The sequence below is a fragment of the Peromyscus leucopus genome, chromosome 4 (genome assembly GCF_004664715.2).
Source record: "Peromyscus leucopus breed LL Stock chromosome 4, UCI_PerLeu_2.1, whole genome shotgun sequence".
Taxonomy (NCBI): Eukaryota; Metazoa; Chordata; class Mammalia; order Rodentia; family Cricetidae; genus Peromyscus; species Peromyscus leucopus.
This window is the reverse complement of record NC_051066.1, coordinates 65,683,041-65,755,129: the sequence shown is the minus strand read 5'-3', so window position 1 is coordinate 65,755,129 and position 72,089 is coordinate 65,683,041. Positions and strand designations below refer to the sequence as shown.

The window sequence follows — 72,089 nt, the reverse complement described above, 5'->3', positions numbered from 1 at the left end:
ACTTTGAGTCCACTATAAGATTACAAGGTCTACTTCAATGAGGATAAACTGTCCAAATCAAGTGAATCCACTTAAAGTATTTCAAGAAACAATGTAGTTTCACTGACCTGGGTGTAGTTGAGTGTAGAGACATCTCTGTCTGTAGTTTAGTGCAGTTACTGTTTCTTCCCCTCTGGGCACATGCAGCACAGCTTTCCACAGACTCTGTGAGCTGACGTCTCTTTAGACAGTTCTGCAGTGTGATTGTTTCCAGTTTTTTCATTCCCATTGTCACAATTTATTCTGAAATGAGCTATTTTAGCCAGGAAAGTTTGATGATTCTAGGGCTTAATTTCTTTGCACTCTGATGCTTTCCTGAAATATATTTATAGCCATATATATTTTTCTATATACAGAAATATACTTTAAGTTAAAAGCACTCAAAACAAAAACTAACATCTCAAAGCAGAAAATATTTGTCTATTTCCCTATAAAATGTGTAGTGAATAGAAAAGCTTGTTTGGACCTGGTTTTCACTTTCACTCTGGGCACCTGCTTTGCTTCCTATCAGCCCAGGAAAGTTGCGCAGAAAGAATTTCTTTCATTCCTAACTTGTTTCTAGTTAACTTACCTCTGTAGAAACTCACTGAGACCAAGCAGTGACTCTGAAACAAATCTTGTTACTACATCTCTACACAAACCAATGATTTGTGATTTCTTCTCCCTTGATTCTGAACAACTGTTTAAATAGACTTTCAGAAAGAATATAGGCTCTGATAATGCTTTGGACTCTCAAGTACCCAAAGGATTGATAATTGTTTCTGTTGAAATCTTTGCCAAGACAGTAGTCATGGTCTTCTGCATACTCCCACTTGGTACCTGTAAACTTCTTTAGCAGTGATCTATTTTAGGAATGCATTTGGGTTGGGATTAAATAGGTGTGTACACTGAAGTTTAGGATAAAACCTGTGTGCTATAACTTTGAAAACTCCTTTATTAAAATTTTATAAAAACTTCTTTTTTTCTAATTGTAACTTTGTTGATGTTGGCCCAGTACACAGAATGGTTTCAGGTATAGTTTACAATTCAGAGAATAGATTTCTCACTAAAAATATGACTAGTTTGAAGGATATGGTCCCTTAAAGCTTGAAATGACAGTTTTCAGCATTAGAGATGGTGACATTTTCATTAATGGCATGTTTAGTCAAAGGGATGATGCAGGACCATTACCTACCATAGACTGGAGATAGGAATTAAAAAGTCAGAGACACCATTTTTCTTTGGTGTGATTGCCTACATCACACAATGTCTTGGGTAACTGTTGAACATGCATTTTTTTCTAAATCTCTACTCCAGAAAGAAAACTGATTGTGAGAGTTAGGTGCCATATTCTCAATAAGTAGGTATTGAGAAATTCACACATAGCCAAGGACTAGTGTATAAATATACACAGTTAGCGAATAGAATCACTTTACCAAGGAGATTCCAGCAGCTTCTGAGGTGATGTCAAACTAGCTGAAATTTCACATGTAATCATTTTTCTATTGATGTAATCAGTCTTTCCATTTAAACAAGGTTAACATATACCTGAATTTGAGGGCCAGCAAAGAAAAGCAAATCTTCCATCTCTATTGTTAATAGTCAATATTTGTTGACTTTGTTGACCACAATTCTTAGTCATAAGCCTCTCTGTATTTAACAAATGTAAATGTAAAGTTCAGGTAAGTGTCTGTGGTAGTTTGAATAAAAATGGCCACCATAGGTCCCCAGAGGGAGTGGCACTCTTAGGCAGTATGGCCTTATTGGAGATGTGGCCCTGTTGGAGGAAGTATATCACTGGGGGAGGTCGGGTTTGAGGTTTCAGATGCTCAAGCCAGGTCCGTTGTCTTACTCTCTTCATGCTATCAGGGGATCCAGATGTAGAACTCTCTGCTACCTCTTTTTAGTATCATATGTGCCTGCATGCTGCCGTGCTTCTAGCTACAGCAATAGTCGACTAAACCTCTGTACTGTAAGCCAGCCCAATTAAAGGTTTTCCTTTATAAGAGTTGCCATGGTCTTGGTGTCTCTTTACAGCAATTATGTCCTAAGACAATGGCATTAAGCATATTCACATTATTGTAAACCAGTTTCCTCATCAATAACTAGTAAAAATTTTGTCTTTCCAGACTATATTCCTTAATCATGAAGGCTACTTATCATTCTTTTTTCTAAGTTTTTGTTAATACTTTCTTCTAAGTTCTGGCAAGCACTATTTTCTTTCTCATAAATTTTACTTCTCTAGCTAACTTCCACCGGTTGCATAGTACAGTATCTGATCTTTCACAAACATGTCTTTTTAGGGTATCAGGAATTGAATTCAGGGCCTTGCACATGCCAGGAGAGTGTTCTAGCCTCAAGCTTCATATAGAACACCTTCTGGGTAAAGGCTTCATGTACAAACTCTCTCTGGTAAAGGTACTTAGTGTAATGGCTTTGAGGTTCATCTCTGTTGAAGTATGTGCCTGAGTTTGGTTTTTTCTTTTGATAGAGAAACATTAATAAAATGTGCTATATAAAAAAAAAAACCAGATGACTTCATAGATAATTCTCTCAAACACTTAAAGTAGTACTAATATTTCTCAATCTCTTCTACAAAATAATGAGAAAGAATACTTTAAAACTCACTTACGAGGCATAATAAAACAAACTAGAACACTAAGGAACATTGTGCTGGGTAGTTTCTGTTAACCTAATATAAACTAGCATCACTTAGAAAAGGAATTCTCAACTGAGGAATTCCCTCTAATAGAATGGGCTGTGGCAAGTCTGTGAGTCATTTTCTTGTTTAATGATTGATGTGAAAGATCCCAGCTCACTGTAACTGAGCGTTTTTCTGTGTTCCCGCCTAGTGGCTTCATGGTTCCCACAGCCATTCAGACCCAAGTAAACATACAGAGGTTTATATTAATTAAACTGCTCCGCCATTAGCTCAGGCCTACCACTGATTAGCTCTGACATTTAAGCTCAGCCCATTTTTGTTAATCTATATGTCACCACATTTTCCGCGGCTTTACCTATGTGCCATTACATGCTGCTCTCTGGATGAAGGCCTAGCGTCTCCTTACTCAGCCTTCCTGTTCCCAGAATTCTCCTTGTCTGTTTTCCCCCTCCTATACTTCCTGCCTGGCTACTGGCCAATCAGCATTTTATTTATCAACCAATCAGAGCAACACATTCACAGCATATAGAGCATCCCACAGCACCTCACTTTGAGTATTGTAACCATAGGCAGGTAGGGTGGTCCTAGGATGAATATATGTGTTATGTGTGTGTGTATATATATAAATATTCCTATTCATGGCATTATACCACATTTTCATTAGGAGGGTCTTGGTTAGACAATCATCTTGTTCGGATTTTTCATGGGTGCAGCTTCCCTATTGTGTCTAGAAGAACCAGCAAGCATCCTGGTCCATTGGCTCTTACATTTTTATGTTCCCTCTTCTGCGACTACAGGCAATCAGTGGCTGCTGACAGAAGAATTGGTTTTCTCCAGGAACAGGTTCCCTGCTGTTATCCAATCCCTAGTGCTCAGCTCTAAACACATGTGCATATATGCAACACTAAAATGACTCAGTAGGTCATATATGTGTATGCGTGTGTGCTGCATGTATACATGTAAGTGCATGTGCACATGCGTGTGCGTGCACGTGCGTGCATGTGTGTGTGTGTGTGTGTGTGTGTGTGTGTGTAAGAAGAGGTAATGATGTCAAGTGGGGAAGGGTTTGAGGATAGCCACAAGAGGAAGCTGAAGCAGAGGGGGAGGGTAGAAATGATGTAAATGTAGTACTCATTGCATGAAATTCTCAAAACAATTTTAAATAAAAAATATAATCAGACTTAGGGGGAAAAAGAAAAGACAGATCACAGCCAAGATAGAAATCTTCTGAATCTTAGCAATTTCATTACTGCCATCATAAAGACCAAATTAAGAAAAGTGACTCCTTATTTACGCCTATCCCTACATTGAATATCACCAGTTACAAAATATCAATATGTTGCTACCTCCTTTTCCAGCCCAGTTGTTTTAGGTAATACTTTTTTTGCAGAAGTTATGTCAATTGCAGGTTTAAACATTTAGCAGCCATATACTCTTTCCTGGATCTCCTTTCCCTGGTGTAGCAAGGCTAGAAGCTAATGCGTTGAGTTGGAAGAGTCTTTAGGGAAAACAACCTGGGTTTGAAAGTAACCATGTGGAGAATGTCTTCCCTCAAGACCACTCCTCCAGTAGTGAGTGAGCAAGAAATGAAACTGTTATGTGTTAAACTGAGAATTCAAAAATGTATCTGTACATTATGTAACTACAGCAAAACACAGCTTACTCCTGACTAATAATTGCATCTACTAACTTCAGTTTTTTTTAAAAAAATATAGATATTAAGACCAGAATAGGATCACATAGAATTTTGGCAATTGTCTGAGTCCTCAAATACTGTGGAATAGATAATACCAATCCTTATAAAGCCAAATTCAAACAGAGCCTTTTTCTGGTTCAACATAACACATCACACTAATGCATTTAAGCAATTTCTTATCCCCTTTATTTAAAATATAAAGTAAAATTGAGCAAAATTACATAAATATACACTAGTAATTAACTGTGAAATTATGACATCAAATGTGAACTAGCATTTCCAAGATTATCAAGAAAATCGTCTTACTTTATAAAATTTTCCTTGGAGAACTTTGTACACGAGTACTGTGTCTACATCACCCTCACTCCTCTCTCACTCCTCAAACTGTCCTGATGGCTCCTCCCTTCAAAATTCATGATCTCTTAGTTATTATTTTCACATGTGTATACGTGTGTGTATATATGTGTCTATATGAACACATGACTATACAACACACTGAATATGTTTACTGCTGTTTGTATGTTCATGTGTTCAGAGTTCACTACTTGGGATTGGGCAACCTGTGTAGGCGTTCATCCCTGGAGGAAACTGATCCTCTATCTTTCCGCAGCCATCGACCACCGTGTGAGATTTCCCCTGTTTATGTTGGCACACTAACTGTTTATGTCAGCATGCAGGTTTTGTTCAAACAGCCACATTGTTGAGATTCCATGATGCATTTTCCCCATCACCATTTGGGGCACACTATTCAGCAACAGGAGCCCTGGGCCTCTGAGTCTTATAATCTTCTACCTCCTCTTCCATGATTTTCCATGAGCAGACACATATAATCTGCATTTTGACTACTTGCAAATCTCTGTGATAATCTCTATAAGCTACAAAAGAAGAGGAATGAGATCCATACTTATCTTTGAATATAAGGGTGAGTATTTAAAATGCATTTAGAAATTATATTCATTTGGGGAAATGGCAGTAGTAGGTTCTCCTCTCTGATCAATGACAGCTCCAGCCACAGGAAATTGTTTTGCTTTATAGAACCAGGCATTAATTCTCTCCTACTGAGCAGGCCTTACATCCAATTAGACAACTGTTGGTTACTTCCAAGATAAAAGTGCTACCATTGCACCATTATAGAAATCTTGCTGATCCAGTCATTGAACTGGTTCATAGACTTTACAGATGGGTAGCATTACCAATTTCTTGTCTCAATTGGCAGCATACATAGCACCTTCCAATGCCATGAAAGCCAGTCTTCAAGGAGGAGCCTTCTTGGTCAGTTTAATTTCTAAGTCCTATGTCTGAAATGTGTAGTATCTTTAGCAATAAGACCTTACCTTCAAATTCTGGGAGGCAACCAAAGACAGTGGCAAGAGCCTGTATTGTTTTGGGAGACTCTTGTATTCCTGAAACCAATAACTTGAGATGAGATTTTCTAAGCTCTGGCACTGGAATTTTGGTTAGTGCATGGCTTTGTGGCTTGGAGGGTTGGTTGGGGGACATGCCCAGGGGACATGCCAACACAGATGGGGATAATTTCACACGGCCCTATCCCTAGATGAAGAGAGGCAGGCAATCAATGTTTATTTCTCCTTAAAAATTTGTTTATGTCTCAAATTATTCTCCATATTATTGATCTAAAATTCCATATGCAGACTAAGTGTTTAGAATTTCTTTCTGATTTACTCAGATATCCATTTTTTTTTTTGTATCAGGTACTTTTGCTCATATAAAGGTATCTGCAAGGAAAGCATGCAGAAGAGTTTTTTCACACAGACACACAAATCTCCAGAAAACACCTTCTACCTGAGTTGTCTAGATTTTTCTGTTGGTTATATGTGGAAGAAATTTATACCACTCCTTGGCTTTAATCAAAGAAAATCATTTATTCTGAAATCAGCAAGATTAAAATGTCAACATTGCTCCTGGAGCTGGGCAGTGTGGCCATATAAATTTTGGAGTGAGTTTTGCCCAAAGATTTAGATTTTCATTGCTCAAAAGGTTTTAAGTAGAAGACCTTTCAGTCACCTTTAGCAAAATATGAATGTTTATAAAAGAGAATTTCGTACAGATTCTAGAAGACAAGGAGAATGAAATACACTCACATAGCCTGATTTCAATAGTAGTATCTTTTACACGAATCATACTTGTTAAAATAAGGAATCACATTTATTTATGTCCTCTCAATTCATGGGAATCTTTCTCTAGCTTTTCGTTGGTTCCAGAGTTTCCTCATGGCAGTTTTCACCTCTGTGTTCCTGAGGGTGTAGATTAAAGGGTTTAACATGGGTGTTATCACAGTGTAGAACACAGCCACAGCTTTGTCAATGGGGAAGATGACCATGGGCCGAAGGTAAACGAATATGCAGGGTACAAAGAATAGGATGACTACTGTAATATGGGAGGCACAGGTGGAGAGAGCCTTTCTCTGTTCTTCAGTGCTATGAGTTTTTAGAGAGCAAAGGATGAGGACATAGGAAGTGAGAAGAATAGAAAAGATTAGCATACACATTAACCCACTGTTGGCAGCCACAAAGAGTCCGAAGACATGGTTGTCAGTGCAGGAGAGTTTTAAGAGAGGGAAAAGGTCACAGATGAAATGGTCAATGATATTTGGGCCGCAGAAGGGCAACCAGATCATAAAAAGAATTTGAATTAGAGCATGGAGAAATCCCCCAGCCCAGGCCATGGAAACCAGGAAGCCACACACTCTCCTGTTCATTGTGATCATGTAGTGTAGGGGCTTGCAGATGGCTACATAGCGGTCATAGGCCATGGCTGTGAGCAGCATGATCTCAACTCCACCAAAGAAATGTTCTGCAAAGATCTGAGTCATGCAACCATAGAAAGAAATGGATTTCTTTTCAGCAAGTAAGTCAAATATCATTTTTGGGGTCATGGTGGAAGAGCAGCAGCCATCTACAAAAGATAGGAAGGACAGGAAAAAATACATGGGGGATCCAGTGCTGGACTAGAGATGACAGTTACAATAATGAGTAGATTGCCAAGGAGGGTAAGAGAGTAGATAAGTGTGAATATGACAAACAAGAGTTTCTGCACATCCGGGTTCTGTGTCAGGCCAAGTAGAATGAATTCTGTCACATTGTTCATTTGCTTCATGAATCATCTGTGAATAGCAAGATGATTGAAATTGTGGCTGACAAATATTGAATAAGCAAGCAATTTCTTTTATATATCTTCACTGTAACACAGATGGGTATATCAAGTAGCAAAACCCAGTTTTAAAATTTCTTAAAATTGGACAGTATTACTGGTCATATAATGAGTACATCGCCCTCTTCTCTCTCATACCTGGACACACACACACAGACACACATGACCTTATTCAAAACACCTTGGACAAAGCCTGTAGTGGACATAACACACAACACTATGTGATGTAATATTTCATCTAAAGTTAATTGAAACTTTAGAACTCATTATTTCAGAACTTTAGTCATGTTTAGATTTCTGGGGCATTTTATACATAAAAATACAGTTTAAGAAAGATTTACTACAGCAAAATTTCTATTTGATCTAAAGAAGCAAAAAGCAGAACGTGTTCTTTAGAGTTAGATGAACTATTTTGCTTCCACCAATTATGCTGCTAAAACTTATCATTTATAACATAGGGGAAATAACAAATTATATGGAGGCATTAATAAATATCTTTATCACATATATCAAACTTTAAATCTTTTTTTGTGTGTGTTGTATGTATATGTTTCTATTGGTGTGTGTGCTTGCATATATGTATGTCTGTGAACCAGGAGAACAGAGGTTGACATCAGGTGTCTTCAATTGCCCTCCATCTTATTGTTTGAGATATGTCCTCCTCACTGGTCCTATAACTCACTGATTGGCTAGACTGGCAGGCCCTTACTGTTCTTCACTCTCCCTGTGCTGGGGTTTCAAACAGGTGCTGCCATGTCCAGGTTGTACATGGTGTTAGGGATCCACACTCAGGTCCTTCCATGCTTGTGCAACAGTGCTTTGCCCACTGAGCCACCTCCTTATCCCCCAAACACGTGCTTTTCCACATACTGGAGATTTTTGATAAAAGAGGAAAACAGTAAACAAAAAATACACATTATTATTTGTAGTCTCAAAATATATCTTAGTATTAATCAGAAGATAAATGGAAAACCCAACTCAATAAATGAGAAAATAACTACTAAATATATTCAGAAAATGGTTAAATGCAGAAATAAATGCATTTAGCCATAGAAAAAATATAAAGATACATAATATTTTTGGTACTTTAAAAATATAAGCAAACTAATGAACTCAGGCGAATCCAACAAGAAAATAAATATGGTTTAGTGACAAGAGGACATTATCTTTCAAGGACATTTAAAACAGTAAAAAACTCACACGTTGTTTCCAGGAGATTTTCAGTAATGGGGCAGAAAACTTTCATAACTGAGTATTTTCCTCAGTGCTACCACAAAAAAATCAGAAGGGAAAAGTAAAACATAGATAATATGAAAAACAGAAAAATATCTCTATCTATCTATCTATCTATCTATCTATCTATCTATCTATCTATCTACCTACCTATCTGTCTTTACATATACACATATTCACATATATGTAAACACAGATATACTCACAACATATAATTAGAGAAGAGGACTTTAAGTGGAAATACAATAATAATAGGAGATAGAGGTAAAAATGGTGAACTCACTTATATAAAGATATTAGAAAATACTGGAAATATTTACAACAAGCACTATGACTGTTATTTCAAAATAGTTTTTAAAACAAATTTAAATGGTCACTTGCACCATTATAAAGATAAGAGAAACAGTATGAAAATAGTTCTCAGAAAAGGCATCTGATATTTAAAATATTGCTTTATCTCACAAGTCACAAATGCAATTCAAGAAACAGTGAAATATTTAAAGCAGTAAACTGACAAAGATTTCTTAGACTTGCATTACCCAGGGTTGAGAAACAGGTGTTGATAACTTCTGAGATGGGATTCCATAGAATGAGGGATGTATCATCGGTTATAACCTTAGTCTGGTACTTCTTATATGTGTACTCAATAGAAATAAGGACAGAATTATGCTTGCAGGTACTTCAGAGCACACCTTCATTATAGTGAAAAAGAAAGAACTTTAATGTCTACACAAGGAAGAACAATTGAAGGAGTAAGAGCTATAAAATATCAGGTAGACATTATCGTTTACAAGTAGAATTAATGATTTTGAAAGAATCTAACATTTAGTGGGAACACAGATTATAAAATAGCTCATACTCTCTCAAAAGCTACATATCCACAGAAAATTATTTCAGGAAAAGCATACCAAATACTAATAATGCATGCCTAAATTGTGGGGATTAGGACAGTTTTTGTGTCAATAGAAAAATTCTGATCTGAGTTTTGTACAAAAGGATTGTATTGTCTTTACAGTCAATAAAATAATTTGATAAAAATTCTTATTTTGCTATCAGGTTTGAACCCATAGTATCCAGAGTGATCTTTTCTTAGTTGATTAGGTGATTTAGTCACTATCATGACCAACTTTAAAGCACTAAAAACACATGTTTAAATCTATCTCGTCTGAACTCATTATATTACTCAGAAAAACAAACAAACAAACAAACCCAGATAGGTTCACATTTGTAATCTGAGTCCTACAGAAACTGAGGCTTGAGGATGTGAGTTCAAGTGCTGTCTGGCTCACATAAAGAGACACTATTTCAAAAAAGAAAACAAAGACCATTCATAAGGAAAGCACAGGTTGTACTTACCTCACTAAATGTTTGTGGTCAACAGGTTCATTCCAAAGCAAGTCAGTTTATTTGCAGAGATCAGTTCCCATGGAGTTACTATTTACTGCTCCTTTACTAGCTGCTTCCTCACAAGCATATCCATTTTCCTTTAAATATATTTATTTTCATCAGTGTCTAACAACGTATTTGTAAATAAAACTAAGTTGTGGGTCAGATTTCTTTTGCCCTCAATGTTTGTACAATCCTGTGAATGTGAGGACAAGCATTCCAATTTAGAAAATTAAAAAAATTAAAGTCAGTTTCAAAGTATCAGATTTCAAAAAGTTGATGGGACAAAACAACTCAACCATCGTAGAAAATCTTTCTCTAAGCTACCTTTCTATGCATCTTCATGAGTGACTAGGTAAAATATATAATAACACTGAATCTTAGATCTCAGCTAATACAAAAATCTCCCAAATAGTAAAGAACATGAACACAGAAAAGTTAGGGATTGAAAACTTTGAGATCAGTCCTGCATGTATGTTTCCTTGGAGTAGCAGGTGCTCAAGTTGGCTATTTTGAGCCTTTTTCTAAGTAAGCCCGCACACACAGCCCAAGGACACCTTCATTGATTCTTGAAACTCTGGACCCAAATGAGTTGTAAACTCCAAATTCTGTGACTTCTTATTCTTATGTGATCTTTAGACCAGGAATACTCAGACTCTGTCCTTACCAGAATTTCCATGTGCACATTCAGGAAACATTTAGTACATTATATATATTTGCAAGAAGTTAGGGATGCTCTGACCTCTCAGCTCCCAGTGGTCTAGAATTAACTTGTTTAGCCAAGATGGCATCTAAATCAATATAGCCTGTTCTCTCTCCTGTGACTATGACATCTGTGACCAAAAGTTTGGGAAAGAGCCAGTGAGGATGAGCTAGTAGCACCTCTTTGGTTGTGTGTATAAAATGATTGTAGAAACTGATACCTAGAGAACAGAATAGTATAGTCAGAGAAAAATGGGTGCAGGGTTTCAGTCTATTAAACACACCAATGGCCCTTGTTTTACAGTGTTATGGGAAAGACAGAGCAAGGTGAGATGTAAAACTAACTCAGAGCAAAACTTACCTTTTACTATTACCAATGTCTTGAGGATAGACATACACAGGCTAAAGAGACAGATCTCTAATACTATAGTCATGCTGTTTCATAATACTAGAGAATGGATAACTCCTTGTGTGATAAGGCTTTACCTAAAGAAATGCAACACAAGTTTCCTCACCACAGATAAGGATCCCATGGCAGATCAAAGTCTAGATACCATGAAAGGCCAATATGGTGAACCAATGAGTTTTATTGAGGTTACTCACAGCAATAAAGATGAAGGTGTTAGGATCCTAGAGAATTCCCACAAGAGACCACCATCCATATATGCAATCAGTAAGAGCATTTATTATCTTGAGAGTAAGAGTTCTAGCATGCTGGGGCTGCACATCTGACACAAAGGCAAAATGGCGACCCTGAGAGAAGCTTGCAAGCTCTTTTATATACAGATAATGGAATTCTAAAGGCAATGAGGTCATTCTATCTAGGCTATCTATCATGGCTAGAGCTAGCAGGGGCTGGTTAAGGCTACAGTTTTTCCATTTTGGGGGCAAGCCTGGACAAGTCCCAGGCTCTGTCCTTATGTGGTTATTACTTTGAGCTACAGTGGGAACTGGCTCAGTCCTGGTACATGCAGTTCCCCTCGTCCTTGCTTTTGGGGATGTTGGTGATTGCCCTTTGTTCGTGGCTTCCTCAGAAACTGCCTATTCAGTTTCAAGAGGCAGGAACTGAGGCCTAGTTCTTAACTGAATTATTAGGAGCCTGTAATGTATTTGTCTGGCCTTCTCATTCCCCCCTTGAGTAATGTGTCATCTTGAAGCCCGGAGATGTTTCTTCTAGGTTACAGACTTGTATTGTCTTAAAACCATCAGTTGAACCACAGAGATAGGTTCTTTGATAAACCTGATCAAGACATTAATTATACATGGTCTATAGGTCAGAACAAACAGTAAGAGGATTAAGGGCCCAGCTAAGGTTGACAGGAGAGTAGTTAACCAGAGTGATCAGTTGAATAGAGATTCATATCATCCTTCATTGAGTTATTTTTTTCTATCATGTAATCTTTCTGATAAGGTTCATGGAGTCTTTTATAACTCCTGAGTGGTTAGCATAAAAGCAGCATTGTTCTCCTAGAGCCAGACATAGACCCCCTCCCCCATTGAAGGAACAGTAAGTCTAGTCCCCTTCTATTTTGGAGGACTATTTCTGCTAAAGAGGAGAGTGATTCCTTCAGATGGGTGATGGATTTCTCTAGGTGGCTATGTCTGCATCTATTGCCATTTGTAAGGCCCTATAATTTTGGTCTTGTAATACCAATGCTGAAGTTCCAGTAGCTATGGCTTCCACTAAGCTGATGCCTAGGAGAAAGTATACCAAGACAGCCATGATGACTTCTTTCTTTGTCTGCCTTGGTGATATCTCTAGCTGGTAAAAGACTTTTTCACCAGAGTAGTAAATTATTCTGGGTATTAGCTGAACCAGGACTCAGAAGTTTTTGGCTTGATCTAAAACCTGAGTAACAACACAGGGGATTAAGCCAGAGTCACATGCCCACCAGGTATCATCTGGTGGGTTCAGGAAGCTGGCTCCCATTGGATTCTAAGTGAGATTGCAGAGATGGGACTAGCCATGCAGGGGTTGGCCCAAACAGAGACCATTTCCTGTTACTAATGGCAAAGTGAGTCTCCCCTTATTGCTATTCATTAATAATAGAGGTCTTGGTGTCTAGGCATCACCAGCAGTTCTCAGTGAGACCAGGCTTGGAAGTGTTTAGTACTGAGAAAGTGGTTGATAAGAGTCCCAAGGGACCTGGACTAGAGGGCATGTCTGAAGAGGAGTTTCAGTGGTAGATATTGGGGCTTTTGTGTCCCTTGGTTTAGGAGTGGAAATAGGTTTGGGGTTAGCAGGGACTAATACCTTATTGGGGCCCAGGAATTTCTGTGGATGTTGAGGAAGACCAATGAACAGTTGTATGGTAAATAGGGTTCATTTGTCATCTGGGGAAAACCTCATTTTTGGGTAGATTCTTATTCCCCAAGTTTTTCCTTTTGTCCATTCTTTGGCTTTCTTGCCAGGGTGAGTAAATTCAATTGTTATTGTGTTGCATCTTGCATGCCCATAATTTACCCAACCATATTTTGCCATGCCTACTCTGGACATTGTGATAAGATCTGTGTTTCTTGGAGCTTTCAATCAGATATGATCTGTGGAGATGCAGCTCCAGGAGGCACAGAAATAGTTACCTGCCTCTCCACAGGTTTCCCCCTTAACTTTATCACTGTTATGTCTGTTGGCAAACATAGAAGTGATAATTTTGTAATGTGGAATTTCCACCATGACCCTCCCCAAATCAGACTTTTCCCAAGTTAAAGGACAATTTGGGGAACCATGCTCCAAAGGTGTCAGTCAAGAAGTCTTAGGACTTCCCAAGAGTTTGTGTTAGTGACAACCCAGATGAAATTGAGGAATTGATGAGAGTTATAGTTGTTTTGTCCAGGTTCTACCTGGACTGTCAGAAGGGGAAGCCCCAGCAGGTATAAGCTGGAGAGAAGGGTGAACATAGTCATTACTTAGCTATCTGGGTCAGAGACTTTCTGGATTTTCAGTTTTAGAGGGTACTGTGGGTATGTGGTGGCTCTCCAGAGTCTGGTGTCAGCTTCCTCTGGGCCATAGTCCTATGGTAGTATTGCATTCCCTGAAATATTGTGCACTCTAATAAACTTATCTAGGGTCAGAGACAGAACAGCCACAATACTAAACATAGAGGATAGGCAGAGGCAGAAATCCCTCTGGATCTCTGTGAGTTCAAGGCCACATTGGAAACAGCCAGGCATGGTGACACATGCCTTTAATTCCAAGAAGTGAGCCTTTAATCCCAGGGAGTGATGGCAGAAAACTGAAAGATAAATAAGGCGTGAGAACCAGAAACTAGAAGCATTTGGCTGGTTAAGCATTTGGCTGGTTAAGCTTTAAGGCTTTGGAGCAGCAGTGCAGCTGAGATTCATTTGAATAAGACTCAGAGGCTTCCAGAGGAAACAGGATCAGCCGAGGAACTGGCAAGGTGAGGTAGCTGTGGCTTGTTCTGCTTCTCTGATCTTCCAGCATTCACCCCAATAACTGGCCTCAGGTTGTTTTTATTAATAAGAACTTTTAAGATTCCTGCTACATAGTCCTTAGGATCAGCATGCAGATCCACAGGCTTCATGTGGGAATGGTGAATCCAGGAGGGGACACCGTTCACTTTAACAGCTGTGAGTGTAGTCAGGATGATGGAGTGAGGTCCCTTCCAGTCAGGCTCCAAGGTCTTTTGGATGTCATTTGATGACTACTAGATCCCCTGGCCAGAACCCATGGGGCACAGGAGGTGGTTCCTTCACATAGACTCCTTGTAGCTGGGGCCAAAGTTGTTTTTGCACCTGAGAGAAAAACTTGTAGAGATGAGAGAAACTTTTGGTTATCAAATTTAGCTTAGGTTAGGCAGAATTGATGGAGGCCTGACATACATGATTTCAAATGGGATTAGGCCCAACCAAAGTATAGAGGCAATTGTGAACCCAGCAAAGAGCAAAGAGAAGGAGAGAAACCCAGTAACTACCAGTCTCAAGGATTAATTTAGTTAAAGTCTCCATTAAGGCTCTATTCATCCTTTCAACTTTCCCAGAACTTTGGGGTTGGTATGCACAATGAAGTTTCCAACTAGCTTTTATGCTACCTGAGAGATGAATACAGGGCCATTTTGTCTGAGTCTAAGAGCATTGGAAGGCCATATCTTGGTATAATCTCTTCTAGTAGTTTCTTGACTACTATCACAGTCAACTCATGTTTAGTTGGGAAGGCTTTAGTCCAATCTTAAGATGTACCTATGAAGACTAATAAGTATTTATAACCATATAGGCCTGGTTTTTACCTCAGTAAAGTCAATTTCCCAGTTGGCTCCTAGTCAGGTTCCTCTTTCCTTGTGCCCCATTCTCATGACTCTGCTCTTTGTGTTCACTAGACAGCATGTGGGGCCTTGGCCTATGACCTTTGCTGTCTTAGATTTAAGGTAAAAAACCTTAAGGTGTGCTCTCTTTAAAAGGTCTTGTATTTTCTTCACTCTCAGATGGGCAGTCTGATAGATCTGCTGGACTAGTTGAGTGGCGAAGTCTGATGGTAGAATGATCCTTTCATCTGGGGTCTTAAACCATCCTTTCTCTTTATAGGTGTTTGTACATGTGTGGATCCTCCAGAGCTCTTGGTCAGTGTGAGCTAGAAATTCTAGCAGCATGGGTGCTACCAGCTTTGGTGGTGAGACCAGCAGGATGGTTGCCTTTTGGAGGGTACTTTCCTTTGCTGCCACATCTGCCTATTGTTTCCTCTTGAGGTCAGGTCCTCCCCTTTCTGGTGTCCCAGACAGTGCATAACAGCTATTACTCGGGGCAGCTATATGTAAGAGGTCTAAAATCTCCTGCTTTTTAGTAGTCCTTCCTTCTGCAGTGAATAACTCCCGTTTTTTTTTTTTTTTTTTTTTTTTTGTACATGGTGAAAACATATTGGCTATCAATAGTCTCTTATCTCTTATCCTTTCCCAGCTGCAGTGCCTTAGTTAGAGCTATCAGTTCAGCTCTTTGTGCTGATGTCCCGAGGGTAGAGCCTCTGCTCATATGACTGTGTCCTGGTGGTAACTGCTGCCCCTCTTTGATGAAACTACTTGATGCCATACCTGGTACCATCTTGATGGAAACTATTGCCATCAGTATACCATGTTATCTCAGCCCTCATCAGAGGGACATCCTTGAGATCTGGGTCTGATCACATAGAGATGATTCAAGATGTCCACACAGTTGTGGAGAGGTTGGTCCAGGTCTGGATCTGGAAATAGGGTGGCAGGATTCAAGTCACTATTGCTGGTGAAACTGGATTTGGGGTGGGTTTAAGAGCAGAGCTTGATAATGGGTCAGCTGAGCATTAGTTAGCCATCTGTTGGGAGGGTTTTTAGTAACCCCATCAACAGCATGGGAGATTGTCACTTTAAGGGTTTGTCCCAAATAGTTTGTTTTATCTGAGTCTTTAATCAATAAGGCTGTCGCTGCTATTATGCAGAGGCAAGGGGGCCATCTAGTGGCCACTAGGTCCAGTCTTTTTTTTTAATTTTTTAATTTTTTTATTTTATAACACCATTCAGTTCAACATAATAGCCACAGATTCCCCTGTTCTCCCCCTCTCGCCCCCTCCCCCTCCCCCAGCCCTTCCCCCATTCCCACCTCCTCCAGATCAAGGTCTCCCCCGAGGACCAGGGTCGACCTGGTAGACTCAGTCCAGGCATGTCCATTCCCCCCTCCCAGACTGAGCCAAGTGTCCCTGCATAAGTCCCAGGATTCAAACAGCCAACTCATGCAACAAGCCCAGGACCCGGCACCAACGCACAGCTGCCTCCCAAACAGATCAAGCCAAATGACTGTCTCACCCATTCAGGTGGCCTGATCCAGTTGGGGGCCCCTCAGCCTTTGGTTCATAGATCCTGTGCTTCCATTCATTTGGTTATTTGTCCCTGTGCTTTATCCAGCCTTGGCTTCAACAATTCTCACTCATATAACCCCTCTTCTTTCTCACTAATTAGACTCCCAGTTCTCCACCAGGGGCCCAGCCGTGGATGTCTGCATCCAGATTCCTTAACCTGGAAACAACCTAGATGCCCTTCAACTGAAGAATGGATAAATAAATTGTGGCACATATACACAATGGAATACTACTCAGCAGAGAAAAACAATGACATCATACGGTTTGCAGGCAAATGGATGGATCTAGAAAAAATCATCCTGAGTGAGGTAACCCAGACTCAGAAAGACAAATATGGTATGTACTCACTCATAGGAAGATGCTAGATGTGGAACAAGGATGACTGGACTGCTACTCACATCATCAGTGCAGTGAGGCTACCTGGAAAACAGGACCCCAAAAAAGACACGGAGAAATGGACGAGATCTACATGAACAGCCTGGTCATGAGTGGGAACAATGAAGGGCGACAGTCGAGGGAAAGAGAGTGGGAGATCCTAGCTGGATCAAGAAAAGAGAGGGAGAACAAGGAATAGGAGACCATGGTAAATGAAGACCACATGAGAAGGGGAGGAAGCAGAGAGCTAGGGAGGCCCACGGAGATCCACAAAGATACCCCCGCAAAAGACTGCTGGCAATGGTCGAGAGATGGCAGGAACTGACCTACTCTGGTGATGGGATGGCCAGACACCCTGATAGTTGTGCCATAAACCCCATCCAAGGACTGAGGTCCAGTCTTTTTGATAAGTAGGCTACTGACTTCTTCCATGGACCAAGGGCTTGTGTCAGTACCCCCTTGACAACTCACTTTTTCTTGTCCACATATACATAGAAGGGTTTGGTGACATCTGGTAGTGCCAAAGTGGGTGCATTTAGTAGAGCTGCCTTGATTTCATTGAAGTCTTTTTCCAAAAATGGCCTTGCTTCCGCCTTCCACCCTCCCGACCGTGAGTGCTCTCTGTGATAAACAGCTCCTTATTTGGCTAAGGCTAAGGATTTGGCTTGCTTCCACATACCTGGACCTATCCGCAGTACCCACGTGGCAGATTGGGGTTGGCTGCCCAGAAGCTATTTAGGTTGTGGGTTGGCTTTCCCCGGGGTCAGAAGATTGTTTCAAGGTTCCTGAATAAACTGCTTGGAGAAGAGCCTGGTGTTGCATCTTCCTTGCTGGTCAAGGCAGAAGCGACAAGTGGTGGCCCGTACGGGGAGCCTTTACCTCCCCTGTCTCTTGAAGGCTCAGAAGTCTTCATGGTCAGGGCACTGCACTGGTAAGTCCCCAGGTAAGGTGGGGATCCGTGACGAAAGCGGGGATATTGCTCTTCTCTGTAGACAAAGAGAAAGTGAAGAAAGTTCGCTGTGCGGTGAACCGAAAGTAAATAGGTCACGGAGGAGCGAACCAAAAGGTAGATAAATTTTAGTACTAATTATGGGCACCTCTTCTTCGCACCCAATTTTTTTGGCTCTTAATCAGCTGCTCAGATCAAAGAACTTAAAAGTCGAGAAAAGTACCTTAGAGAGATTCCTAGAGGAGTGTGACGTTGTATCTCCCTGGTTTGCAGTTTCGGGCAGCCTCGCCATCCCGTCCTGGGAGAAACTTGGCAGAGACTTAGACTTCGCCTTCGAGCAGGGAGCACTCAAAGCTGGTGTCAGGCCTGCATGGAAGCTGGTTTGCAGGTGCCTAGAGGACCAGCGATGCAATGAAGCCATAGAAAATGGACAGGCAGCCTTAGAGAGTTTGCAGGAAGAGAGATCAGAAAGGCAAATAGTGAAAGAGCAAGTAGGGAAGGGAAAAGTAAGGGACACAAGGGCATCCCAATTCCATTGAAGCAACTTATTTATGAGCAATGTACAAAAGAATGTAGGGCTGCTATAACCCCGTATAAGAACAGGGGGCTAGAGGTATGGATGAAGGTTTGCCGAGAACTAGGGGGGGGCCCTGACTAATGCTGGTCTAGCAGCAGCTGTGGTTCAGCTAACTCAAAATAAAAGAGGAAGTTCAGGTGCTTGCTTTTTATGTTGTTAATGCTCTTAAGGTATTAGAAGCAGCTGGATCTATTAAAAGTTCTAGCCCTGTTTGCTCTTTATTTCAACAATTACAGCAGTTGATTTGGCAAAGAACACTTCCCTTTAATCTTATAATTTCACATATGCAGCAAATTTATCTAAAGAATTGTCTAGCTATCTTTTAGGCAATTGGTCTGGAGAATTTGATAATATGATGGAGCAATTGAGGATGGCCATTGTCACCATGAATTCTACCCGAGTGGACACTGGACTGGCAGAGGGACTGTACTCGTGGATCTTGATGGCCATGAATCATCTTAAGGAATGGCCGGGCATAGGGGCTTTAGCTGGCCTTCTGGTGCTGGTTTCTCTGGTTTGCCTATGGTGTATCTGCCAGCTTAGGATCTCTCAGCATCGCAATGAAGCCATGATCATTCAGGGCTTTACAGCTGTCGAGGCGGGCCAGTCCCCTCAAGCATGGTTGGCCACCATGAAGCATTAAGTTCCCTAGCACGGGATGCAAGGCTTAAGCACTGCACTTGGGGCCCATTGCATATCGGACCCCAAGGAGAGCACGCCTGATTGCATGTGGGTTGATACCTCATGTCCCACCTCTGTGAAAAGGGTATCGGACGGGTCTGGCACTACTCTGGTGGCTGACGCCTGAGTGAGAGTCAGTACAATGTCCCTGATTCATTCTTACAGAGATCAAGCCTCTACTCTTGCCTGTTGCAATAAATAAAAAAAGGAGGAACTGTAGAGAGCTGCGTGTAGCCGCGCCTCAAAGATGGCGCTGGCTTCCGCCTTCCACCCTCCTGACCGTGAGTGCTCTCTGTGATAAACAACTCCTTATTTGGCTAAGGCTAAGGATTTGGCTTGCTTCCACATACCTGGACTTATCCGCAGTACCCACGTGGCAGATTGGGGTTGGCTGCCCAGAAGCTATTTAGGTTGTAGGTTGGCTTTCCCTGGGGTCAGAAGATTGTTTCAAGGTTCCTGAATAAACTGCTTGGAGAAGAGCCTGGTGTTGCATCTTCCTTGCCGGTTAAGGCAGATGCGACACCTGTGTGTTTACTTGGGGGATGCAAGTGGGAGAGATTTGTCCCAACCACCAGCCAGCCAGGACACAGGAAAACTTATATCAGCTTTCAGCTGAACTAGTACTGGGGGCCTGTGTGTTGTCAGCCCAGATCTCCCAGTCTCTGCCCATGCCTGGGGAACTTGTTTAGCCATTTATGTAGTATGTCTCCATTGTCTTTTTGAATTGGGGTGGGACTTGTAAACAACTTATATTCACCTGTAAGTGACATGGTGAGCACGTGCAGTGCCTCTCCCCCTGCATCATCAATGGTGTTCCAGTCTGGTCAAAATGGGAGGGAGCCCCTATCAATAAGTCTCTTCCAAACAGTGGGTATGAACATTCAGGGATGACCATAAAAGAATGGGTTACCCAGTCTTTTCCTATGTCTACATATCTTTAGTACTGGTTCATCTCTATGGCCCCATGTACCCAGGTTGCTTTTTGGGACATTTGGCCCAAGGGTTGTTTCAGGATGGAGTGCTGTGCTCTGGTGTCTACCAGAAAATCTATAGGTTTCCTCTTCACCTTTAGGGTTACCCAGGCTTGGGGAGGGGCTCCAAGCCTATTCCCCTTCAGTCGCTTATTTCTTCTAGTTCTAGTGCCTCTAGTGGCTCTGCTTTTGAGCCCTGTCATTCAGGGCATTCAGTTTTCTAGTAAATGGTCACTTTGAAAGTTGGGTCTATTTCTTGGCCTTGTCTTTAGACCTTTCCCTCCTGGTTTTGAGTTTCCAAAAGCTGATTTCCTTGTGTGTTTCACAAGGAAAACCTTAGTTTCAGGGTTGCCTGATACAGCCAAGAGAACCTTGATGAGTCCTTGAGATTGCTTATCTAAAACCTTTGTTAGCTCTTTGGTCTGTCTGTCTTCCAGGATCTCTTGATTATTAAACACCTTTTCTGTAACCACAATGAGGTCAGCCAACCTCTTACCTTCAAAACCTTCTAGTCTTTGTAACTTATGGCAGATGTCTGGAGCTGATTAGCTAACAAAAGCCAGGCTCATTGTGGATCTCTTCTCTGGTACATCTGGATCCAAGGGCATATAGGCTTTGTAGGCTTCTATCAATCTGTCCAAGAAGGCTCCTGGCATTTCTTCAGGCCCTTGGCATAACTGACTTACTTTGGAAAAAATTGTGGGCTGCCTCATGGTATCCCAGAGACTCCGTCCCCCATTAGAGTCTAGTGGTAGACTTTTAGTCTCTCCCTATCTTCCTCTGTATTGAAGTCCCACTTAGGTCATGTTAGGGGAGAACCATCATTTATGAGGTCTGCATTGGTACTTGATCTTTCATCTGGGTCTAGAACCAATTTCTGGGTCTCTGTCATTATCTCTTCCCTCTAATCAGTAATGAAGAGGACCTGGAGTAGCTAGCAACAGCCATCCCATATCAGCTGGTGATTAAAAAGCACAAAATCTAATAAGTCCACTTTCAGGCTTCTCAGGAAACTTAGGGTTCTGCATCTTCCAATTATATAGGTTGCTAGTGGCAAAAGGACCAGCTGCTGCCTGCCATGAACATCATACTGGTCCCACAATATGTAGTGGGAGGGCCATGGAGTCAGTCTCTGCCAGTGGCTCCTTCCTCTGAGCCCTAGGGTGTTTATGGAAAACTCCTTAATCCCCTTCCTCCCCATCACTGTCCTTCTGGCCTCTCCTTGTTTTTCTGCCCCTTTGCCAGCCCCTCCCACCTGAGCCTTTCAGGGGAAGAGGGATGTGGCCTAGAAGAATTCCAGGTAACTTGGAGATGGAAGGATGTGGTACAATGGCATGGAAGGCTTGCCTTTCCCCTTTGACTCCTCCTTCCTTTCAGCAGCTATTGCCATAACCATCTTTGGGGGAGGAAGAAAAGGTTTCAACCATTTAGGGGGCTTCTCTATAAGGAACTGACAGAAGTTTATGTAGGGGACCTGATCAGGGTGCCTTGTTGACCCATATACTATGTTCTTGACTCAAAAGATGGTTGAGAGGTTGAAGGTCCTCTCCTCTGGCCATCCCACATTGAGCTTGGGGCATTAATTCCTGCAAAAAATGGGGAGTTTATTTTTTTGGACCACAAGCTGTAAGACGTCAGCTTGGGGCTGCAAGTCCTTGAAGTTGTCCAACAGGATGCTAAGGGGAGTTGGGATAAAGGCTGCTCGCCCTATCCTCTAAAATAAGAAAGGAAGTTAGTAGACAGAAAAAGACAACAACAGTAGAGACAAACAAGTACCAGTATGGCACCTCTAGCAAGACAAACTCCTTTTTCCTTTCTCTTTATTATTCCAGTTTCCAGCCTTTTCTATTGCTTTCCAGACAATATGAAAACTTTCATCAAAGTCATTATTGTGGTTTTAGTAGTCCAGAATATTGTACAGGTGCAATATCTTAAACAAGAGTAGAAATATATATATATATATATATATATATATATATATATATATCATAACAAAATAAACTTAAATTTGTATCAATATATAAAACCCCACACAAACCTGAAACATTTTAAACTACTTGTAGACTTTTTCTTATCCTGATCAATAATAATTTGTAACCAACCCTTTAAATGATGACAAGTATTTATAACACATTGAATCTAAATGACCAAAAACCATATATATATTTCTTATGGAAACAAAAGCATAATTTTTCCAAACGTAATATATCTTTATCTTGTGGTAATTCATTCCATTCAGCCATGTGGCTCTCTCCTTGTCTAAATCCAATCATGTTTTTAAAAGAAAAATTCAGAGTTTCTGTCTTATGTAGCAGGAATCTTAAAAGTTCTTATTAACAAAATCAAACCCGAGGCCAGTTATTGGGGTCCATGCTGGTAGATCAGAGAGACAGAACAAGCCACAGCTATCTCTCACCTTGCCAGTTCCTCAGCTGGTCCTGTTTCCTCAGACTGGAAGCTTCTGTGTCCTCATCCCAATGGCTCTCAGCTGATTGCTGCTCAAAAGCCTGAAGCTTAACCAGCCACATGCTTAACCAGCCAAAATGCCTAACCAGCCAAAACCTTCTAGTTTCTGGTCCTCACGCCTTATATATCTTTCTCCTTTCTACCACCACTCCCTGGGATTAAAGGCTGGCTTTCTGGGATTAAAGGCGTGTCACCATGCTTGGCTATTTCCAATGTGGCCTTGAACTCACAGAGATCCAGAGGGATTTCTATCTCTGGAATGCTAGGATTAAAGGTGTGAGTGCCACCATTTTCTAGCCTTTGTATCTAGTGGCTGTCTGTTCTCTGACCCCCAGATAAATTTATTAGAATACACAATATTTTGGGGGACACAATACCCCCACAGTCTTATATCATAAGAGCCACCCTAATGATTTCCAAAGTGGCTGTACAAGATTGCACTCCAACCAACAGCTGAGGAATGCTCCTCTTGCTTCACGTCATCATAGAGCCTTCATCCAGTAACTGATGGAAGCAGATGCAGAAATCCACAGCCAAGCACCAGACTGAGCACCTGGTGGCTCTTATGATATGGTTTCTCAGAAAGTTGGGAATCAATCTACCTCAAGACTCAGCTATAACCATAAGTTTACTCAGATCCTTCCCAGCACTGTGGTCCCTCAGCCGATTATAAATCACTCAGAAGCTTAATATTAATTATCAACTGTATGGCCTATGGCAGACCTCTTGCTATCTAACTCTTTTTTTTTTTTTTTTTGGTTTTTCGAGACAGGGTTTCTCTGTGTAGCTTTGCGCCTTTCCTGGAACTCGCTTTGGAGACCAGGCTGGCCTCGAACTCACAGAGATCCGCCTGCCTCTGCCTCCCAAGTGCTGGGATTAAAGGCGTGCGCCACCACCGCCCGGCGCTATCTAACTCTTATAGGTTAACTCAACCCATAAATATTAACCTATGAATCACCATGTGTTCCATGGCTTTACCTGTGTCCCATTACATGTTGCTCCTAGGATGGCAGTCTGGTGTCTCCTTCACTCCACATTTCTCTTTCCTCTCTCTCCTTGGATTTCCCACCTGCCTCTAAGCTGCCTTGCCTTAGGCCAAAGTAGCTTATTTATTAACCAATGGGGACAACATATATTCACAGCATACAGAAAGGACATCTCTCAGCACCCAGCTATACCACTCTTGGGCATATACCCAAGGAATGCTCAATCATACCACAAGGACACATGCTCAACTATGTTCATAGCAGCATTATTCATAACAGCCAGAACCTGGAAACAACCTAGATGTCCCTAAACTGAAGAGTGGATAAAGAAAATGTGGTACATATACACACTGGAATACTACTCAGCAGTAAAAATCAATGTCATCATAAAATTTGCAGGCAAATGGATAGAACTAGAAAATATCATCCCAAGTGAGGTAACCCAGACTCAGAAAGACAAACATAGTATGTACTCAATCATAAGTGGATACTAGATGTAAAGCAAAGGATAACCAGAATATAACTTGTAGAAAACTAGAGTTTTCCTGACTTGCCCACAGTCAGGACAAATCTTTGTCACTCACCAGTCCCACAGCCACTCAGACCCAACCAAGTAAACACAGAGACTTATATTGCTTACAAACTGTATGGCCGTGGCGGGCTTCTTGCTAACTGTTCTTATAGCTTAAATTAATCCATTTCCATAAATCTATACGTTGCCGCATGGCTAATGGCTTACTGGCATCTTCACATGCTGCCTGTCCTGGCGGCGGCTGGCAGTGACTCCTTCTGCCTTCCTGTTCTTTCTTTTCTCCTTTCTGTTAGTCCCGCCTATACTTTCTGCCTAGCCACTGGCCAATCAGTGTTTTATTTATTGACCAATCAGAGCAACACATTTGCCATTACAGAACATCCCACAGCAATAACGCACAGCTCCAGAGAAGCTAGCTAATAAGCAAGACCCTAAGAGGGATGCATGGATGGTGAAATAGATGAGATCTCCATGAGTAAACTGGGAGTGAGGGGACAATGGAGGGTAGGTGATGGGGGATGAGAACATAAGAGTACAGGATAGTCAAGCTGGAACAGGGATGGAGTGGGAGAGTAATGAAAGAGATACCATGATAGAGGGAGACATCATGGGGATAGGGAGAAATTGGTGCTAGGAAAGTTCCCAGGAGTCCACAAGGATGACCCCAGCTTAGACTATTAGCTATATTGGAGAGGGTGTCTGAACTGGCTTACCCCAGTAATCAGATTGGTGAATACCTTAACTGTCATCATAAACTTTTCCTCTTGATATTAATAATGTTGAAGTTTTACACAATGAACAATAAATTTTCCTAGCATCAATATCTGAAATCTCCAGGATGATCGGGCCACACAACAATGATTCTACCTGGTTCATAATAATTGAGTCAATAAACACCACCTGAGGATCAGCTTTGGACTACAAACTGCTCAGGACAATTCCAAGGTGGCTCACTGAGATGGTCTGCCTTCTTACACCACTCTAGTCAGAACTTCAGATAAGCTTTACCCATTATTCTGAGACTGGCTACAAATATTATAGCTAGTCCTCATGAGATGTAACCATTGTTTATTTTTTTTTCCAGGATCCCACAGAGATACCATCGTCCCCTAGACAGCAGGAAACAATTCCAAGAAAATGATGCTCCCTCTTCCAATAGGCTTTTATTTTCTCAAGGTTATGGATAATTGTCATTTGTTGGTGGTTGGTCATAAATTGTTACATGGTTAGGGATGGAACAATAAAGATTAGACTCAGGAATCTCATTTGAAATAGAAAAAAAATAGATAGGTTAGGATAATAAGGTAGATTATTGTATCTACTTGTAAATCAAAAAGCAACAATCAGTTTTAAAGAATTTGCTTTAGTATGGATTCTTGTATATTGATACAAATATAAAGTTATTTTTCTTTTCTTGTTTTAGATAACTTGTATATTGTTATAAATTCAAAACTGTAGGTCATATTGTAAATATGTTTATACTTCTGTTTAAAATACTTTTGTATATTGATACAAATGTAAAATTATATTTGTCATACTGTATGTGTGATCCACTTCTGTTTAGGATATTTTGTATATTGATACAAATTAAGAATATTTTTGTCATATTGCACTATATATTTCTACCTCTGATTAAGATATTTATTTAAATTGTCCTTATACTGTACATCTGTTTACAGATTGTTTATTTTTATAATGTGAAGCTTTAGTCTTTAAGCTATATAGATGGATAAGAATTATAGGTTAATAGTCACCCATGTTTGTCAAACTTATAGTCATGTTAGTCAGGTTTTCTAGATAAACAGAGATATATTTCAGATGGATAGGCAATCTCCAAACACTTCAAAGACCCAGAGAATATGGCATTTAAATATTTTAATAAGTTAGAACTCTGTTGATGTGAGACATGATTGCTCCTGGCATCACCAATCTACTACTGGGAGGACAATGGGCATCAAAGACAATCCACATGGAATTTTTCTTCTTCTTGCTAAAACTAGCCTATTGGGCAAAGAACTGGTTTTGCCTCCACTGCTGACAGTAAGTATGCTGTCCAATCTGGACAAACAGGACACAAGGAAAAGTGACTGCTAGACCTTGCCAAGCCAGGGTAGGACAGTCTTTCAAAATTTCCTGCTTCTGAAAATGATCTGTCAGATATTCTTCAATGCCACAATGTTGCAGAGAAACATTGGGTGACTGTCCAGGTAGTCAGCTGTTTCTGTCACTTCTTGCATTTTCAGAAGTTGCTTGCTTGCACTTCCTGCTTACTCAGATATTATTATTTTCTTTCTCAGGTCTTTGATGGGTGGAAGAGTAGATAGTTACAGTTACAATCCTCTCTTATCTTAGCTAAGAGCATATCAAGCATAAGACTTAGATTCTTCAGGATAGGACAGAGATTATTGGAGTAATCTCTATAATTTGCCATTAACTATGGTCTAGACATTTAGTATGTATTTCTTGTTTGATGTTGTTCTTGTTGATTGCAGTTACATTTTTGCTTATGTTAGTACCTTTTCTTTCTTCTGGACAATACTTGATAATTGTTCTTATTATATATAGCTCTGTGTTAGGATTAGAACCTTTTTATTTAGACAAAAAGGGGAAGTGTTGTAGGAATTTGTTCCATTCAGCCAACAGCCTTGGGGTAGAAAGCCCTAGGGCATGGTATTGCCTGTGTATATGCAGACGTAAGAGCAGAGGAATAGGGGTCATGCATTCTCTAGGGTCGTCTAAGAGAAGCAAGCCTGGTAGTTGGTTCCCACCACCCCTGGGCAGAACGACAAGACAGCAGCAGCTGAATCAGCAGTATCAGCAGTGGCGTCTTCCTTGTCCTGTATTAGTGAGTCTATATTTCCATTGCACCCCTTAATAAATTATTTAACAGACTTTTGTGGGTTCACACATCACCTTTGACTTTTATTCTGAATACAAAACATCTTAAAGTACATAGGTTGGTTTAATTCAGCAGTTTCTTAGGCAATGTCAGGACAGGAAAGGGTTAAGGTGGCAAAGTAGCAGGAGGCAGCAAGGACCTTGGTGGGAGGGGGTGTTATCACAAGCTTGGAAATTGTATCAACAGTGAAGAATTTGGCTTTGGAAGGGAGGGGAGGAGTGGTGGCTACATGGGCAGTACAGCAGCTGGTGGGCAGAGTGCCCCTGGCAGTCAGCATTCCTGTAAAATATTGTTAACTCCCCTGGCCATAACAATTAACCCCAAATTCTCTGTCCTGCATTTGAAGTCCTGCTTGGGTGACCCCATCCCTTTTGAGAACCTTGGTTGGCTATCCTGCTGGCAATCCCTGCTACATTGCCACAACATGGCTGCTCTAGCTTAGCAACTTCAGGCAGTGATTCTCTGCTGCCCCACCCATGCTGGGGGCTGGAGAGCAAGAGAGTGAAAGAGGGAGGCAGTTAAAGTCATAGAAATGATCCAATAAAATGCTGGGGGGGGGAGGAGTAGAGGTTGTTTGCCTCATCCCTTCCAGGAAAACAAAGGAGGTTAATAGACAGAGACATATAACAAAGACAAAGACAACCAGGTACCAGTACAGCAGTGCAAGTAACAGAAACCAGAACCAGGACCATGGTTTATCTCCCTGTAAGTGAGATCCACTGTGCAAGAGCAACCTGCCCTGTCCCACCTCAACCAGAGGGACCCAGTCCCTTTCAAGTGGGTCAGAGATGTCTCTGGACCAACATGATCTGAGTGCCAAAAGTATGTCCACCTGGTACACTCAGGCCTCCAGATTTAGTTAGCTCAAGATTCCCAGAGACATTAACACATGGAACAGAACAGAGACAGTCAGAACAATGACAGCCCAAGACAAAGAGTGCTCACGTATTGGCTGGATTTCCAAATGCTCGACATTTTGTGAGTCTTAGGGGGATTTCCCGGCCAATGCATCAGGTCTTAGGGTCCTAGAGAAGTCCCACAAAAGACCATCATCCATGTATGCAATCAGTAAGAGCGTTTATTATCTCAAGAGTAAGAGTTCTAGCATGCTGGGGCTGCACATCTGACACAAAGGCAAAATGGTGACTCTGAGAGAAGCTCGCAGGCTCTTTTATACACAGCTAAAGGAATTCTAAAGGCAGTGAGGTCATTCTATCTAGGATTGGCTTATGTGAGTGGTAAATCATATCAATATATTCTAATTGGTTAGGGCTAGCAGGGGCTGGTTAAGGCTACATTTTTTTCCATATTGGGGCAAGCTTGGACAAGTCCCAGGCTCTGTCCTTTTTTGGTTATTACCTTGAGCTCCTGTGGGGGACTGACTCAGTCCTGGTATGAGCAGTTCTCCTTGTCCTTTCTTTTTGGGGTGATTGATTGCCTTTTGTTCATGGCTTCCTCAGAAACTGCCTATTCAGTTTCAAGAGGCAGGAACTGAGGCCTAGTTCTTAACAGGGTTGTTAGGAGCCTGTCATGGTATTTTCCTGGCCTTCTCAAAGGGTTACTTACAGGAGCAGACATGACTCAAAGACAGCGAAACTGGAAATATGGAGCACACTGCACAGCCTGCAGGCAGATCAACAGGTTGGAGAGTATCCTCTCCAGGAGACTCAGTTGGTGTAAACCTCTTCTACAGAGATCAGCTGGTGTCTACTTCTTCCAGGCAGCTGATTTGGTCTCAGGGTCTTCTTTGCAACTTTGCTTGTCTGAGGGTCTTCCTGGCAGCTTGTCTTGTCAGAGAGTGACTCTCAGCCGTCTTTATGGTTACTCCTGAGAGGTTACTCCTGGTCAGTTTCACAGATTTCTTGAAGCTATTTTGAGTTGTTTACCTTCTGTCTTAAAGAGCTTCCCTGCATGATGGAATGTCTCATCTTGGAACTGCTATGCAACGTTCCTCTATCATGAACTATGTGATCTGGGTCATCAGCTTCACTTTACTTTAGTTTCTACATTGTAAAAAGCAGATGATAATGTGACTGAGTAAGACTCAAGGTGAATACTTGGTGTATTTGTTACTTTTCTGTTTCTATAATAAAACACTATGACCAAAAGAGACTTTTGGTTAAAAAAAGTCTATTTTGGTTTACATTTTCAGAGGGATAAGAGTCTATCATTTTCAGGGAGGAAAAATACAACAAGCCCACAGCCAACATCAAACTAAATGGGGGGAAAATACAAAGCATTTCTACTAAATTAGGAACAAGTAAAAGTACTTGAGCAATAAGAGACAGGATAAAAATGTTACAAATGGGAAAGAATACATTGGATTATGCCTATTTGCAGATTTCATACATAAAAGACCTCCAGGATTCCCTCAGAAATATGTACAGCTGATAAACTCATTCAGCAAAGTAGCAGGATACAAAATTAACAAATGAAAACCATCAACCTTCCTGTTCTCCAAAGACAAATATCCCAATAAAGAAATCAGGGAAACAATTCCATTCACAGTAACTTAAAAAAACCCTGAAATTAATATAACAAAGGAGGTGAAAGACTCCATACAACAAAAACTGAGAAAGAAAGAAATTGAAGAAGATATCAGAAGATGGAAAGACCTCCCATGCTCATGGATTGTTAGGATTATTGTTGTGGAAATGGCCATCCTACCAAAAGAATCTATAGATTTCATATACTCCCAATGTGCCTTTCTTTTTACTGATAAGTACATTTATCAACTCTCATAAAGCAAGTTGTTTTTATGCACATGGCAATTAATATAAAGTTCCACAACTGGCTGCCATGCAGAGAATAGGAAGCTGTGGAATGCTTAGCTCTAATTCAGACAACTGTACCATACATACTACCCACAAGGTTCAGGGATCACAGCTGAAGATGTTATGGGAAGATTGTATGAACTAAAGATAGTGGAAATTTGTAGTAAAAGAATGTTTTCAGACCCCAGGAACTTACAAGATTGTCCCCAGCTGAGACTCAAAGGAATGGTGGAGAGGAATGCTTGAACTAGTCTTCCCCTGCACTTGAATTGGTGTCTACCCTAATTGTCACCATAGAACCTACGTCCAGTGACTGATGGAAGTAGAGGCAGAGATCCACAACCAAGCACTTGGCCAAGATCCTGGAGTTCAGTTGAAGAGAGGGAGGAAGGATTATAAGAGCAAGGGGGATCAGAATCATGATGGGAAAAACCACAGAGATAGCTGCCCCAACTAGTGGGAGCTCATGGACTCTGGACTGCCAGCTGGGGAGCCAGCATGGGACCAATCCCTAGTGAAAGTTGCATGGCTTGGTGTGTTTGTGGGTCCCCTGGCAATGGGACCAGGACTTATCCTAATTACATGAACTGGCTTTTTAGAGCCCATTCCCTATGGTGCAATGCCTTACTCAGCCTTGATGCAAGGAGGAGGGGCTAGGTCCAGGCCCAACTTGGTGTGCCAGCCTGTGTTGACTACCCAAGGGAGGCCTTACCCTCTGTGAGGAGGGGATGAGTGGTATAGAGGTAGATGTGGGGAGAGCAGGAGAAGGGGAGAGAGGTAGAACAGGGTTTGGTATGTAAAAGGAAAGAATTTTTTTTTTTTTAAGAAAAAAGAGTGTTTTCAGGGCATGATAGGGAAACTGCTAACATATACTCATAGCAACTGTGACTGCATGAACCTGACCTGTACAAGTGGAGGCATCCAAAATCCCAGCATGGATGAGGTACGTTTGTTGTCCAGAGAAGTCAAGGAGATTTTTTTTTGTTGTTGTTAATTTTTATTTTACTTTGGGGAGACATTACAACCCCTCAAAGAACATGGATGAACTAAGAAATGAGCAGGATTGAGGTTCATGATGCAAAATTCCCAAAGAATGAGTAAAAAATAATATGTTGGAACAAAAAAGAAAACTAAAGCTGAATCTGCATTTCTCCATTAAAGCACATAACATTTCAAATAGCAAAAATAATATAGCAGGTGATGCAGGAAAAGACTTTCTGAATTTGAGCAGGATGTGGTCTCAGCACCCAGTGGGGAGAGTGATACTATCAGACCCTGTGGCTGAGTAAGAGAATTCCTCAAAAAATCAAAAAGTAATTGAATTTTATAAAATTATAATCTGTGAAAGGATGTGGTTAGTATTAATATACTTTCGTGATAGAATTCTTTTTCAATGAGTTTAAATCCATATGGTCATTTATACATATTTCCTAGGCAGCAAAACATGTGAGCACTGAAAGAGAGTTAAGTCCTTCCAACCTCTCTGTTATAAATGTTAAATGTTTTAACATATTTGATTTTTGGTCATATAAAACAGTGAATATAAATGGGTGTTGTGTATAAAGACAACAAGTACACAGAACTTCAAGAAATCAAACATTTCTGTCTAGTCTAACTTGAAAGGTGCTGTCCTTTGACCCTTTGTCATCCTAGGAACACCCATTGGTCAAGGATGTTGTATTTATATAAAGAGATGAAATGGGGAGTACTACTAACACAATACTCTTAACACAGAACAGAAATGGGGACACACAAGAGCGCAGTAGGGCTTTTTCTAGCACAGGATGAGCGCTGAGTAAGCTAAGCCTCAAGAAAACTAGACAAAAGAGACTGGGGATACATATAGCTATTTCTTCAAACCTACCCTGATAATCACAATTCTGAACTCAAACCCTGAGGTAAGGCTGTCAATATTTAGAGACTTGGGATATTAGACAATGAGGTTTCAAGGCCTTTGTCTTCCTTTGAAATATCTAAAGAAGACCTCACAAAGAAAAACACAAGAATTATGGTACTATTCTGAAATAATTCAAGAGTTTAATACATAGAAAAATGTCATTGTCCCTCAAAAAGATATTGGTCTGTCGAACCCTGAATACTCAGTCACTACTATGGTGATAACCACTATTCTCCTGTCTTAGGAATGAGCAGAAAATACTAGGTACTTTTTTGTCTATAGTGAAAGTAGTGACATAGGAGAGTGATGTAATTTAGCCTGAATATAATGGAGGGGCAAAGAACAAAGAAAACCTCAATCCCTCATTAACTCTTCCAAAAATATTTAAGGGAGCAATTCTTCCCAACTTATTCTGTGATTCTGACATGATATTTTAGTGCCAAAATCAAACAAAGCTGCTAGGAGAAATTAATACTATACTAGTACATGAAATACTAATACATGAAAATAGATGTAAAAATCTAATAAAAATTCTATAGGATATCTAGTAGTTATGAATTTATTTTAGATTACATCCAAGTCAGTTTTAACCCAGCAATGAAAATTGTTCAATAAAAATCATTCAATGGAGTACATCCTATTAATACAAAAAGCACTTACTAATTAGGACACAGCTTAGTAATTACGGTAGTGAATATTGACAGCGGCTATTGTTGCTGTTATTACAATATCTCCATCCACTCCCTAACCATATAAGAAATGATAACAGCTATTTAAACTTTTATGATAGGTGATTTAGCAATAAGCTTCAGGATGCAGAGAAAGTGTCATACTATGTGTTTTCCAGATGTTGGGACAATTATGGAAACCTCCATGGTCTTGGTGATGTCATGTATGAAGAAAATTTGATTTTTTTTAGAATTTTTAAGATTAATTTTTTATATACAATAAATTTTTATTACATTTTAGATTATAATATAATTACACCATTTCCCCCTCCTCTTTCATACTGCCAAACCTTCCCATATGCCTTTCCTAGAATTCTTTCAAATTCACGGCCTCTTTTTTCATTAATTGTTGTAACATGCATATGTATATGTACATATATTCGTAAATGAAACCTGCTTATCTTTTTTTTAATAGGAGTAATGCTTTTTCCATTAAGGAGTCACTGGAAAGCCTAGACCTCTAAAATAATGTCAATGGGATGGTATTGAAAGCAGGACAAAGTTTTGGTTTCTACATAGGGAAATTTGACAGTAGATATCACGCTGCTTAAAACTCCACCAGTTTCCAAAACTCATTCCTATGGACAGAAAGAGTACTGATGCATTCTAGAACAGTTGAGGGATTAAGTGTCTCCGTCTCACACAAGATCTCAGACTGCAAGGAAGTTCCCCCAGGGACACACAGTGAGCAAAACCCCAGGTTGTTATCCATACAGTAGTGAGAGCCCTTCATGTCCCAATCATGGTCCTCAAGGGCTTATGTGATATGTGCTTCATAACAATATTCCAGACCAGAGATATGGACTGTTCATAAATTAGTTTCAACTGCAGGAAAAAGAACTAATCACGTGAATTGTTTAGAGATAAGTACTACCAAATATCTGTTCCTAAGACAAACTCTTCAAAAAATAGAAATAATTAATCCTGGGAGGGTAAAGGTGAGACAGACTTGCCCTTTAATAAAGCACTCAGTAGCCTTTCTATACATGGTTTCATTCTTCATCTTCCACTGGAAGAATTAAAGGGTCGACATTTGTGTCTTGCTTTGTAACTTTATCTAGGTAAGGAAGATTAGAAGATCCCCTTTAGTAGGGAGATCTGTGAGTGTCTAATTCAATAGTGCATTTTCTTTTGATGGGAGTTACAAAGCCATCAAGATTTGAAAGTGCTTGTTAAATGCTTTTAAAATTTGTGTCAATTGACAGTCTCTGCCCTGAAGTATTGTTTAGTCATTGTGGATTAGGGAGTGCATACATTACATACAATACTGTTTAAGTAGTTGTATGAAATAATTACTCTGTTTCTGATGACACCAACATTCTCCTCAACTACAGCAGGACCTACAGTAAGTTTCCCAGAATTCTGATTTTTAATATTTAAATTTAATTTAATATTTCTAACCTCCCCATAAGAAATTTGTAATAGATTTCATCAAAACAATGCCTTTTGAATATTTTCAGATTTTGCTAAAGTATTTGTTCCTTTGAACTGTAGATATGGATATGTATGTGTATTAAATCTATTAGGAAGATGCTTACAGTTCATGAAACTGCAAAAGCTCATCTCTAGGGTTTGAGCATGGGAAGAGTATAGAGAGACTGAAGTAGTTGAGTGGGTTACTGAGAGTTTACAGCTGAGCAGGGCATAGGAAATGCTGGTCTGGATAGTTTACTGACTTACACAGTCACATGTTTTCCAGAAAAAATGTTGTAGCTGTTCTCAGAGATTCAAGAGAAGGAAAATACCAACTTGTACCAAGAGGAGGAGACCCAGAATGCAACTGAGAATCAAATAAGGCTCTTTGGCTCTTCACTACAGTTGAGACAGGTCAGAACAGGAGGGAGAGGATTAGCGTTTGAATTCTGTTTTTCCAAAGAATTATTTCAATTCTGACACTGAGGTTCAAAGATGAATGCACTAAAAATTCAGAATCTGGCATGGGAAAGGATATTTTCTGCTGTGATTGGGAATCTGAATTAGAAGTTCAGGCTCAGAGACACTTTAATTTTGACCTCATCAAATGTTCTTGGGTATTGTATTAAGCAGTGAGAGCTTGCCCTTACATTAGTAGATCAGTTTCCAGTTACATGACTAAGTATCTGTGACCTTAAGTTGAGAATAGAGAAAGGTATTGATAAATAGGAAGTGGAAGGAAGTTAAGCTCTCTCCTTTAGGTCTCTTGTTTCCTTGTATATATTTACATTGTTTCATCCTATGAAAGCTAAGACACAGAGGAAGAAAATATCAGTGTTAGAGTTTTGTGGACCTAGGCTGTTCTTGTCCTCTGTCACTGACTGATAAGCTCTGGTTCCTTGAAATTCACCTGCCTGGTCCTTGGCTCCTCAACTCTAAAGTATGTACAAGTTGATAATTACAAGGTACCCAGGGACTTCTTAGCAGTTCTGGAGGCTTGCAGACTGGAAGCCTGAACTCATTACCATCTGACTTTCTTTTGCAGCTTAGTGGAGGACTCTGGAGGTTCCCTGTGACCACAGCTGCTGGCTTTAAGGTACTGTCTCACTTCTCTGAGTTTTGGCAATGCTGACCCTCAAAGTAAACTGATCTTCACTGGAGATTGCTGGCACTGAGTAAATGCTAAAGAGCTAGAGACAGACATCCTGGATTTGGATACAGGCTCCTTCACATTTTATCACTGGGACTTTAGGTAAGTTCTTTATTTTCTAATCGCAGTGTTGTCTTCTTTTCTTTAAAATCTCAATTTAATGGTGTCTAAATCTTTTGACACTGTTGAAAAGAATAGGTGAAATACTACACACAAATCACTTAGTACGGTGCCAACTACGTGGTCAGTGCTTAGTGTAAGGATGTCCCACAGGAAGCTTGTACAGGACATGCGAGCCTCAGCATGCTGCCACAAAGGTGGAAAAGCAGAGTACAGTAAAGGGTTCATGCCCCAATATCTGAGCAGAGGAGTTGAAATAGGTGACCAGGTTTTCTCAGTGTGAGATGAGGTTGTCCATGTATGTCCTTGCCTCTCCGTTGCAGTCTTTCCATTTATGGAAGATCGGTCTCTTCTTGCTCCTCTGCAAACACCGCAGGGTATGCTATTAGTCTTTGGACTAGGACAGGGAACAAAACTCATTTATTCCTTTAATATGCCATAGAACATGAAAGACATTAGTTTTGACATATGGCTGAGTTGTTCAGCTTGTCTTTGTGTCTGCATGGTGTGAAGGAAAAGGAGGAATCTGAATACTTGAAAAGAATTAAAATATATTTAGATTACTTGAAAATTTGAAGGAAATATAATTACTAACTGAATGAGTCCTGTTTTGGGTTATGTTTGGTTTTGATCATGAAATATGATTTGGGCATTTACATTCTAGAATTTATAAATATTTATTAGTCCAGTCTTTGTTATTCCAAGGATTAGCTTCTCTAGAGAAGACCTGGCAATTAAAAAAATGCACTCCTTATTATTCCCAGGGGTTTTTGTTCCTGGGAGGATTCTCTGATACTTTGGGCTATTTAGAAGGGAGGCTGTGATCCTGGGCTTAGAGATATAAGGTCTGAATCTCAATGAAGTATTCTTGAAGTTGCTTGGAAAGGCAACTCTTTCCCACAGACTTCAGTATGTTTCATGACCACATGTGATGGGGAAAATTTATCTTACCCTTCACAATTCTCCTGTGTCTGAACACATTAAAAAAAAAAAGAAATTTGACGCCCAGGAAAAAATGAAAACTGATAATGACAAAGCAGTTTTAAGTAATATCATGACATTTGAGTAATATCTGCATTCTTCATCAAGTAAATGAAACAGATTTTGTTATTAAGTGAATTCTGGTAGATTATTCAGGCTTGACTTATTTACTGCTCAAGTAAAGTGCTGACTAATGGGATGAGTTCAAATGAAAGCCTGTATTTGACTGTAGAATAAAGATGACATGCAGGGTGTTTCTAAGTTCTGTGTGTGGTGACCAGGGCACTCTCATCCTCTGTCCTGAGTGCCAATTCACTAGTGCTCATTCATGTCCTTGTCTTATGCTCATTTGGTGAGTTGACAAGCACAGTTTTATGAGAATACTCCATTAACTTTTAGCTACATTCAGATACTATTAGTTGGATTTCCACAATGTGCCAATGTATAATACTTTATATTTGTTGTGTCTTATTTTACTCAGCTTTGAATACTCATGTTTTCAAGTATAGTACTAAATACAGAAATCAAAGTTATTTTCTGGTCATAAAATTAGCAGTCTATGCTAATTTGGAAAATGATGAAAAATTAAAGAAAGAAATAACAAGTCACCCATAACCTTATATTTTGGAGTAATGCCCTTAATATTTTTAGTAATTAATTTTTTAATAAATGTTTTGAATGGCTATGACACATTATTATGCTTTTATTTTTTATTTTTTGAAAAATTGGGTGTGTGTCTATTTGTACGTGCACATGTGAATGAGGGTTTCTGTGATGAGATGAATTCAGAATTGCCTGGAGCTGGAGTTGTGTTTGATTGTGAACCCTTTGATGTGGGTGCTAGGAACTGAACTGAGCTCCTCTGCAGGAGCAGCGTTCACGCTTCACCACCGAGCAGCTCCTCCAGCTTCTACCTTATTTTTGATTAACACGTAATAATTGCATATATTAATGGGGCACAATGTGGAGTTTTTTTTTTTCAACATATTTGCACAGTATGTACTGATCAAGTCAGGACCATTAATATTTCCCTCTTATTCTCACCTCTGTATCTGGAGACTGAGCTCCTCTCAGATCTTCATAAAACAGATGATAGATTCCTGTGAACTGTAGTCATCCACTGTGCTGTGGAGTCTCTGTCAGCACTATCTTTGGGTATTTACTTGTTTAGTACTGTTCTTGAGCCCCTTGTCTTCCATTTCTACTTGTACCCTTAGATTAATGCTGGTTTTAGCATCCACTTACGAGAGAGAATGTATACTATTAATATTTGACTTATTTCACTTAAAGTTCCTTCCATTTCTGCAAAGATGTGAAGAAAATGGAAAAATATACTTGTGTTTTAACATCAGTGACTCACAGTCTATATAAATTTTTATGTGAAAACTTCAAAATTTAATATTATTCCTGAAATGTGCATATTAGTATTTGACAGAATCTTCAAGTACTAATTACATAATTATTACCATTAACTTTTTACTTCTGTTAAATTTACATAACCAGAACTACTATTTAAGGACTATTTCATGGTTGTAAATTACCTTATCACATATAATAATGTGTATATATGTATGTATATATATGTGTGTGTATGTATATATATCTTGCTAATCTCCAAACTTTTGCTGCTAACGATTACTCTGTTACCTCATTCTGATATAAAAGTGAAGTTTGCAACTGCTCTTCTGACTGTAGGTAATGACCTTCCTTTGGCTGTTCTAGGTCTTTTTTTTTTTAATTTTTAAATTTTTTTTTAAATTTTATTTTATTTTACAGTATTATTCAGTTCTACATAACAGCCACAGATTCCCTTGTTCTCTCTCTTCCTGCCCCCTTCCACTTCCCACCAGCCCACCCCCCATTCCCACCTCCTCCAGATCAAAGTCTCCCCGGACGACTGAGATCGACCTGATAGACTCAGTCCAGGCAGGTCCAGTCCCCTCCTCCCAGATTGAGCCAAGCGTCCCTGCATAAGTCCCAGGTTTCAAACTGCTAACTCATGCAACGAGCCGAGGACCTGGTACCACTGCCTAGATGCCTCCCAAACAGATCAAGCCAATCGACTGTCTCACCTATTCAGAGGTCTTTTAAGAATTTCTTTGAATTAAAAAAATAAAGACTAGGAAAGTCAACTAAGAAAATGTTTGACCTATTTTATGGAGTTTGGGGAAGACTAGTTCTAATGTGTGATATGGTAGAATTTTTAAAATTAGAGTTTGGGACTATTTAATTATTTAACAATTTTCTCCTTTCTTTTTTCCTAAAGATAAAGTATTTCTTTTTGGATTAAAACAAATTAACTATACTACAGAGATGGAGAATAAAAGGAACGTGACTGAGTTCATCTTGATAGGTCTTACACAGAACCCCCAATTGCAGAAAGCAGTGTTCGTGACATTTTTGGTTCTGTACCTGGTAACAGTTTCAGGCAACCTGCTCATTGTGGTCACCATCATCAACAGCCAGGCTCTGAGCTCCCCCATGTACTTCTTCCTGAGCCACCTTTCCTTGATAGATACGATTTATACTTCCTCTTCAGCCCCGAAGCTGATTGTGGACTCCCTTCAAGAGAAGAAAGTCATCTCTTTTAATGGATGCATGGCACAAGTCTATGCAGAGCACAATTTTGGTGCTACTGAGATCATCCTCTTGACAGTGATGGCTTATGACCGCTATGTGGCCATCTGCAAACCTCTGCATTATATGACCATCATGAGCCACAAGCTATGCATTCTCCTGGTGGTAGTGGCCTGGACTGGAGGGTTTATCCATGCAACTGTTCAGATCCTCTTTACAGTCTGGCTGCCCTTCTGTGGCCCCAACATCATAGACCATTTTATGTGTGACTTGTACCCATTGTTGGAACTTGTCTGTATGGACACACATACCCTTGGTCTCTTTGTTGCTGCCAACAGTGGGTTCATCTGCCTGTTTAATTTCCTCCTCTTGATGGGATCCTATGTGATCATCTTGCGCTCTCTAAAGAACTACAGCTCAGAGGGCAGGCGCAAAGCTCTCTCCACCTGTGTGTCTCACATCACGGTAGTGGTTTTATTCTTTATTCCTTGCATATTTGTGTATCTACATCCAGTGACCACTCTGCCACTTGATAAGGCTGTCGCTGTCTTTTGTACTATGGTGGCTCCTATGTTGAATCCATTAATCTATACCCTGAGGAATGCTGAGGTAAAAAATGCAATAAGGAAGCTCTGGAGAAAAAAAGTAAGTTCAGATAAAAATTAAACGTCATTGAACTTTACATATAGAGACAATACATGGACTCTTGGCCCCTATTTTTTTTTCTTTTGCTCTAGAGATGAGAATGTCAACTATAATGTAGAATTGGATTTTATTTGGATATAGCTATTTCAGTGAAAATTTAAACTTTGGCTATCATCCATATTTATGTTCTCCTGTCTCATATGTCTGTCATCACAACTAAGTGCTTCTGAATAGGCAAATATCTGTAAAGTGACTGAAAATCTGAAACATTTCTAGATTCTAAAACGTTTGAACCTAGAATGTTAGTTTTGATAGTAATAACTTTATGTAATATTGAGATTGCTGATCATTAATGATAATGAAACTAACATATTTAATGTTTAACTTTAGATTCTGGGGTCCACATTAATTCTTTATTTTGCAAATTTTGTTGTCTATTAAATATTGGTCATGTAGCAAAAAGATATACCGTTCATTTTATACCTATAAGCCTTCCATTCTGTTATATTTTATCAGTTGAAATCCAATCGGGAGACAGACCACAAAGCATCCTTGAGTTGAGCAGACAAAATAAAATTATGAATAATTTTATTAGGGTGTTTATAATAGAGCAGTAATGATACCCAGATGTTATATGACAAATTTCTAAGAAAGGTATATATTTTTTAGACTAGGCTCCTCCATGAACACTAAGATTTCAATAACTGAGAAAGGCATGGTTGTTTTCCGTTGAATAATGAAGTTCATTGTGTTTTCTAAGGCCTGGATAGAACCTAGTACAAGATAAACTCCTTTGAGAAGTTAACAAGCTTCAAACCTTCCACTGAGATGATGATGGTGGTGATGGATGATGATGATGATGATGATGTCTGTGTTTTTGTGTGTGCGTGTGCTCATGCAAATATCCACTGAAACTACTGAACAAGGAAGTTTTTCTTGCATGGACAGTCAGCTGCAGGGGACTAATACTAGCAGAATATACTCATCACAGAGCAGACCAGCAGACTTGGGAAATTAAAGGGTCCTAGGATAATTACTGAAATCTGCCTACAAAGGTAACAAATGAACTCAGTCAGAACCTACCCATAAAGAAATCAATGTAATTCAATGAAATTAGTTCTAGTAGATATTTCCTCTGTTTCGCAAACACACACGTCGTTAGAAACTACAGTGAAAATTAAATGCAAGCAGAACCACATTTAGATCTGGAAGAGATATGTCATGAGTTTTTGATTAGGCATATCCTGGCATTTTATTAACCTTCACAGAAAATGTGCAGTCAGATGATGAACCATTATTTAGAGGGGGTTTGTAGAAGAGATGCAAATGTTATGCTGTACACTCAAGGGTGAACACATGGTGATTCATAGATTAATAGTTATGGGTTGTGTTAACCTATAAGAGCTAGATAGCAAGAGGTCTGCCATAGGCCATACAGTTGATAATTAATATTAAGCTTCTGAGTGATTTATAATCGGCTGAGGGACCACAGTGCTGGGAAGGATCTGAGTAAACTTATGGTTACAGCTGAGTCTTGAGGTGATTGATTCCCAACTTTCTGAGAAACCACCCTACTGATTTCCAAAGTGGCTGTACAAGATTGCACTCCAACCAACAGCTGAGGAATGCTCCTCTTGCTTCACGTCATCATAGAGTCTTCATCCAGTAACTGATGGAAGCAGATGCAGAGATCCACAGCCAAGCACCAGACTGAGCACCTGGAGTCCAGTCAAAGACAGAGAAGAAGGATCCTATGAGCAAGGGGCATCAAGATCATGATGTGGAAACCTACAGAGAAAAAGAAACCAAACTAGTAGGAACTCATGAACTTTAGACCAACAGTTATGGAGCCTCCATGGAACTGGACTAGGTCCTCTGCATAAGTGAGACAGTTGTATAGATTGATCTGCTTAAGGGACCCCCTTGCAATAGAATCAGGATCCAAGCCTGGTGCATGAGCTGGCTTTTTGGAGCCTACTACCTATGGTGGGACACCTTGCATAGCCTTGATGCAGGGGGAGGGGCTTGGACCTTCCTCAACTGAATGTACCAGGCTCTGCTGAATCCTCACAGAAGGACTTACCTTGTTGGAGGCGGGAATGGGGGATTGGTTGGGGGGGGGTCCAGGCTAGGGAGGCAGGAGGAGGGAAGAGAGGGGGATCTGTGGTTGATATGTAAAATGAATTAAAAAATAAAAAAAGAGAGAGAGATGTCAGAGAGACAGAATAGGGATGAAGAGAGAAACCTTGCAGGGAAGCTTATGAAAGGAAAACAGGACACTCCCAGTGGCTGAGTCAAGACAACCACAGAGAAGAGGTCTCTGTGTCAACACAGGTAGGGCCATTTTAGAGTTTGAATCAGAAATGACCCTTAGAAACTTATACTTTGAATGCTTATTTACCAACTAGTGGAATTCTTTGAAGGCCCTGATCCCTGCTGCCATCTCTGTTTCCAGCTGCTGTGATGTGAAGAGTTTTTCCCTCACACCCTTAATACCACAAACTCAGCAGGCCTGCTATGCCAAAATAAATCTTTCTTCCAGTTGTTTCCATCAGGAAAAAAATAGAAAGTTTAAATTTTAATAGTACGATATCTAAAGAAAGGTTCTAAAGAGTCAAAAATAAGTATGAGGAGAAAGGGAAATATGATAACAATAGTCCCTAGATTTTTATTTTCTTCTGTCTCATACCTGGTGGCTCTTATGATATGAGACAGAAACTCTGAATTTGTCTTTTAACAACATGATTGGATTTAGACAAGGAGAGAGCCACATGGATGAATGGAATGAATTACCACAAGATAAAGATATATTACGTTTGGAAAAAATTATGCTTTTGTTTCCATAAGAAATATATATATGGTTTTTGGTCATTTAGATTCAATGTGTTATAAATACTTGTCATCATTTAAAGGGTTGGTTACAAATTATTATTGATCAGGATAAGAAAAAATCTACAAGTAGTTTAAAATGTTTCAAGTTTGTGTGGGGTTTTATATATTGATACAAATTTAAGTTTATTTTGTTATGAGATATATAAATATATATATATATATATATATTTCTAATCTTGTTTAAGATATTGTACCTGTACAATATTCTGGACTACTAAAACCACAATAATGACTTTGATGAAAGTTTTCATATTGTCTGGAAAGCAATAGAAAAGGCAGGAAATTGGAATAATAAAGAGAAAGGAAAAAGGAGTTTGTCTTGCTAGAGGTGCCATACTGGTACTTGTTTGTCTCTACTGTTGTTGTCTTTTTCTGTCTACTAACCTCCTTTCTTATTTTAGAGGATATGGTGAGCAGCCTTTATCCCAACTCCCCTTAGCATCCTGTTGGACAACTTCAAGGACTTTCAGGCCCAAGCTGACGTCTTACAGCTTGTGGTCCAGAAAAATAAACTCCCCATTTTTTGCAGGAATTAATGCCCCAAGCTCAATGTGGGCTGGCTAGAGGAGAGGACCTTCAACCTCTCAACCATCTTTTGAGTCAAGAACATAGTATATGGGTCAACAAGGCACCCTGATCAGGTCCCCTACATAAACTTCTATCAGTTCCTTGTAGAGAAGCCCCCTAAATGGTTGAAACCTTTTCTTCCTCCCCCAAAGATGGTTATGGCAATAGCTGCTGAAAGGAAGGAGGAGTCAAAGGGAAAGGCAAGCCTTCCATGCCATTGTACCACATCCTTCCATCTCCAAGTTACCTGGAATTCTTCTAGGCCACATCCCTCTTCCCCTGAAAGGCTCAGGTGGGAGGGGTTGACAAAGGGGCAGAAACTCAATGAAAGGCCAGAAGGACAGTGATGGAGAGGAAGGGGATTAAGGAGTTCTCCATAAACACCCTAGGGCTCAGAGGAAGGAGCCACTGGCAGAGACTGACTCCATGGCCCTCCCACTACATATTGTGGGACCAGTATGATGTTCATGGCAGGCAGCAGCTGGTCCTTTTGCCACTAGCAACCTATATAATTGGAAGATGCAGAACCCTAAGTTTCCTGAGAAGCCTGAAAGTGGACTTATTAGATTTTGTGCTTTTTAATCACCAGCTGATATGGGATGGCTGTTGCTAGCTACTCCAGGTCCTCTTCGTTACTGAGGAGAGGGAACAGTTAATGACAGAGGCCCAGAAATTGGTTCTAGACCCAGATGAAAGATCAAGTACCAATGCAGACCTCATAAATGCTGGTTTTCCCCTAACATGACCTAAGTGGGACTTCAATACAGAGGAAGATAGGGAGAGACTAAAAGTCTACCACTAGACTCTAATGGGGGACGGAGTCTCTGGGATACCATGAGGCAGCCCACAAATTTTTCCAAAGTAAGTCAGTTATGCCAAGGGCCTGAAGAAATGCCAGGAGCCTTCTTGGACAGATTGATAGAAGCCTACAAACCCTATATGCCCTTGGATCCAGATGTACCAGAGAAGAGATCCACAATGAGCCTGGCTTTTGTTAGCTAGTCAGCTCCAGACATCTGCCATAAGTTACAAAGACTAGAAGGTTTTGAAGGTAAGAGGTTGGCTGACCTCATTGTGGTTACAGAAAAGATGTTTAATAATCAAGAGATCCTGGAAGACAGACAGACCAAAGAGCTAACAAAGGTTTTAGATAAGCAATCTCAAGGACTCATCAAGGTTCTCTTGGCTGTATCAGGCAACCCTGAAACTAAGGTTTTCCTTGTGAAACACACAAGGAAATCAGCTTTTGGAAACTCAAAACCAGAATGTAAAGGTCTAAAGACAAGGCCAAGAAATAGACCCAACTTTCAAAGTGACCATTTACTAGAAAACTGAATGCCCTGAATGACAGGGCTCAAAAGCAGAGCCACTAGAGGCACTAGAACTAGACTCAGAAAGACAAACATGGTATGTACTCAATCATAAGTGGATACTAGATGTAAAGCAAAGGATAACCAGAATATAACTTGTAGAAAACTAGAGTTTTCCTGACTTGCCCACAGTCAGGACAAATCTTTGTCACCCGCCAGTCCCACAGCCACTCAGACCCAACCAAGTAAACACAGAGACTTATATTGCTTACAAACTGTATGGCCGTGGCAGGCTTCTTGCTAACTGTTCTTATAGCTTAAATTAATCCATTTCCATAAATCTATACGTTGCCGCATGGCTAATGGCTTACCGGCATCTTCACATGCTGCCTGTCCTGGCGGCGGCAGCTGGCAGTGACTCCTTCTGCCTTCTGTTCTTTCTTTTCTCCTTTCTGTTAGTCCGCCTATACTTTCTGCCTAGCCACTGGCCAATCAGTGTTTTATTTATTGACCAATCAGAGCAACACATTTGCCATACAGAACATCCCACAGCAATAACCCACAGCTCCAGAGAAGCTAGCTAATAAGCAAGACCCTAAGACGGATGCATGGATGGTGAAATAGATGAGATCTCCATGAGTAAACTGGGAGTGAGGGGACAATGGAGGGTAGGTGATGAGGGATGAGAACATAAGAGTACAGGATAGTCAAGCTGGAACAGGGATGGAGTGGGAGAGTAATGAAAGAGATACCATGATAGAGGGAGACATCATGGGGATAGGGAGAAATTGGATGCTAGGAAAGTTCCCAGGAGTCCACAAGGATGACCCCAGCTTAGACTATTAGCTATATTGGAGAGGGTGTCTGAACTGGCTTACCCCAGTAATCAGATTGGTGAATACCTTAACTGTCATCATAAACTTTTCCTCTTGATATTAATAATGTTGAAGTTTTACACAATGAACAATAAATTTTCCTAGCATCAATATCTGAAATCTCCAGGATGATTGGGCCACACAACAATGATTCTACCTGGTTCATAATAATTGAGTCAATAAACACCACCTGAAGATCAGCTTTGGACTACAAACTGCTCAGGACATTTCCAAGGTGGCTCACTGAGATGGTCTGCCTTCTTACACCACTCTAGTCAGAACTTCAGATAAGCTTTACCCATTATTCTGAGACTGGCTACAAATATTATAGCTAGTCCTCATGAGATGTAACCATTGTTTAATTTTTTTCCAGGATCCCACAGAGATACCATCGTCCCCTAGACAGCAGGAAACAATTCCAAGAAAATGATGCTCCCTCTTCCAATAGGCTTTTATTTTCTCAAGGTTATGGATAATTGTCATTTGTTGGTGGTTGGTCATAAATTGTTACATGGTTAGGGATGGAACAATTAAGATTAGACTCAGGAATCTCATTTGAAATAGAAAAAGGATAGATAGGTTAGGATAATAAGGTAGATTATTGTATCTACTTGTAAATCAAAAAGCAACAATCAGTTTTAAATAATTTGCTTTAGTATGGATTCTTGTATATTGATACAAATATAAAGTTATTTTTCTTTTCTTGTTTTAGATAACTTGTATATTGTTATAAATTCAAAACTGTAGGTCATATCGTAAATATGTTTATACTTCTGTTTAAAATACTTTTGTATATTGATACAAATGTAAAATTATATTTGTCATACTGTATGTGTGATCCACTTCTGTTTAGGATATTTTGTATATTGATACAAATTAAGAATATTTTTGTCATATTGCACTATATATTTCTACCTCTGATTAAGATATTTATTTAAATTGTCCTTATACTGTACATCTGTTTACAGATTGTTTATTTTTATGTGAAGCTTTAGTCTTTAAGCTATATAGATGGATAAGAATTATAGGTTAATAGTCACCCATGTTTGTCAAACTTATAGTCATGTTAGTCAGGTTTTCTAGATAAACAGAGATATATTTCAGATGGATAGGCAATCTCCAAACACTTCAAAGACCCAGAGAATATGGTATTTAAATGTTTTAATAAGTTAGAACTCTGTTGATGTGAGACATGATTGCTCCTGGCATCACCAATCTACTCCTGGGAGGACAATGGGCATCAAAGACATTCCACATGGAATTTTTCTTCTTCTTGCTAAAACTAACCTATTGGGCAAAGAACTGCCCTTGCCTCCACTGCTGACAGTAAGTATGCTGTCCAATCTGGACAAACAGGACACAAGGAAAAGTGACTGCTAGACCTTGCCAAGCCAGGGTAGGACAGTCTTTCAAAATTTCCTGTTTCTGAAAATGATCTGTCAGATATTCTAGGCTATTAGCTTAAGTATGATGCCACAATGTTGCAGAGAAACATTGGGTGACTGTCCAGGTAGTCAGCTGTTTCTGTCACTTCTTGCATTTTCAGAAGTTGCTTGCTTGCATTTCCTGCTTACTCAGATATTATTATTTTCTTTCTCAGGTCTTTGATGGGGTGGAAGAGTAGATAGTTACAGTTACAATCCTCTCTTATCTTAGCTAAGAGCATATCAAGCATAAGACTTAGATTCTTCAGGATAGGACAGAGATTATTGGAGTAATCTCTATAATTTGCCATTAACTATGGTCTAGACATTTAGTATGTATTTCTTGTTTGATGTTGTTCTTGTTGATTGCAGTTACATTTTTGCTTATGTTAGTACCTTTTCTTTCTTCTGGACAATACTTGATAATTGTTCTTATTATATATAGCTTTGTGTTAGGATTAGAACCTTTTTATTTAGACAAAAAGGGGAAGTGTTGTAGGAATTTGTTCCATTCAGCCAACAGCCTTGGGGTAGAAAGCCCTAGGGCATGGTATTGCCTGTGTATATGCAGACGTAAGAGCAGAGGAATAGGGGTCATGCATTCTCTAGGGTCGTCTAAGAGAAGCAAGCCTGGTAGTTGGTTCCCACTCACCCCTGGGCAGAACGACAAGACAGCAGCAGCTGAATCAGCAGTATCAGCAGTGGCGTCTTCCTTGTCCTGTATTAGTGAGTCTATATTTCCATTGCACCCCTTAATAAATTATTTAACAGACTTTTGTGGGTTCACACATCACCTTTGACTTTTATTCTGAATACAAAACATCTTAAAGTACATAGGCTGGTTTAATTCAGCAGTTTCTTAGGCAATGTCAGGACAGAAAAGGGTTAAGGTGGCAAAGTAGCAGGAGGCAGCAAGGACCTTGGTGGGAGGGAGTGTTATCACAAGCTTGGAAATTGTATCAACAGTGAAGAATTTGGCTTTGGAAGGGGGGGGGAGGAGTGGCGGCTACATGGGCAGTACAGCAGCTGGTGGCAGAGTGCCCCTGGCAGTCAGCATTCCTGTAAAATATTGTTAACTCCCCTGGCCATAACAATTAACCCCAAATTCTCTGTCCTGCATTTGAAGTCCTGCTTGGGTGACCCCATCCCTTTTGAGAGCCTTGGTTGGCTATCCTGCTGGCAATCCCTGCTACATTGCCACAACATGGCTGCTCAAGCTTAGCAACTTCAGGCAGTGATTCTCTGCTGCCCCACCCATGCTGGGGGCTGGAGAGCAAGAGAGTTGAAGAAGGAGGCAGTTAAAGTCATAGAAATGATCCAATAAAAAGCTGGGGGTGGGGAGGAGTAGAGGTTGTTTGCCTCATCCCTTCCAGGAAAACAAAGGAGGTTAATAGACAGAGACATATAACAAAGACAAAGACAACCAGGTACCAGTACAGCAGTGCAAGTAACAGAAACCAGAACCAGGACCATGGTTTATCTCCCTGTAAGTGAGATCCACTGTGCAAGAGCAACCTGCCCTGTCCCACCTCAACCAGAGGGACCCAGTCCCTTACAAATGGGTCAGAGATGTCTCTGGACCAACATGATCTGAGTGCCAAAAGTATGTCCACCTGGTACACTCAGGCCTCCAGATTTAGTTAGCTCAAGATTCCCAGAGACATTAACACATGGAACAGAACAGAGACAGTCAGAACAATGACAGCCCAAGACAAAGAGTGCTCACTTATTGACTGAGTTTCCAAATGCTCGACATATTGTGAGTCTTAGGGGGATTTCCCGGCCAATGCATCAGGTGTTAGGGTCGTAGAGAAGTCCCACAAAAGACCATCATCCATGTATGCAATCAGTAAGAGCGTTTATTATCTCAAGAGTAAGAGTTCTAGCATGCTGGGGCTGCACATCTGACACAAAGGCAAAATGGTGACTCTGAGAGAAGCTCGCAGGCTCTTTTATACACAGCTAAAGGAATTCTAAAGGCAGTGAGGTCATTCTATCTAGGATTGGCTTATGTGAGTGGTAAATCATATCAATATATTCTAATTGGTTAGGGCTAGCAGGGACTGGTTAAGGCTACATTTTTTCCATATTGGGGCAAGCTTGGACAAGTCCCAGGCTCTGTCCTTTTTTGGTTATTACCTTGAGCTCCTGTGGGGACTGACTCAGTCCTGGTATGAGCAGTTCTCCTTGTCCTTTCTTTTTGGGTGATTGATTGCCTTTTGTTCGTGGCTGCCTCAGAAACTGCCTATTCAGTTTCAAGAGGCAGGAACTGAGGCCTAGTTCTTAACAGGGTTGTTAGGAGCCTGTCATGGTATTTTCCTGGCCTTCTCAAAGGGTTACTTACAGGAGCAGACATGACTCAAAGACAGCGAAACTGGAAATATGGAGCACACTGCACAGCCTGCAGGCAGATCAACAGGTTGGAGAGTATCCTCTCCAGGAGACTCAGTTGGTGTAAACCTCTTCTACAGAGATCAGCTGGTGTCTATTTCTTCCAGGCAGCTGATTTGGTCTTAGGGTCTTCTTTGCAACTTTACTTGTCTGAGGGTCTTCCTGGCAGCTTGGCTTGTCAGAAAGTGGCTCTCATCTGTCTTTATGGTTACTCCTGAGAGGGAGGAGCCTAGTGAATCTGGTCAGTTTCACAGATTTCTTGAAGCTATTTTGAGTTGTTTACCTTCTGTCTTAAAGAGCTTCCCTGCATGATGGAATGTCTCATCTTGGAACTGCTATGCAATATTCCTCTATCATGAACTATGTGATCTGGGTCATCAGCTTCACTTTACTTTAGTTTCTACATTGTAAAAAGCAGATGATAATGTGACTGAGTAAGACTCAAGGTGAATACTTGGTGTATTTGTTACTTTTCTATTTCTATAATAAAACACTATGACCAAAAGAGACTTTTGGTTTAAAAAAAAGTCTATTTTGGTTTACATTTTCAGAGGGATAAGAGTCTATCATTTTCAGGGAGGAAAAATACAACAAGCCCACAGCCAACATCAAACTAAATGGGGGGAAAATACAAAGCATTTCTACTAAATTAGGAACAAGTAAAAGTACTTGAGCAATAAGAGACAGGATAAAAATGTTACAAATGGGAAAGAATACATTGGATTATGCCTATTTGCAGATTTCATACATAAAAGACCTCCAGGATTCCCTCAGAAATATGTACAGCTGGTGAACTCATTCAGCAAAGTAGCAGGATACAAAATTAACAAATGAAAACCATCAACCTTCCTGTTCTCCAAAGACAAATATCCCAATAAAGAAATCAGGGAAACAATTCCATTCACAGTAACTTAAAAAAAAAAAAACCCTGAAATTAATATAACAAAGGAGGTGAAAGACTTCATACAACAAAAACTGAGAAAGAAAGAAATTGAAGAAGATATCAGAAGATGGAGAGACCTCCCATGCTCATGGATTGTTAGAATTATTGTTGTGGAAATGGCCATCCTACCAAAAGAATCTATAGATTTCATATACTCCCAATGTGCCTTTCTTTTTACTGATAAGCACATTTATCAACTCTCATAAAGCAAGCTGTTTTTATGCGCATGGCAATTAATATAAAGTTCCATAACTGGCTGCCATGCAGAGAATAGGAAGCTGTGGAATGCTTAGCTCTAATTCAGACAACTGTACCATACATACTACCCACAAGGTTCAGGGATCACAGCTGAAGATGGTATGGGAAGATTGTATGAACTAAAGATAGTGGAAATTTGTAGTAAAAGAATGTTTTCAGACCACAGGAACTTACAAGATTGTCCCCAGCTAAGACTCAAAGGAATGGTGGAGAGGAATGCTTGAACTAGTCTTCCCCTGCACTTGAATTGGTGTCTACCCTAATTGTCACCATAGAACCTACGTCCAGTGACTGATGGAAGTAGATGCAGAGATCCACAACCAAGCACTCGACCAAGATCCTGGAGTTCAGTTGAAGAGAGGGAGGAAGGATTATAAGAGCAAGGGGGATCATAATCATGATGGGAAAAGCCACAGAGATAGCTGTCCCAACTAGTGGGAGCTCACGGACTCTGGACTGCCAGCTGGGGAGCCATCATGGGACCAATCCCTAGTGAAAGTTGCATGGCTTGATGTTTGTGGGTCCCCTGGCAATGGGACCAGGACTTATCCTAATTACATGAACTGGCTTTTTAGAGCCCATTCCCTATGGTGTAATGCCTTACTCAGCCTTGATGCAAGGGGGAGGGGCTAGGTCCTGCCCCAACTTGGTATGCCAGCCTGTGTTGACTACCCAAGGGAGGCCTTACCCTCTATGAGGAGGGGATGAGTGGTATAGAGGTAGATGTGGGGAGAGCAGGAGAAGGGGAGAGAGGTAGAACAGGGTTTGGTATGTAAAAGGAAAGAATTTTTTTAAATAAAAAAAAAGAGTGTTTTCAGGGCATGATAGGGAAACTGCTTGCATATACTCATAGCAACTGTGACTGCATGAACCTCACCTGTACAAGTGGAGGCATCCAAAATCCTAGCATGAATGAGGTAGGTTTGTTGTCCAGAGAAGTCAAGGAGATTTTTTTTGTTGTTAATTTTTATTTTACTTTGGGGAGACATTACAACCTCTCAAAGAACATGGATGAACTAAGAAATGAGCAGGATTGGGGTTCATGATGCAAAATTCCCAAAGAATCAGTAAAAAATACTATGTTGGAACAAAAAAGAAAACTAAAGCTGAATCTGCATTTCTCCATTAAAGCACATAACAATTCAAATAGCAAAAATAATATAGCAGGTGATGCAGGAAAAGACTTTCTGAATTTGAGCAGGATGTGGCCTCAGCACCCAGTGGGGAGAGTGATACTATCAGACCCTGTGGCTGAGTAAAAGAATTCCTCAAAAAATCAAAAAGTAATTGAATTTTATAAAATTATAACATAATCTGTGAAAGGATGTGGTTACTATTAATATACTTTCGTGATAGAATTCTTTTTCAATGAGTTTAAATCCATATGGTCATTTATACATATTTCCTAGGCAGCAAAACATGTGAGCACTGAAAGAGAGTTAAGTCCTTCCAACCTGTCTGTTATAAATGTTAAATGTTTTAACATATTTGATTTTTGGTCATATAAAACAGTGAATATAAATGGGTGTTGTGTATAAAGACAACAAGTACACAGAACTTCAAGAAATCAAACATTTCTGTCTAGTCTAACTTGAAAGGTGCTGTCCTTTGATCCTTTGTCATCCTAGGAACACCCATTGGTCAAGGATGTTGTATTTATATAAAGAGATGAAATGGGGAGTACCACTAACACAATACTCTTAACACAGAACAGAAATGGGACACACAAGAGTGCAGTAGGCTTTTTCTAGCACAGGATGAGCGCTGAGTAAGCTAAGCCTCAAGAAAACTAGACAAAAGAGACTGGGGATACATATAGCTATTTCTTCAAACCTACCCTGATAATCACAATTCTGAACTCAAACCCTGAGGTAAGGCTGTCAATATTTAGAGACTTGGGATATTAGACAATGAGGTTTCAAGGCCTTTGTCTTCCTTTGAAATATCTAAAGAAGACCTCACAAAGAAACACACAAGAATTATGGTACTATTCTGAAATAATTCAAGAATTTAATACATAGAAAAATGTCATTGTCCCTCAAAAAGATATTGGTCTGTCGAACCCTGAATACTCAGCCACTACTATGGTGATAACCACTATTCTCCTGTCTTAGGAATGAGCAGAAAATACTAGGTACTTTTTTGTCTATAGTGAAAGTAGTGACATAGGAGAGTGATGTAATTTAGCCTGAATATAATGGAGGGGCAAAGAACAAAGAAAACCCCAATCCCTCATTAACTCTTCCAAAAATATTTAAGGGAGCAATTCTTCCCAACTTATTCTGTGATTCTGACATGGTATTTTAGTGCCCAAATCAAACAAAGCTGCTAAGAGAAATTAATACTATACTAGTACATGAAATACTAATACATGAAAATAGATGTAAAAATCTAATAAAAATTCTATAGGATATCTAGTAGTTATGAATTTATTTTAGATTACATCCAAGTCAGTTTTAACCCAGCAATGAAATTTGTCCAGTAGAAATCATTCAATGGAGTACATCCTATTAATACAAAAAGCACTTACTAATTAGGACACAGCTTAGTAATTACAGTAACGAATATTGACAGCGGCTATTGTTGCTGTTATTACTTGCTCTCCATCCACTCCCTAACCATATAAGAAATGATAACAGCTATTTAAATGTTTATGATAGGTGATTTAGCAATAAGCTTCAGGATGCAGAGAAAGTGTCATACTATGTGTTTTCCAGATGTTAGGACAATTATGGAAACCTCCATGGTCTTGGGCATGTCATGTATGAAGAAAATTTGATTTTTTTTAGAATTTTTAAAATTAAAAATTTTTATATACAATAAATTTTTATTACATTTTAGATTATAATACAATTACATCATTTTCCCCTCCTCTTTCATACTGCCAAACCTTCCCATATACCTTTCCTAGAATTCTTTCAAATTCATGGCCTCTTTTTTCATTAATTGTTGTAACATGCATATGTATATGTACATATATTTGTAAATGAAACCTGTTTATCTTTTTTTTTAATAGAAGTAATGCTTTTTCCATTGAGGAGTCACTGGAAAGCCTAGACCTCTAAAATAATGTCAGTGGGATGGTATTGAAAACAGGACAAAGTTTTGGTTTCTACATAGGGAAATTTGACAGTAGATATCACGCTGCTTAAAACTCCACCAGTTTCCAAAACTCATTCCTATGGACAGAAAGAGTACTGATGCATTCTAGAACAGTTGAAGGATTAAGTGTCTTCGTCTCACACAAGATCTCAGACTGCAAGGAAATTCCCCCAGGGACACACAGTGAGAAAAACCCCAGGTTGTTATCCATACAGTAGTGAGAGCCCTTCATGTCCCAATCATGGTCCTCAAGGGCTTATGTGATATGTGCTTCATAACAATACTCCAGACCAGAGATATGGACTGTTCATAAATTAGTTTCAACTGCAGGAAAAAGAACTAATCACGTGAATTGTTTAGAGATAAGTACTACCAAATATCTTTTCCTAAGACAAACTCTTCAAAAAATAGAAATAATTAATCCTGGGAGGGTAAAGGTGAGACAGACTTGCCCTTTAATAAAGCACTCAGTAGCCTTTCTATATATGGTTTCATTCTTCTTCTTCCACTGGAAGAATTAAAGGGTCGACATTTGTGTCTTGCTTTGTAACTTGATCTAGGTAAGGAAGATTAGAAGATCTCCTTTAGTAGGGAGATCTGTGAGTGTCTAATTCAATAGTGTATTTTATTTTGATGGGAGTTACAAAGCCATCAAGATTTGAAAGTGCTTGTTAAATGCATTTAAAATTTGTGTCAATTGACAGTCTCTGCCCTGAAGTATTGTTTAGTCATTGTGGATTAGGGAGTGCATACATTACATACAATACTGTTTAAGTAGTTGTATGAAATAATTACTCTGTTTCTGATGACACCAGACATTCTCCTCAACTACAGCAGGACCTACAGTAAATTTCCCAGAATTCTGATTTTTAATATTTAAATTTAATTTAATATTTCTAACCTCCCCCATAAGAAATTTGTAATAGATTTCATCAAAACAATGCCTTTTGAATGTTTTCAGATTTTGCTAAAGTATTTGTTCCTTTGAACTGTAGATATGGATATGTATGTGTATTAAATCTATTAGGAAGATGCTTACAGTTCATGAAACTGCAAAAGCTCATCTCTAGGGTTTGAGCATGGGAAGAGTATAGAGAGACTGAAGTAGTTGAGTGGGTTACTGAGAGTTTACAGCTGAGTAGGGCATAGGAAATGCTGGTCTGGATAGTTTACTGACTTACGCAGTCACATGTTTTCCAGAAAAAATGTTGTAGCTGTTCTCAGAGATTCAAGAGAAGGAAAATACCAACTTGTACCAAGAGGAGGAGACCCAGAATGCAACTGAGAATCAAATAAGGCTCTTTGGCTCTTCACTACAGTTGAGAAAGGTCAGAACAGGAGGGAGAGGATTAGCGTTTGAATTCTGTTTTTCCAAAGAATTATTTCAATTCTGACACTGAGGTTCAAAGATGAATGCACTAAAAATTCAGAATCTGGCATGGGAAAGGATATTTTCTGCTGTGATTGGGAATCTGAATTAGAAGTTCAGGCTCAGAGACACTTTTGACCTCATCAAATGTTCTTGGGTATTGTATTAAGCAGTGAGAGCTTGCCCTTACAATAGTAGATCAGTTTCCTGTTACATGACTAAGTATCTGTGACCTTAAGTTGAGAATAGAGAAAGGTATTGATAAATAGGAAGTGGAAGGAAGTTAAGTTCTCTCCTTTAGGGTCTTTTGTTTCCTTGTATATATTTACATTGTATCATCCTATGAAAGGTGAGACGCAGAGGCAGAAAATACCAGTGTTAGAGTTTAGTGGACCTAGGCTGTTCTTGTCCTCTGTCACTGACTGATAAGCTCTGGTTCCTTGAAATTCACCTGCCTGGCCCTTGGCTCCTCAACTTTAAAGTATGTACAAGTTCATAAAACACAAGGTACCCAGGGATTTCTAATGTAGAGCAGTTCTGGAGGCTTGCAGACTGGAAACCTGAACTCATTACCATCTGACTTTCTTTTGCAGCTTAGTGGAGGACTCTGGAGCTTCCCTGTGACCACAGCTGCTGGCTTTAAGGTACTGTCTCACTTCTCTGAGTTTTGACAATGCTGACCCTCAAAGTAAACTGATCTTCATTGGAGATTGCTGGCACTGAGTAAATGCTAAAGAGCTAGAGACAGACATCCTGGATTCGGATACAGGCTCCTTCACATTTTATCACTGGGACTTTAGGTAAGTTCTTTATTTTCTAATCACAGTGTAGTCTTCTTTTCTTTAAAATCTCAATTTAATGGCGTCTAAACCTTTTGACACTGTTGAAAAGAATAGGTGAAATACTACACACAAATCACTTAGTATGATGCCAACTACGTGGCCAGTGCTCAGTGTAAGAATGTCCCACAGGAAGCTTGTGCAGGACATGCGAGCCTCAGCATGCTGCCACAACGGTGGAAAAGCAGAGTACAGTAAAGGGTTCATGGCCCAATATCTGAGCAGAGGAGTTGAAATAGGTGAGCAGGTTTTCTCAGTGTGAGATGAGGTTGTCCATGTTTGTCCTTGCCTCTCCGTTGCAGTCTTTCCTTTTGTGGAAGATCAGTTTCTTCTTGCTCCTCTGCAAACACCACAGGGTATGCTATTAGTCTTTGGACTAGGACAGGGAACAAAACTCATTTATTCCTTTAATATGCCATAGAACATGAAAGATATCAGTTTTGACATATGGCTGAGTTGTCCAGCTTGTCTTTGTGTCTGCATGGTGTGAAGGAAAAGGAGGAATCTGAATACTTGAAAAGAATTAAAATATATTTAGATTACTTGAAAATTTGAAGGAAATATAATTACTAACTGAATGAGTCCTGTTTTGGGTTATGTTTGGTTTTGATCATGAAATATGATTTGGGCATTTACATTCTAGAATTTATAAATATTTATTAGTCCAGTCTTTGTTATTCCAAGGATTAACTTCTCTAGAGAAGACCTGGTAATTAAAAAAATGCACTCCTTATTATTCCCAGGGGTTTTTGTTCCTGGGAGGATTCTCTGATACTTTGGGCTATTTAGAAGGGATGCTGTGATCCTGGGCTTAGAGATATAAGGTCTGAATCTCAATGAAGTATTCTTGAAGTTGCTTGGAAAGGCAACTCTTTCCCACAGACTTCAGTATGTTTCATGACCACATGTGATGGGGAAAATTTATCTTACCCTCCACAGTTCTCCTGTGTGAACACATTAAAAAAAAAAAAAAAGAAATTTGACGCCCAGGAAAAAATGAAAACTGATAATGACAAAGCAGTTTTAAGTAATATCATGACGTTTGAGTGATATCTGCATTCTTCATCAAGTAAATGAAACAGATTTTGTTATTAAGTGAATTCTGGTAGATTATTCAGGCTTGAGTTATTTACTGCTCAAGTAAAGTGCTGACTAATGGGATGAGTTCAAATGAAAGCCTGTATTTGACTGTAGAATAAAAATGACATTCAGGGTGTTTCTAAGTTCTGTGTGTGGTGACCAGGGCACTCTCATCCTCTGTCCTGAGTGCCAATTCACTAGTGCTCATTCATGTCTTTGTCTTATGCTCATTTGGTGCGTTGACAAGCACAGTTTTATGAGAACACTCCATTACCTTTTAGCTACATTCAGATACTATTAGTTGGATTTCCACAATGTGCCAATGTGCAATACTTTATATTCATTGTGTCTTATTTTACTCAGCTTTGAATGCTCATGTTTTCAAGTATAGTACTAAATACAGAAATCAAAGTTATTTTCTGGTCATAAAATTAGCAGTCTATGCTAATTTGGAAAATGATGAAAAATTAAAGAGAGAAATAACAAGTCACCCATAATCTTATATTTTGGAGTAAATGCCCTCAATATTTTAAGTAATTAATTTTTTAATAAATGTTTTGAATGGCTATGAAACATTATTATGCTTTTATTTTTTGAAAAATTGGGTGTGTGTCTATTTGTACATGCACAAGTGAATGAGGGTTTCTGTGATGAGAGGAATTCAGAATTGCCTGGAGCTGGAGTTGTTTTTGATTGTGAACCCTTTGATGTGGGTGCTAGGAACTGAACTGAGCTCCTCTGCAGGGGCAGCATTCACTCTTCACCACCGAGCAGCTCCTCCAGCTTCTACCTTAATTAACATGCAATAATTGCATATATTAATGGGGCACAATGTGTTTTTTCCCCACATATGTACACAGTCTGTACTGATCAAGTCAGGGCCATTAATATTTCCCTCTTATTCTCACCTCTGTATCTGGAGACTGAGCTCCTCTGAGATCTTCATAAAACAGATGATAGATTCCTGTGAACTGTAGTCATCCACTGTGCTGTGGAGCCTGTGTCAGCACCATCTTTGGGTATTTAAATGTTTAGTACTTTTCTCGAGTCCTTTGTCTTCCATTTCTACTTGTACCCTTAGATTAATGCTGGTTTTAGCATCCACTTACGAGAGAGAATGTATGCTATTAATATTTGACTTATTTCACTTAAAGTTCCTCCCATTTCTGCAAAGATGTGAAGAAAATGGAACAAATATACTTGTGTTTTAACATCAGTGACTCACAGTCTATATAAAATTTTATGTGAAAACTTCAAAATTTAATATTATTCCTGAAATACGCATATTAGTATTTGACAGAATCTTTAAGTACTAATTACATAATTATTACCATTAACTTTTTATTTCTGTTAAATTTACATAACTAGAACTAGTATTTAAGGAATATTTCATGGTTGTAAATTACCTTATCACATATAATAATATATATATGTACATATATATATATATGTGTGTGTGTGTGTATGTATATATGTCTTGCTAATCTCCAAAATTTTTGCTGCTAATGATTACTCTGTTACCTCATTCTGATATAAAAGTGAAGTTTGCAACTGCTCTTCTGACTGTAGGTAATGACCTTCCTTTGGAGTGTTCTAGGTCTTTTAAGAATTTCTTTGAATTAAAAAAATAAAGACTAGGAAAGTCAACTAAGAAAATGTTTGACCTATTTTATGGAGTTTGGGGAAGACTAGTTCTAATGTGTGATATGGTAGAATTTTTAAGATTAGAGTTTGGGACTATTTAATTATTTTACAATTTTCTCCTTTCTTTTTTCCTAAAGATAAAGTATTTCTTTTTGGATTAAAACAAATTAACCATACTACACAGATGGAGAATAAAAGGAACGTGACTGAGTTCATCTTGATAGGTCTTACACAGAACCCCCAAATGCAGAAAGCAGTGTTCGTGACATTTTTGGTTCTGTACCTGGTAACAGTTTCAGGCAACCTGCTCATTGTGGTCACCATCATCAACAGCCAGGCTCTGAGCTCCCCCATGTACTTCTTCCTGAGCCACCTGTCCTTGATAGATACGATTTACACTTCCTCTTCAGCTCCAAAGCTGATTGTGGACTCCCTTCAAGAGAAGAAAGTCATCTCTTTTAATGGATGCATGGCACAAGTCTATGCCGAGCACATTTTTGGTGCTACTGAGATCATCCTCTTGACAGTGATGGCTTATGACCGCTATGTGGCCATCTGCAAACCTCTGCATTATATGACCATCATGAGCCACAAGCTATGCATTCTCCTGGTGGGAGTGGCCTGGACTGGAGGGTTTATCCATGCAACTGTTCAGATCCTCTTTACAGTCTGGCTGCCCTTCTGTGGCCCCAACATCATAGACCATTTTATGTGTGACTTGTACCCATTGTTGGAACTTGTCTGTATGGACACGCATACCCTTGGTCTCTTTGTTGCTGCCAACAGTGGGTTCATCTGCCTGTTTAACTTCCTCCTCTTGATGGGATCCTATGTGATCATCTTGCGCTCTCTAAAGAACTATAGCTCGGAGGGCAGGCGCAAAGCCCTCTCCACCTGTGTGTCTCACATCACGGTAGTGGTTTTATTCTTTATTCCTTGCATATTTGTGTATCTACGTCCAGTGACCACTTTGCCACTTGATAAGGCTGTCGCTGTCTTTTATACTATGGTGGCTCCTATGTTGAATCCATTAATCTATACCCTGAGGAATGCTGAGGTAAAAAATGCAATAAGGAAGCTCTGGAGAAAAAAAGTAAGTTCAGATAAAAATTAAATGTCATTGAACTTTACATATAGAGACAATACATGGACTCTTGGCCACCATTTTTTTTTTGCTCTAGAGATGAGAATGTCAACTATAATGTAGAATTGGATTTTATTTGGATATAGCTATTTCAGTGAAAATTTAAACTTGGGCTATCATCCATATTTATGTTCTCCTGTCTCATATGTCTGTCATCACAACTAAGTGCTTCTGAATCAGCAAATACCTGTAAAGTGACTGAAAATCTGAAACATCTCTAGATAATAAAAAGTTTGAACCTAGAATATTAGTTTTGATAGTAATAACTTTATGTAATATTGAGATTGCTGATCATTAATGATAATGAAACTAACATATTTAATGTTTAACTTTAGATTCTGGGGTCCACATTAATTCTTTATTTTGCAAATTTTGTTGTCTATTAAATATTGGTCATGTAGCAAAAAGATATACTCTTCATTTTATACCTATAAGCCTTCCATTCTGTTATATTTTATCGGTTGAAATCCAATCGGGAGACAAACTACAAAGCATCCTTGAGTTGAGCAGATAAAATAAAATAATGAATAATTTTATTAGGGTGTTTATGATAGAGCAGTAATGATACCCAGATATTATATGACAAATTTCTAAGAAAGGTATATATTTTTTAGACTAGGCTCCTCCATGAACACTAAGATTTCAATAACTGAGAAAGGCATGGTTGTTTTCCGTTGAATAATGAAGTTCATTGTGTTTTCTAAGGCCTGGATAGAACCTAGTACAAAATAAACTCCTTTGAGAAGTTAACAAGCTTCAAACCTTCCACTGAGATGATGATGGTGGTGATGGATGATGATGATGATGATGTCTGTGTTTTTGTGTGTGCGTGTGCTCATGCAAATATGCACTGAAACTACTGAACAAGGAAGTTTTTCTTGCATTGACAGTCAGCTACAGGGGACTAATACTATCAGAATATACTCATCACAGAGCAGACCAGCAGACTTGGGAAATTAAAGGGTCCTAGGATAATTACTGAAATCTGCCTACAAAGGTAACAAATGAACTCAGTCAGAACCTACCCATAAAGAAATCAATGTAATTCAATGAAATTAGTTCTAGTAGATATTTCCTCTGTTGCACAAAAACACACACGTTGTTAGAAACTACAGTCAAAATTAAATGCAAGCAGAACCACATTTAGATCTGGAAGAGATATGTCATGAGTTTTTGATTAGGCATATCTTGGCATTTTATTAACCTTCACAGAAAATGCACAGTCAGATGATGAACCATTATTTAGAGGGGTTTGTAGAAGAGATGCAAATGTTATGCTGTACACTCAAGGGTGAAGGCTTAGTCTCCATTCCTTCATAAAAAGTGTTGATGAATAAGCAGGAATTAGATTCCAGAACCAGAAGGTGGGACACCACTTCTAAGAAGGCAAAGTATAGACAAATAAGATACAGACAGCAGAAAGGGATGGTTAAAACCAGAATTAATAACAAAGGTTGTTGTGGAATAATCTTTTTGTGCACTGTGTAGAGATGTGTCACAGATTATTGATTGGTTTAATAAACAGCTGAATGGCTAATAGCTATACAGGAGAGGATAGAGAACTTCTAGAGGGAGATAGGAACTCTCAGAAGATCTAAGAAGCAGAGGATTTGCCAGCAAGACATAGGGAAGTTGGCTATACAGCATGGATAATGAGTCATGTAGCAAAATGTAGATTAATATAAATGGGTTAATTTAAGTTTTAAGAGCTAGTTGTTAACAAGCCTAAGGTAAGTCCAAGAATTCATGATTAATAGAGTCTCCATGTTGTTATTGGGAAGTTGGCAGTCTAAAAGAAAGTCTGACTACAAAAGGTGAATGAAAATCAATCTGGCAGAAGTACAGAATACATATGTAAATCAATAAGACACCAGGGTACATAAGACACTTGAGAATGTTGGGTAGACTTGCAGCGTGGGGATGCTGGGAACAACTCTATAGTGCTCTCAGCTTATCTTCAAGTTGTTTGATACAAAAGAGGTCAGTTTTTAAATTTTAACATGCTCTTTTGGGTCTTTTTTTTCTTAATTTTTTTATACAGTATATTTTGATTATATTCTTTCCCTTCCCCAATTCCTTCCAGAATCTTTCCATCTCCCTACCCACCCAATTACATGCTTTCTCTCTCTCTCTCTCTTTCATAAAAATCCAAAACAAAAACTAAAAATCAAAACAAACAAGCAAATAAAAAAAATAAGAGAAACCAAACCAAACCAAAAAGCATAGAACGTATACAAAACCAAACAAAATAAAATATGGAGTGTGTTTTGTGTTGACCAGCTACTCCTGGGCATGGGGCCTATTGTGGAGCATGGTTGATATATCCAGGGACACTTTACTGAAGGAAACTGATTCTCCCTTTCCCAGCAGGTGTCAATTGCAAATAATTTCTTGATTGGAAGTGGGAATTTGCATCCACCTCCTCTTCTCAATGCTGCAATATTCTTCTGGTTTGGTCCTGTGCATTCTTATGCTTCCATACTGACATGTGTGGATGGGCCATCAGGAGACAATAATGAGATCCATGAACTCCACACTTCCTCGTGTGTGTCAGTTTGCCTTCTATCCCCCAGGGATTCTAGTCTCTTGTATTTCAGGATAACTACTTTAATTTCCATGAGAAATTACAAGCTGCAGTTTAGAATAGCTCTTCTTTCATTTCTTATTTATTTCTTCCTTCTTTCCTTCCTTTTTCCTCTCTCCTTCCCTCCATCTCTCTCTCTGTCTCTCTCTCCTTTCTTTCTCAGGATGAAGAGTTTATTGCAGCTCACAGTTTTTTAATTCATTAATTAATTAATTATTTCCAAACCTGATCAAATTTTCTTCTCCCTCCCTCTTTTCTAATCTTTCCCCTCTTTCCTCCCATATATTCCTCTTCAGAAAAAGGTAGGCCTTCTATGTATATTAGCCAGCCATGACATATCAAGTTGCAATAAGACTAGGCACCTCCTCTCCTATTAAGGCTGGACAAGGCAACCCAGTAGGAGGGGTGGGTGCCAAAAGCAGATAACAGAGTCAGAGACAGCCCCTGCTACCACTGTTAGGAGCCCCAACAAGACCAAACTATACAACTGCAGCATATGTGCAGAGGGCCTAAATCAGTCCCATGCAAGTTCTCTGGTTGGTGGTTCAGTCTCTGTGAGCCCATATGAGCCACAATTAGTTGATTCTGTGGGTTTTCTTGTAGTGTTTTTGGCCCTTCTGGCTCTCATAATTTTTCCTCCCTCTCTTCCACAGGATTACCTGAGGTCTGCATAATATATGGCTGTGGCTCTTTTTTCATCTGTTTCCATCAGTTGCTTGGTAAAGTCTTTCTGATGACAATTGGGATAGGCAATGAATTATGAGTATAGAAGAATTGTAGAATATAATTAGGAATCATTTGGTTCTGGCTTTCCAGGCCTGGTATGGGTCTCAAGCTGGACCAGTCATTGGTTGGCCACTCCTATAATTTCTTCATCACCTTTATGCTAGCATATCTTGTGGGCAGGGCAAATTGTAAGTCAAAGGTTATATGTCTGGTTTGGTACCCCAGTCCTCCACTGGAAGTCTTGCCTACTTATGGGAGATGGTGGATTCAGGCTCCATATCTCTCATTACTAGGACTCTTAGCAAGGGGTCACCATCATAGATTCCTAGGCTTTTCCATGCATTAGATTTCTAGCTCATCCCTTAGATGCTTGAATCCAGTTGTCTTCCCCAGTACTCTGTCTCCCATCCTTCCCCCATTATCACTCCTGTTACCATGCCCACCCCAATTCAGACTCCTCCCCCTGTCCACTTGTGATGTCTCTTCTATTTCCTCTTTACAGTGAGATTCATGTGTCTCCCCACCCCCTTGTGCTTTCCATGTTTCTTAGCTTCTTTGTAGCATGGTTATCTTTTACTTTAGAGCTAATATCCATTTTTTGTAAGTCCATGTTGAGATTTTTTAACCCTCTGTGCTTCCATTGCCTGATCATCTAGCATGTTTTTGTACTTTGATTTCATGCTAATCATTGTGATGAGCTGTCAGAGATAAACCAAACTATTCTCAATTTGTATTTTAATGAATAATTGGATTTGTGAAGATAATAATCATACTTACTGCTATTTAAAAACTAAAAACCTAAATATGTGTTATAAAATAATGTTATGTGAAGTGTTATTGGGCTATCATTGTCAAGTAAAACTATATTTTGTGTGTGTGTGTGTGTGTGTGTGTGTGTGTGTGTATAAATTTTGGAATGATTACCACAATCAAGATAATTAATAAATCAATCACCTCCTACATTATGTTTTTGCTCTGGTAAGATTTAAGATTTGTTCTCTGAGTAAATTTCAAACATGACATATTATTATTAGCTATGTGCCCCATATTGTATATTGGATATCCAGAACATACTATTCTTGTTTAATTGAAACTTGATATTAATCTTTTGATCAAATGTCCCTGTTACTCCCATACTTCAAGCCCTGACAACTACCATTCTGCCTTCATGAGTGAAATGTTTAGCTTCTACAAATAAGTGAGATCACACAGTATTCATCTAAAAGAGCTTGGTTTGGTTTACTTAACATAATGTCCTCTAGGTTTGTCTATGTCATTGAAAATGACAGTTTCCTTTACCTTTTAAGGTTGAACAGTATTTCATTATATGCATGCAAAGACACACTATTCCACAGTATTTATTCATTCATTTCGAACACTTAGGTTGATCACTATCTTGACTGTTATGAATAATGATGTAATAGAAATGAGACAATAAATATTATTTTAAGACAATGTTTTCATGTACATTTGGACATGTAACCTGACACTCCTTGGTCATTTAATTTTTAACTTTGTGAGGAATTTCCTCACTGTTTTCTAATAATTTTTGGTTCCATAAAATTTTGAAAAGTTCTTTTACTACCATATCCTTACAGATATGCACTGTCTTTGTCTTTTTGATGACAGCTACCTAACAGGTGTGAGATGATAGCCTGTGGTTATGTCTTCCCATAACCACATATTATGACACATACTGTGAAGGGTCATAACTATTCCCCCAACACACATAAACTTGTTGGTCATTTTGAAATACATAAATGCAAGTCCTTTTCCCATTTTAAAATATTGGTTTGTCTGAATGTTTCATATATACTAGATATTGGTCTCTTGTCATATGTATGGTTTGCAACTATTTTTCCCATTATGCACATTGCCTTTTTCACTCTGTTAACTTTTTCCTTTCTTGTATGAGAGAGGTTTTTTGTAGTTAGTTTATTAGTTTAATGACATTGGTGATCAATCAGTGTCACCAAGATGTTGCTCAATGTAGGCCTAAAGCTTAAAGACCCTGTATTTAAGTCTTTTTTTTTTTTTTTTTTACATTTTGAGTTTGTTTTTGTTCATGATAGAAAACAAAGTGTTCAGTTTCATTCTTCTTCATGTGGATATTCACTACCCCCATCATGTATTATATTATGTGTTCTTAACACCTTTGTAAAATATCAATAAACTATACACTTGACTTTATTTTTGGAATTTCATTTTTATTCACTTTATGTCTGTACATACATTTAAATGCTATTAACATGTCATTTTGATTACATAGCTTTGTAAAATATGCTGAAATTCAGGAGTGTGGTGCCTCCAGACATTACTTTTGCTTAAGATTGCTTTGACTGTCTGTGACCTTTTATAATTCCATGAATATTTTAGGATGTTTTCTTTTATATGAAAATGATGTTGGTATTTTAATAGTAATTGTGTTAAATCTCTAGATTACTTTGGGTTTTTTGTTTATTTGTTTTTGTTTTTTTGAGATAGTGTTTCTTGGTGTAGCTTTGAGCCTTTCCTGGAACTCACTCTGTAGCCCAGGCTGGCCTGGAACTCACAGAGATCACCTGGCTCTGCCTCCCAAGTGCTGGTATTAAAGGCGTTAGCCACCACTGCCCGGCTTTTTTTTTTTTTTTTTTTTTCTGAAGAAGGCGCCAGATCTTGTTAGTGATGGTTGTGAGCCACCATATAGTTGCTGAGAATTGAACTCAGGACCTTTGGAAGAGCAGTCAGTGCTCTTAACTGCTGAGCCATCTCTCCAGCCCCCCTTTTGTTTTTAACATTTCCCCCCCCCAGAGCTGAGGACTGAAACCAGGGCCTTGTGCTTGCTAGGCAAGAGCTCTACCACTTAGCTAAATTCCCATCCCCAAATCTCTAGATTACTTTGTAAAATGTAGAAATTTTGATTATATTAGTTCTTCTACTATATGAACATACAATATTGTTGCATTTGGGTATGATATCATCTTTGAAACTCAACAATGTTTTACAATTCTCAGTATACATATACTCTTAGCTTTTATCTTTCCAATTAAATGTACTCCTAAACATTTAATTTCCTATGCTATTATAAATAGAATTTAAAATTTCATTTTTGAAATATTTATTTTTAGCAGAAAATTTTGATCTAATAATTTTGTAACCTGAAACCACCTTAAATTTATTGGTAGCAAGTTTTTTGTTGTTTTTGTTTTTTTGTGTGGCATCATTAGGGTTTTCAATTTGCAAGATCATCAGCAAACAGGCAACTTGATTTTTTTTTTCTAATTTAGATGACTTTTATTTCTTATTTTGCCTGATTCCTTTCATTATGATGTTGAACAGAAGTGGGGAAAGTGAGCATCCTTATTTTGCTCCTAACTTTAGGAGAAAAACTACATTTAATGTTGAATATGATATTAACTTTTCGATTGTCATGCATAGCCTCTGTGGTCTAATCCCTGTAGAGCCTAATGTTTTCCAGGATACTTTAGAAGAAGATAGAAATCAAGATCCTGGAAGCTCAATGGGCACTTAACAGAATGATTCCAAACATCATATACCAACACATACTATAGTGAAGTGGTCAAAAGCTGAATTAAAAAAAATATTGAATGTGTCTGAAGAAAAACAACTTGGTGCATACAAGGAACTCATCATTAGGTGACTAGTGGGGTTGAAACATACACTTTGCAAATGTCTCTGTGCTTGATACAGTCCTTAAGCTTCAAAACTTCGTTACTAAATGAATGAGGGACAAAGAGGACAGGGAATTTTTTATTCTGATATGTTTTGAATATAGGTTAAGTCACATATTTTTTTATAGTTTTTTCATAATAAGATTTGCCAAAAATCAAATGATTAACAGGAAATTATAACCAAATATCTCAGAATCACAGGCTAATGATATTTTGCTGAGGACAGAGAAAATTTCAAGGCAAATAATTTTCTCATATGCTGAGAATATATTTCAATTTTGTTTTTACTGTTCAATCTAACCAAATTGTTGTTTCTCTAAATAGTCTAACTAGAATTACCCCAATGTTTTTAATATTAAAAGGTAAGAAAATGCTGGGTGGTGGTGGCACACGCCTTTAATCGCAGTACTCAGGAGGCAGAGCCAGGAGGATTTCTGTGAGTTCAAGGCCAGCCTGAGCTACAGCGTGAGTTCCAGGAAAGGTGCAAAGATAGACAGAGAAACCCTGTCTTGAAAAAAAAAAGTAAGAAAATTTGCCTAGCTTACATTGTCTCTAAATGTTGTAGAATTTGTCTTCTCTGATATTTCCATTCAATTATTCCCTATTTATTATGCATTAGACATTGTACTATTTTGTAGAAGTTGTATTTGCAAGCATAATTGTATAACTAATATATAGAAATTTCTGCAAGATCTATAGTATTCTTTTCTTGTGGAGCCACAGTCTTTTTGGATGGAGTATCAGTGTGATGTAGGTGACATGAATAATAGAAAACATTTCTAAAGTTTCCAAGGAATTTTAAAAAGATGATGCTGGTAATTTTATATTTAGTTATTAGATATTAGCTCATTGGTTTTATATCCCTGTACTAGTTAGATATTGCAAAGGTCAGGAAGATTAACAACCATCTATTATTATTTATAAAAAAGTAGAGATAGTAATGAAAAATTATCAGGTCTGTGATATATATATATATATATATATAATATATATATATATATATAATTCTAGTCTCTTACTACAAAATGGTAAGTAGTATATTTCTCTGACCTGCTTATCATTATTCTGTAATGGAGTATCATCACAATTAAGAGTATGGCCTGGAAAAATCAGTCATAATTTGTTTAATGGGTCATCAATATATATTTTGATTCCTTCTTTTTGTCTTGCCCCAACCTATAAAATGGAGACAGTACAAAATGTTGTAGAGATTATTCTTCAATATTACTATGTTTTGTTATTCTTTGTATAAAGAAAATCCTATCAACAGATATTGACTAAAACTTGTGAAACTGATTTTTAATCTGAGAGAATTTGGTACAAGTCCTGGATTAAATTTTTGCACAATTCTTAGACTCCTTTTTAACCCCAAGGCAGATTACATGAATTAGAATATATTTTTTTATTTTATCCATAAACAGTTTTGTTGATTTCAAATATAATGTCATTCTGATGATTCTCTCTTTGATACTTGCCTCAAATGCAGAACTTTAGAAATATTTACTTGTTGATCAAAATAGCTTTTCATCTACACAATTTCTTAATGGCATCTTTCATCTGAGCATTTCTCAAGGTGTAGATTAAAGGGTTTAACAAGGGAGTTATCATGGTATAGAACACAGCAACTGCTTTGTCAATAGGTAAAGTGGCTGAAGGTCTCATGTACACAAAAATGCAGGGCACAAAAAACAAGACAACTACTGTTATGTGGGAGACACAGGTTGAGAGGGCTTTGCGTCTCCCCTCTGCACTGTGGTTTCTTAGTGAACGTAGGATGACCACATAGGAGATCAATAGAAGGAGGAAGTTTAACAGACAAATGAAGCCACTATTGGCAGCAACAAAGAGCCCCAGGATGTGGGTATCAGTGCAGGCCAGATTGAGCAAAGGGTTCAGATCACACATAAAGTGATCTATGACATTAGGGCCACAGAATGGCAATCCAAAGATGAACAGGATCTGTATGGTTGCATGAAGAAAACCTCCCACCCATACCACTCCTACCAGCAGACCACATACCCTTCTGCTCATGATGGTTGTGTAGTGTAAGGGCTTGCAGATGGCCACATAGCGGTCATAGGCCATCACAGTAAGCAGGATGCCCTCAGCACCTCCAAAGAAATGTTCTCCAAAGACCTGGGTCATGCATCCGTTGAATAAAATGGTCTTCTTTTCACGCAGTGAGTCTATTATCAACTTAGGAGTATTGACAGAAGAATAGCAGGCATCAATGAAAGAGAGATAAGCTAAGAAAAAGTACATAGGTGATCCCAGTGATGGACTGGCAGTGATCGTGACCACAATGAGCACATTGCCTACCATGGAGATGATGTAGATGATAACAAATACAGCAAACACAATTTTCTGCATGCTCGGGTTTCTGGTGAGTCCCAGGAGAATAAACTCTGTCACGTTGTTCCTAATTTCCATGTGGTTTGTGTGTTATTCAGTTACATTACCTGAAAAAATTATTGTATACTTGGTCATGAAAACAAGTAACAAATGCTTCAATTGTACTGAAGTATGAGATTTTTTTTTAAAGAATTTTTTTCTTGAGAGGGAAGTAAATGTTCTGAGATCTTGAAGATTACTCAAACTGTCTTCTATTTCTTCTGTCAGTGAAAGAAGTCATTTATGCACACTTCATTATTTGGGATGGCTAAGATTGTAGTTTGAAATAGTTGATTGGGTACACAGAATCAGTTAAAATTGCAATGGGAGACCTAAGAGGAGTATAAGGTCCACAAAGGGAAAGCTATGGAATTTGTGCTTTATATTTTTTAAAATAATATTTTATTAGTTCTTTAAGAAATTTTTACAGTGTATTTGTATCATATTCACCCCTGCAAACTCTTTTTAGGTCCCCTCTTCTTTCCACACATAACTTTGTCTCCTTTAAAAACACCTTTCACTACTCTTTATCCTAGAAAAGTAAAACAGGGTCAGATTATTGAGAGAAGGAACAGGTGGATGAAGATGCAAATAGGAATGTTGGGATAGTCTTTTTCTTGGATGAAGTGATGTGGAACTCAGTGGGGGAGGGTATTTAAAACACTTGATGTAAGGGTAAGCAGGCATTGGTGGTGATAATGTGAAACAGTTCATAATATTTATTGTCTAAATCCAGTTAACCTAATAATTGTTAAAATATATACCTTTCAGGGAATAATTTCTCTGAGCAAGGCACTGTAGTAAAGGTTTTGCACTTATGGTTTCATTCATCACTCGTGACAATCCATATGGTTGATTGCATTTCATCTGGTTTGCAGATGATGCAATGATTTCAGAGACTAATTACAGCACCAACACAATATCAGTCATTATCTATGAATTTTAGAAATGAAAAACTATGATAACAATAGTGATCTGAATTCAATCTTTTTGAATAGTGGTATTTTAAACACTTTACAAACATTCACTATTGAAATAAAATAGATACTAATATAATTTTTATATTTCATTTTACATATTAGGTAATAAATATATAAAGCAACTAAGTATCGGGTCTGAAAGCAAGCAACTAACAAAAGTCATAGCCCAATTAGTCAGATTATACTTGTCAATAATTTTTTCCTCTAAATTCTAAACTTAGGTTCTATATCATTATAATAAACAAATAGTCCTGAGCAAATAATTTCCTTTTTACATAGCCAGAACACCTGTAGTCATTTATTACTCTATACAGGACATAGGTTTATGGAGAAATTTTATTATCATGCATGTGCACACACATGAATACTAATAATGACACCTTTGAATTCCCGAACATTTGGAAAATGTGGGCTCTTTTATATTGGTCTCTCTGAAACCCTATTGTTTCCCTCCTCAAAATCCACTCCAAACTGTTGTCTTCTGATTCTTTGGTAAAATGTTTAATATTTTTTTTGCATAGTACTCAAGTATACTGGATTTAGAATTGTAAGTGTATTTGCTACAGTCTTGATTTTTCCTAAGAAATATTTTGTGGTATCTTTCGTCCTGCTTTTTACAAAGTAAAAATAACAGCACGACCTTAAAAATTGTTAGAGGAATTAATAGGATACATATGAGAATACATACCACAGTGCTATTGACACATATGGAACTTTTGTTTATTTTTATGAGCTGTCCATTCCTAAAATACGAAGAATCAGCAATAGGAGCTAAAGAGTTAACCTTGTAATAGATTCAGGAAGAATTATCTCCATAGTTACTTTCACAGAAGGCACAGAAACTCATCTGCAGCAGCTGATCCCAGGAAGGGTTGTCTGTATTTGTTCCTAAACCTTGGTTATTCACTATATTTAATATTCACATTTATAACTTTGGTGTGTAAGAAGTATATTTAAATGTTTTCTTACTTCCCATGATTAGTCTTGATTAATAGGGAAGTATTTCAGGGCAAAAACATGCCAGGAAGCTGCATCCACAAATTACTTAATCGTGATAAACCTCAATTTTTTAGCTGTTAAACTAGGTTAATAATATTTATCAACCATCTTTTAAAGAACTGGATGAGAATGGAAGGTTCTATTACTATATTTAAAGTGTTGAAACATGATATTTAGTGTATAAAAAGTAGAAAGGTTTAATAAGATCAACACAATTGGAACACTTACCTTAGTCATTTTAGTAGTTGGAGGGTGATTTTCTGTTTAGGGACCTTGGAAACAAATACCATCTGAAATCAAACTCCTTTTGGAATTTGTAAATTTCATTGTTAGAGATGTGACATGGTTGAGAAAGAATCTATTCAGAAAATTCAATCTTAAATAAATATTAAATAAATAAAACCTATTTCTTTATGTAGCAGAAATGTCAGTGATTCTAGAGTCAATGAGAGCAGGTGATAGAGACACTATTTCACAGTGCACCCACTGCCTGTGCAGGCTAGACTACATTCTAGCAAAAGTCAGAAAGTCCCTTTTTTAAAATTTATTTTATTTTCACTGAAAATATAACTACATCATTTTCCTCCCTCGCCTCCATCTAATCCACCAATAATAGCCTGCCCCTTATTCTCTCTCAAATTCATGGCCTCTTTTATTGCTGTTACATATGAATGTGAATAAATATACAAATAAAACATGAAAAAAATAGTTATTAAGAAATTATATACATTAAACATGTTAATTTTTGTAGATTGGTTATAAAAAGTGAAGCTGTGTAATACAAAGTAAAATATTCTTAAAAATAAAAATTACTCCATCTAGCCTAGCCTTTAAAACATTTTAATACAAATCCAGATTTTGAATCAGAATGAATTTACTTGTAATACATAAAGGACTGACTGTTTATATGGCTCTGGTCCTCTTAAGTAGGAAACCAAAGTCTGCAGGAGGCATAGGTTTTATATGAGTCACCTCATCCCCGATCAATCTTAAATGGCAACAAAACACTTCCACTTTACACTGCACAGATAGTTACAAAGGTTCTAGAAAGGTTCAGGGACATTGTTCTTTCTCTCCCAGGAATTAATTATCTCTTTTGATGGAAAGTTTTTTTTATTGTTTTTCTAAAATTATGTATTCTGGAGAGACATGTTCAGGGAGGAATCTATTCTTGAATGGGGACTTTATATTCCCTACACTTAGAACCTAAGTCTTCCAATGAACCCACATTATTAAGAAAGTGGTTGCTTTGTGAATAACAAAGGGCCATAAATACAGTGTGTGGATTTGTGATGTATTTTTCCCGTTAACTTATATTGAGAGGATTGTTCTGTTTTCAATATTAGATCTTTTCTGAAAACTCACTACTACTTATTTGAGATCTAGAAAAGTGAGGGCATAAATGTTTTTTTGATGGACATTGAATAACCATGTTTTCAAATCTGCCAACCCTTTCCCACATTTCCAACAGTATA

General features: G+C 38.8%; 4 protein-coding genes across 4 annotated transcripts; 2 read left to right on the top strand and 2 right to left on the bottom strand.

The window, feature by feature from the left end:
* Window positions 1-6,561: 6,561 nt before the first annotated feature.
* Window positions 6,562-7,493, bottom strand: LOC114685903 (olfactory receptor 4C5-like). The gene is given in 2 exon segments (XM_028860545.1): window positions 6,562-7,337; window positions 7,340-7,493. Coding segments are annotated over 2 exon segments (930 nt in total).
* Window positions 7,494-38,504: 31,011 nt separating this feature from the next.
* LOC114685914 (olfactory receptor 4C12-like) lies at window positions 38,505-39,446 on the top strand. The gene has a single exon (XM_028860553.1). The coding sequence runs from the start codon at window positions 38,517-38,519 to the stop codon at window positions 39,444-39,446; it is 930 nt and encodes a 309-aa protein (XP_028716386.1). The 5' UTR covers window positions 38,505-38,516.
* An 18,845-nt stretch (window positions 39,447-58,291) lies between these two features.
* On the top strand, window positions 58,292-59,233 carry LOC114685913 (olfactory receptor 4C12). The gene has a single exon (XM_028860552.1). It carries the CDS (start codon window positions 58,304-58,306, stop codon window positions 59,231-59,233), a length of 930 nt encoding a protein of 309 aa, XP_028716385.1. The 5' UTR covers window positions 58,292-58,303.
* Window positions 59,234-67,768: 8,535 nt separating this feature from the next.
* LOC114685909 (olfactory receptor 4C46) lies at window positions 67,769-68,674 on the bottom strand. The gene has a single exon (XM_028860549.1). The coding sequence runs from the start codon at window positions 68,672-68,674 to the stop codon at window positions 67,769-67,771; it is 906 nt and encodes a 301-aa protein (XP_028716382.1).
* Window positions 68,675-72,089: the final 3,415 nt, after the last annotated feature.

Excerpts from the sequence above, each read along its gene's own strand:
- LOC114685914 (XM_028860553.1), top strand. The coding sequence starts at position 38,517 with ATGGAGAATAAAAGGAACGTGACTGAGTTCATCTTGATAGGTCTTACA.
- LOC114685909 (XM_028860549.1), bottom strand. The coding sequence starts at position 68,674 with ATGGAAATTAGGAACAACGTGACAGAGTTTATTCTCCTGGGACTCACC.
- LOC114685913 (XM_028860552.1), top strand. The coding sequence starts at position 58,304 with ATGGAGAATAAAAGGAACGTGACTGAGTTCATCTTGATAGGTCTTACA.